The sequence below is a fragment of the Musca autumnalis genome, unplaced genomic scaffold (genome assembly GCF_047663935.1).
Source record: "Musca autumnalis isolate F117 unplaced genomic scaffold, ASM4766393v1 scaffold_2, whole genome shotgun sequence".
NCBI lineage: Eukaryota > Metazoa > Arthropoda > Insecta > Diptera > Muscidae > Musca > Musca autumnalis.
This window is the reverse complement of record NW_027411755.1, coordinates 112,729,010-112,801,098: the sequence shown is the minus strand read 5'-3', so window position 1 is coordinate 112,801,098 and position 72,089 is coordinate 112,729,010. Positions and strand designations below refer to the sequence as shown.

General features: G+C 33.9%; 1 long non-coding RNA gene across 1 annotated transcript; it reads left to right on the top strand.

The window, feature by feature from the left end:
* Positions 1–19,828: 19,828 nt before the first annotated feature.
* LOC141393034 (uncharacterized) lies at positions 19,829–52,397 on the top strand. The gene is made up of 4 exons (XR_012409984.1): positions 19,829–20,173; positions 48,959–49,003; positions 51,448–51,710; positions 51,794–52,397. It is a non-coding gene; the product is annotated as an uncharacterized lncRNA (long non-coding RNA).
* Positions 52,398–72,089: the final 19,692 nt, after the last annotated feature.

Genomic DNA, 72,089 nt, shown 5'->3' with positions numbered 1-72,089 from the left:
ACAGTGTTCGTATGTTCTATTTAAAAAATTTATGAAACGCAAATTATAAATTGATTAATCATTATCACGAGAATCGCCTAAGCGGACATATTTGACACCGAGGCAGTATTCAGAACTCTATATTCTTTCGGAAAAATCTAATATAAGGAAGCTCACGTTCAAAGATATCAATGACACACCAAATAGCTAGTTCATATTTTTGGTATGTGCAAAAACCTTCCAACGAGGCCATATATGAACTTCATGTTCCAACCCGAATGTAATTTGTTTAGATATAAGAAGGAGAGAATATTCCCTCCACTCAGTATTTAATCAACATGAAATGAACACAAAATATGGCTTAGGTTATTATATCCTCAGCCTTAAGGTTAGCCCCTTGCTAACATATACTTTGATGCGGCCAAAAATGTGACTCATCGAAATACTGGTTTTAAACACCCAGTATGTTTGGAAAAAATTCGGTTCAAACAATATGAGTCGATTTAGCCCTGTCCGTCCGTCTGTATTGCGCACGTAACTCTCGAACGGATCAAGGTCCAAACTTTGCACCTCTACACAAATGTTCAAAATTTTTCTGCAAAATGGTGTGAACTATAACTCTTGAAGGGAGCAATCGATTTGGTCCAAACTTTGCACATTGTATTATTCCATCCACAAATAGATCGGGTACGCGGGTACTAGATCGGGTATGTACTATATCGGTCCCACACAAAATTTGGAAAAATGAGAATTTTAAAATCTCCTCTCGGATCGTTCTGAAATTTTTATTTTTTACGGCTCCCTTTACCATGGTACCATTTTTCGGGGGCATGTCCATACATCCTGATAATGGCCTAAAAGCTCCAAGAAATCCTGCACCAACTAAAATAATAAATTCACAAGACAACTCTCGCAGGGAGTTTCTGGTTGATAGGTCCATACTTTGCACATCGAGATATGTAGATAGTTCCTCTTCGGGATATACAAATACCCTTCGATCGAATTCGAGCGGGAGTACTCGGGCGAGTAGAATAAATAAATCGAGTATACTCTATTTCAACTCGTCACTCGCGAAGCATATTTCAGACTTCCTCGATGTTACTCGCGAGTGAAAAGTGTTTGGAAGTTCAGTTGCCGCCCCTCCCCCACCCCTTACAATTTCCGAAGAACTGTAATTGTATGCACAAATTATTATGCACTTGCTTGTACTGTAATTGCAGAGCGGCGATTCAATGTATGTATTTATATCATTGCAACTTGTAATTGTAATTGCAAATTTGCCTAGTAACAAAAACAACAAACATGTTTATTGGCTATTACATAATTCATATTGATCTTTATACTCTGAAAACGAGAACCAATGACTCAGCTGTGAAAAGAAATGCTAATGAATGATTTAGTACGTGTTGATCGATATTTGTGCAGAGAGACAATACAACTATGCTGGCCATAAATGTACATCACAGCCGCTTATTAGCAGTTCTTAGTGGTGCAGAGGGAAAAATTAAAGGTTGAAATATCAATAATCATTATTTGCATTTACATAGGGGCTACTGGCCATTCAAGCTGCTATGCTCTTCTCCTTGCCTGAATGACACACGTATGTGCAACAACATTATGAGAAGTTTGTTATATCTCAATTTGTGGTTGGTTGGTTTAATGAAATCCACATAAATTCCGAAAGTAAACATTTCTACAAACAAACAGCCCGATAATCATACAACATTTCCATATTAAATTAACGCATTTCGTTGGACAACCAAACCGTCGCTTTAACCGTACATTTCATAGTTACATGCTTTTGATGACTGCGCTTGTTGTGGCTGGCTGGCTGGCTGTCTACATTAGTGGAGTAGTAGCAACATTCACACTTGGCGTAAATTAAATTCTTGATAGTTCATGAACTTATTAGCAGTTTCCTGTTAATATTGCCACTGGACTACACACGCTTGCGCATGGGAAATATCGAGAGAGCAGCTTGATGCAGGGTAAGATGTCTTGAGGCATGTGTGGAACATGATGGGGCATCGATTGCAAAACATTGATTTCCTTTTAAGGAGGTCATCACATCTTGTTTTCAGGCGCTATGGCCTCAAGATGCCCAGCCGTCTTGTTTGTGGGCAAAACGACAAACGCTAGCCATGTTGCCAGATTTGCATTTTGTTGTAATCTTAATAGAATTGTTAAATTTTCCAGCGTACTAAAGAATTTGATCGTACAGCGATCATGTTTCTCGCCATCTTCCCTCTCCCATGGAGGCCTTGCAAATTTTGTTTTACTTGTTGCGATTATTGATTCGTTGATACCAAGAGATGGGAGCTGTTGTTTAATAAATTATATACAACTGGTGTATGTTCCCTTATTCGGTTGGGTTATTAAGACCGTCAATGTTTTGGCAACATACATACGTATGGTCATAGCATTGTATTAATGAAGATACCAAACAAGAACATACAGTGTAGTGTAAAAATCTTGATACATTTTTGTTTGTTCTCCGTGCGCTTGTTGCAACAACAATCTGATCAACCAAACTCAACACTACATGGACAATGTTGCTCACAATGCCCACAAATACAAATGACCATTGTCCAGGCGTTTATCCATATCAAAAAGATTTCTGTTCATGTTGAGGATTTGCACTGGTTGAATTCTATATCAGTACATAGTTGTGACTGTCCTGGGTGTGTATGAGTGGGTTTGGGTAGATAGCTTTTTGTTTAGCTGTCTGTCTGTCTTGTTGATATCTTCCAGTGATTAATGAATGTTTTACCACAACATCGAGTAAAAGCGTTGTCTTCTGAGCAAAACAAACAAACCAACAGACGTACAAACAAAAAAGGGTGTTATGGCTTCTTTGGCAATTATCATTTTCTTATTGACGGCCATAATATCATACGAACGTGTTGCAATTTAATGACTTGTGTACGGGACATTACATACATACACGCAGAAAAATGTATGTTAGAAATATGTTTGGATCCAAACAAATATTTGTTTGTATGTTTACAAGATTTTGTAACATGTCCCAATTTTATTTGTTTGGGTACCAACATATTTTTATGTGAGAACATATTTTTTATGGGTGGAGAGAGGATGTTTGTCAAAGAGAGTAACAACAGTGCTCTCGCGGCTGCGGAATGCTGTTTTATAATAAACAGCTGTGTGTATGTTATAATAGAAGACGTAGAATCGAAGAAGGGGGCTTTGGTGCATTGGTGGCATGTATGCTTCAAACACTCTAACATATGCCCCAAACATATTTTGCAGCAAACATAAATTTGTTTGCAGGACCTAAACATATGTTATGTTTGGGATTGCTTGCAAACAAATATATGTTTGCTGCAAAATATGTTTGGGGCATATGTTAGAGAGGCCTTTTTTCTGTGTGTATGAATAATAAAAACAATTGCTGCCACAACAACAACCGTGCTCTATATTCTGCCATTTCTGGCAGTGTATTTAACACCTACCACAGATTCTTTTATCTTTTTTTATTTATTTTTTATCTATTGGTAGATTAATATTACCGATTGAATACATGGGATGGCACGATTCAATGTTCAAGTTTGCTGTCAAAATGCATTATTGTGATTTGACATTCAACGAAACTCAAATCTCAATATTGAAGAAACATCGATAAATTTATTTTCAAAAGCAGTATTATTGTCCGATATTCCGATCCTCGAATATATTTTGGCCTTACCCACAAAAATCGATCTAATTAAAATGCAAAATTATGAATGAAATATTAAAATAAGATTTTACAGCACTGCTACTATCGATAGGCCTTAGTGACTGCTTTATTTAGATCGCTAAGTTACGGAAAATTTCGATAGCAAACGAAATTATAGACATTTCAATTTTACTGATTTTTATCGTAACGTCAACTTGAGATTGATAATCGTACTAATGATATAGATTTTGTAGTTGAATAAATCCAGAGTAGTGTCGTTAATGAACGAACTAGTTCAAAGGAACGATTCCGTGAAATGAACAAATGGAACCGTATCCAGCTCACTCGTTTATATCGTTCGTTCAGATTATCTCGTTCATTTAGTTCCTTCAGGTCATTATATTTTAAAATTCCATGCCGGATTTTTTTAGACGCCAAAAGTTTTTTAGTTTTGTTAGATTTTAAGATTGTGAAAGTTGGAGCACAATTGGAATGTGTTAACACGTGTCACTGGGGCTTCAAAGTTTCCATAGTCATTTGTATGGGTTCAAAGGTGAAATTCACCTCTGACCCCTTCTAAAAAAATCCGACGTCGATTTTGTTCCTTTGAGTTAAAACCAGCCTATAGTTTTAGACACCAAGTTTGTTTGGACGAAATCCGTTTCTGACAATTTGGAGTCGATTTAGCAATGTCCGTCCGTCTGCCTGCTTGATTGGAGCGCACGATAACTCTCGAACGGATAAACCATTTGGTCCAAATTTTGGCCTTCGTAATATTTTGTCCAAACCTAGTTTAAGTTTGAAAATCGGCAATATCGGCCCACTTCTTCCGATACCTCCCCCACAAAAGTTCCAAGCTTTTCGCTGAAACAGTACGCGTTATTTCTATTGAACGGAGCAACTGATTTGGTGATGGACTATATCGGTCCACTCCTTCGGGTACCTATCACACAAAATTTTGGAAAAATGCAGTTTAATAGCTGCTGTCAAATCGCTTATATTTTTGTTGTAGCCATTTGTATTTGCTGTTTCCAATACAACAGTAGAAGCCCAGAAAAAAAGTCCTCCCAAAATCATGGGTTTTGTAAGGGATTTTTGGCAGCCGTAACTACTCGTAAACCCCCTTTCTTTCCCATTATTTTTACAAGGGCATGTCGCACTCAGTTTGTAGTTATTTTATGACCACTATTTGAAACGTAAGTTGAAAAAAATTCTATTTTTAGAACAGTTGATGTAGAGATTTTTTTACTTTATTTCACTCGCTGTGCGAGTTGAACACACGAACCCTCTGATTTCTAGCCAAAGACACTACCCAGCAAACCAAAACCGGAAGAAACATCAGAATTCGGACCGAATTCGGTCCGAAAGTCGGATGAAACGTCCGAGTTCGGATCCGAATTCGGTCCGAACTCTGACCGAAAGTCATATGGCGTGGTTGACGTGTTATCTGACCGAAATTCGGATGAAAATCGGATGTTTTAACCGACTTTCGGACCGAATTCGGTCCGAACTCTGATGAACTATCGTATAAATTTCTGTTTTATTTACCGACTTTCGGACAGATATCGGTCCGAATTCGGAAGTAAAATCTTATGAAATTCGAAAGTGTTTGCCGACTTTCGGACCGAATTTGGTCCGAAGTCAGATGAACTATCGTATGAACTTCTGATTTATTTACCAGCATTCGACCAGAATTTGTTCTTATTATTAAAATATGTTGAAAATACACAGTTAGTTCATGAAATATCCAAATCCTATAAAAGTTTATTTGCTATAAACATATTAAAGGTTTTAATATCATATTATGCTGTGTTAAATGCGCGACTTGGTGGAAAAATAAACAACAAACAGAACAACAAATTCGTCAACACGATCTGTGAAATATGTAAAACAATTGTTATTAATATATTAAAAATAAATGTCTTCACATGCAAAAAATTTTGATACACATAAAAGTGTTAAGAATCTTAACTTTGGCCATATACAAATATAAAACATATGACTTTCCACGGAATAGTGTTGAAGTTTGACGAAGAAAATCTTTACTTTCACTAACTTCATAAAAATAAAGAAATATGTATGCAATCACTATGAATAACATTTAAACACTATCATGCTTCAACACGCATAACAAAAATAAACCAACTTTGTTCTCCGATACAGAAATTAAAACCCGAGCACTCAATTTTTCGTTCGTACTGCATCAACGTCGGCACATCAACAATTACACATTTACAATGTTCGAGCGAAACATGTACAATTCTTTTCTCTCTGCTTATTTACACTTAATTTTGCCAAAGCAGCACAAGAGACGGGAAAAATTTCGTCAGACTAGTCGGACAGAGTTCGGACCGAAGTCGGTCAGACGCGTCGGAAAAAACGTCCGATTTTGAGCCGACGCGTCGGACGTCCGACATTGTGTTTGCTGGGTACATACTATGCCACCACGCACACGAACATTAAGAGTTGTTTAAGAACATAAATGTGCAGTGCACGTGTGCACCACGAACTGTTATTTTTTAATTAAAAAAACTCGCGTGCCGACAGTGAGCGTTGAACACAGAACCCTAGGATTTATAGTCGGACACACACTTACTGTGCCACCGTCCTCATTACTTAGTGAGGAGCAAAGTAAGTAGGTTTGCCTTGTAATTTTTTTAAGAAGTATCCCATCACTTTTCAGATTACTTGTAATGGGAAAATAAGCTTGTTTACATTACTTTGTAATGGGTTACGTAATGACTAATGGATCCGAATTGCTGGGAGTTCATACTTCTTAAGAAAATTGCACGAAAAGTGTAAAAAACCCCTATCGTACCGTGTGTAGAGGCTGGAGTACACGATAACTTTCGAACGGATCAGCCGATTCGGGCCAAAATTTGGCCTTCGTAATATTTTGACCAAACTTAGTATAATTTCGGTCCACTACTTCAGGTACCTCCCCGACAAAAGTTCCAAACTTTACGCTAAAATGGTACGTGTTATATCTGTTGAACGGAGCAACAGATTTGAATCAAACCTTCAAGGTCCTAATATTTTGTCCAAATGTAGTTTAACTTTGAAAAGTGCAGTTTACGGTCTGTTCGAATATCCTTTGGCCATTTATTCCGATACTATTCCTCGTGGTCCTGTTTACAGCGATATTATGTTTTTTATAGGCAAATTCATGCTTCCTGGCCTAGTGGTCCAAAACTTCTAAGTTACAACGTGACTAGCTGAAATGACAGGAGTGCGCGCTACCCATCGAAAAGAAATGACTCCCAAAATAAGATCCACTTCCAAACTGGACCATGCCGATGCATTCCTTCAGTATTCCGCAACACTTTTGAGCTTTATTCCAAATTTATAGTTTTTTGGCAAGTTTGTACATCCAAAACGGGCCACAAAATCTGAAAACCTCCTAAATACGTAATTATTGGAAAAACTGATTTTGACTGTGAAACCAGTAGCTGATCTGCCCATAGATGTAAGATGGCGCATCAACGAATATATAGCATTTCCAAATTAAATGAAACCTTTTCCAAATTGAATGAAACTTTTTCCAAATTGAATGAAACCTTTTCCAAATTAAATGAAACCTTTTCCAAATTAAATGAACCCTTTTCCAAATCAAATGAAACCTTTTCCAAATCAAATGAAACCTTTTCCAAATCAAATGAAACCTTTTCCAAATTGAATGAAACCTTTATTTTTATTAAAGGAAAAAAGTCAGAATATGTTGAAAAGAGAAGGAAATAAAAAATTATATGGGTTTTCAACGATTTTTTACTTAAATTCTAATCTTAAGTAATGACATAAAAGTGTACCTCACTGCATGCTTTGCTTCCTTGAACTTAAACATTTCATAAGTGTTGGGCATCACTTAAGGTTATAGCGAAATAATGCTAAAGAGAGAATTAAGGGCTAAAAAGTTGCTAATAATAACAGGGGCTAATTGTATTACATTATGAAGTGGTTCACGATTTTCTGCTTGTGGAATTTTCAATGGACATACATACTCATTACATAATTGGAGCAGCCCTGTTTATTGACCTGTTGGTTACTATGCTCAATCACGTCAACGATATTACGATCTATTGTCTGATCGCGTATTTTTGAAAATACCTTTACTTTTGGGTTCAACATTGCTGAATATGGCACTCAAAATTTCAAATTACACCGGTTTAACTCTATCATTATGTGTATTCGTTTACTTATTAAGCTATTGCATACAAATTATCCTAAAAAAACTTTCAAGAATAAAATTGTGTGCCAAAGTGGTACTACGCGATCGGACAATAGATCGTAATACCGTTGACGTGATTGGGCACAGTATCGAACAGCTCAATCAACACGACTGCTCCAATTATGTAAGGACCATGTCCATTGAGAATTCCCCAAGCAGCAAATCGTGAACCACTTCATTAGGTACTACAATTAGCCCCTGTTATTACAATGTGAACCGAAATCTTGATGCAGAGATAATTCTTATTGGGGATGAAAGCCCTTGGTGAGTATATTAAGAATCCTAAAGGACAGATCCGCCGTGAGTCAAACTTCCGAGTTATGGCGTGATTAATTTTTTGGTGAAAACCCTAAAACATCAATTAACAAAGATATAACGTTAATTTCAGATGCCTTACATGGTCTTCAGCAGAAACTTAATCAGGCCATAACTCGGAACTTCGACTCACGGCTGATCTGTCCTTCGGGATTCTTAATATATAGCATTTCCAAATTAAATGAAACCTTTTCCAAATTGAATGAAACTTTTTCCAAATTGAATGAAACCTTTTCCAAATCAAATGAAACCTTTTCCAAATCAAATGAAACCTTTTCCAAATCAAATGAAACCTTTTCCAAATCAAATGAAACCTTTTCCAAATCAAATGAAACCTTTTCCAAATCAAATGAAACCTTTTCCAAATTGAATGAAACCTTTAATTTTATTGAAAGAAAAAAGTCAGAATATTTTGAAAAGAGAAAGAAATAACAAATTGTATGGGTTTTCAGCGATTTTTAAATTGAATTCTAATCTTAAGTAATGATATAAAAGTGTAACTCCCTGCATGTTTTGCTTCCTTGAACTTAAACATTTCATAATTTTTGGGCATCAATTAAGGTAATAGCGAAATAATCCTAAAGAGAGAATTTTAACACTGCGACACAAAATGGAGGTGAAAATCTGCGGCAGAGATAATTCCTTTTGGGTATGAACGCCCTTGGTGAGTATATTAAGAATCCCGAAGGACAGATCCGCCGTGAGTCGAAGTTCCGAGTTATGGCCTTATTAAATTTCTGCTGAAGACAATGTAAGGCATCTGAAATTAACGTTATATCTTTGTTGACTGTTGTTTTAGCTTATTTATGAGATTACTTGTCTTCACTCAAATCGAATGAGGATTATGGCCTTATTAAATTTCTGCTGAAGACAATGTAAGGCATCTGAAATTAACGTTATATCTTTGTTGACTGTTGTTTTAGCTTATTTATGAGATTACTTGTCTTCACTCAAATCGAATGAGGATTATTTTTGTAGAACATTTCGACATTGTAACTCGATTCCTTCAATGTCCTTTTCGTCCCTTATTTTAAGAACCGCTATAAAAGTACCACATGATGGCGTTTTTCAGTTTCGAAAAGTTCTTTAAATATGTCGCTCAGAACATTTTAGGTACGACCCTCATTGAAAACTAATCATTTTGTCGCGTCTTCACCAAAAACTTAATCAGGCCATAACTCGGAAGTTCGACTCACAGCGGATCTGTCCTTCGGGATTCTTAATATACTCACCAAGGGCTTTCATCCCCAAAAAGGAATTATCTCTGCCCCAAAATTTCGGTTCACAGTGTAATAACAGAGGCTAATTGTAGTAATTTGAAATTTTGAATGCCATATTCAGCAATGTTGAACACAATAGTAAAGGTATTTTCAAAAATAGAATTGTGTACCAGAGTGGTCAGACAATAGACCGTAATATCGTTGACGTGATTGAGCATAGTAACCAACAGCTCAATAAACAGGACTGCTCCAATTATATAATGAGTATGTCCATTGAAAATTCCGCAAGCAGCAAATCGTGAACCACTTCATTAGGTAACACAATTAGCCCCTGTTATTATTAGCAATTTTTTAACCCTTAATTCTGTCTTTAGCATTATTTCGCTATAACTTTAATTGATGCCCAAAAATTATAAAATGTTTAAGTTGAAGGAAGCAAAATCTCGTATGCAGCGAGTTACACTTTTATGTCATTACTTAAGATTAGAATTTAAGTAAAAAATTGTTGAAAACCTATATAATTTTTTATTTCTTTCTCTTTTCAAAATATTCTGGCTTTTTTCTTTCAATAAAAATAAAGGTTTCATTCAATTTGGAAAAGGTTTCATTTGATTTGGAAAAGGTTTCATTTGAGTTGGAAAAGGTTTCATTTGATTTGGAAAAGGTTTCATTTAATTTGGAAAAGGTTTCATTTAATTTGGAAAAAGTTTCATTTAATTTGGAAAAGGTTTCATTCAATTTGGAAAAGGTTTCATTTAATTTGGAAAAGGTTTCATTTAATTTGGAAATGCTATACTCAAAAAGGCCTTTCATTCCCTAAAGGAATTATCTCTGCCCCAGATTTTCGCCTTTATTTTGTTCACAGTGTTATTAGGAATTTTTTAAAACTAAATTTTCTCTTTAGGATTATTTCGCTATAACTTTAAAAATTATGAAATGTTTAAGTTCAAGGAAGCAAAACATGCAGGGAGGTACACTTTTATGTCATTACTTAAGATTAGAATTTAAGTAAAAAATCGGTGAAAACCCATATAATTTTTTTTCTTTCTCTTTTCAAAATATTCTGGCTTTTTTTCTTTTAATAAAAATAAAGGTTTCATTCAATTTGGAAAAGGTTTCATTTGATTTGGAAAAGGTTTCATTTGATTTGGAAAAGGTTTCATTTGATTTGGAAAAGGTTTCATTTAATTTGGAAAAGGTTTCATTTAATTTGGAAAAGGTTTCATTCAATTTGGAAAAAGTTTCATTCAATTTGGAAAAGGTTTCATTTAATTTGGAAATGCTATACATGCGTGTATGGGTATGTACGCTTTGTTCGTTTAATTGTTTACGACGTAAATAAAGAAACGAACTTCTACATGTTGAATTTAGTACTTTAAGAAAAAATACAGTTTTAAAAAATATTTTGTTAAGAAAATAAAATATTTTTTAAATGTTCATAGAAATCACATTAAATTTTATTGCTGTTAATTTTTTTGTAGAAATTTTCAATTAGTTTCTTTAAAGAATAAAGATGCACTCAGCTCTCGCTATCAAAATTACAGTGTGAGGAATACACCCCAACTATGTGTAAAGTGTGTTGCAGAACAGCTTTAGGTGTGTTCGATGCAGAGGTGAATGGCGGAACATGCCCAAATAAAAGTTGATGTTACAATTCATGTTCTTAAATTAAGAGAAATTCGTGAAAATTAACTAAACTAACTAAATTACCAGTTACATTCGTAACAGTATATTCTTGCAGGTTCTGGAACAGAGCAATAGTGTAGAAAAATGAGCATTGAAAACATATCTTTTGTGTCGATTGGAGTGATTTTTAATATATTAATTAAAAATATATTATTTTTAAATAAAATTGTTGTCTTCTATATTCCAGAAATAAGTAGTTATTTTTTGGCAGCTAAACTAGACGTAAACTAAAATAAGAAGTCACGACTTTTAGTAACTATTTACTTTATTGGCCAAAAAATAGCTATTTACTTAGCGCGTTAAAATAATGGGTTAGCAAGGAGTTTTGTAATGAATATTTTAGCTGGGTAGTGATAGTAAACTGGATATACGAAACATTTTCTATCTTTCAGACTGATAAAATTACTACTGATTCTTGATGATGGGAAGAGGAAGCGTGAACGAACCTGGTTCATTTTGGTGAACGAAATGATTCCCTAATCTATTAATGTCAAATCATTTTGGCAATGCGATGCTGTCAAATTATACTTTAAAAAAATGTTTGCACAAGGTTACCTTATTTGATTATACCATGATTATATACTATAAATATTCCATTATACAAATGTGAAATACATATAATATTACACCAAGACCTCGATTTGCGTCGTTTCACTTTGCGTTGTTTTCGAAGTTGCGTCGTTGCTTAGCTGATACCAATATTCACTATGCGTCGTTCGATTTTCGATGTTGCGTTGTTTTATGTCTAATTTTTTATACCCTCCACCATAGTATGGAGGGTATATTATGATTGTTTTTTCCGTTTGAAACACATTGAAATAAGCATATGCGACTCTATAAAGTATATGGTAAATTTCAAATTTCCTTTACAATTACATAGAAAAAAAATTAAAAACTTTTTTGGCGAGCACATCCGCCATTTTTGGTACATGGGTTAGGAAAACAATCGTGGTTTCAAATGTGTTCGCGTTGGAGGCTGCACTCAAAAGTTATATGCGCTTTTACTCTCTTGTAAACAAAAAAATATTTAAAAATTCCTATTGTGTTGTAATAAGAACATGTATATATGAATCGTTAGCAGCATTTGATATCTATCCGTAGATGCTAAAATAGTTGCTAAATTTATTTTTATTTTCGCGGAAAATCAAAAAATATTGAAGAAATCTTGGAATAAATTTTATTTATTCTAAATCAGAGTCCAAAAAATATCTAAAAAAATAATTTAAAAATAAAAGATTTTTGAGCTTGAGGTCTTGTGTTTGTTGGTATTTTATTTTTTATTTTCCGATATTTCGAAATTCTTTGAATTTCATCATCAGGGATCTACAAAAATAATAAAAATAAAAACACGACTTAATATCTACATCACAGTAAATGGTATAAACACGAAAAAAGGTGATCGCTTACATGTAAATAAATAAATGAATAATAAAGCTTAAAACTAGTGTAGTGTGACTACTACCGTCGAGTGTTATTATTGCACTGATCGTTGGTTTGCATGTTTCACGATCTCCCCCTTCGCGTTAAATGTCTGTAACAGTATGCAGTGTTATCTGTGTCTGCTTTGCTGTTGATTCTCTTTGTTGTTGGTACACTGTTTATGTGGAGCATTTCTAATGTGAGTCTCCTGTTGTAATTTCTCTCGGTTTGTAACACTTTAACGCATAGCCGACCAAGAAGAGCGAGCGCTTAAAATGTTTATGTGTGGGTAAAATTACACTGACAGAACAGGGTGATGATTTTCATATTGAGTGTGAAATGAAAAATATATTGTTGGCGCGTTCGCTTTGTATGACTTAAATTAAAAATAATACAAATAACTTCATAATTTGGAAAGTATTTTTCTTCATATGTTAAATTTTTTTTAGAGAAAAAACTAATTGTATATAAAAATGATTTTTTAAAACTTTCTAAGCATACATACATTTTTTATTGTTGCATTGCAGACGAGGCATTCTGCGTCATTAAAAATATTAATACAAAACAAAAATCATTTTCAAATTCTTCCCTCCACATATCTGCTGTACAACTGCAAAATCTTTTCTGTGTACCCAAAAATAAACAAATAAAGCGGCATCAACCTGCTTGCATGAAATTCAGTACAAGACTGAAGTAAAAAAATCAAAACATTTGCTCTCTTACTTTGCGGTCGGGTCGCGTGTGTGTGATTTGCCGAAAAACTTCGTAACCAAATCAATACCCACGAACGGGTTTGCTTTAACGTCGTCAATATTTGGTTCGTGGTTATATTTCTTACAGTGTTCCGAGAGTGCAGTTTTCTGTGTTATGTTGCTGTTTCTTAGTTTTATGTCGGATTTGTGTGCCGACATTCTTGTTATTAATTTGTTTTTCGTCGTACCAACATAAAGTTTGCCACAATTTTCATTCTCGTTGCCACCACATTCAATTTCGTAAATCACATTGTGCTTTTCCATATTGGGTATTTTACTTTTTGTGTTACTAAATAGATTTTTTGTTGTATTATTGGTGCTATGAGCTATTGTGTATTTGTTTCTGTCGTAAATTTCAGATTTCTCAAATCTTTCCGATATATTGGGAACATATACCAGTGATTTGAATATTTTTGTTGTTTTTTCTTCTGCAGGTTTTTGTGTAGGTATTTCTCGGTTTGTATTTATTAATTAATGATTTGATGACATAGTGGGGGAAATTGTTCTGTGTGAGAATATTTTGGATCTTTATTTTGTTTTCTCCGTGAAAACACTCATCGCTAATATTAAGTACTCTGTTGACTAAGTTGTTTGCTGTATTTATTATAATCCGTTTTGTGTGTTTTGAGTAGAAGTTTATCAGTCTACCCGATGACGTGGGTTTTTGGTACCAATTTAGTAACAGTTTTTTCTCAGGCGTTCTAATTATTAGTGTGTCTAAATATGGAATTTTGCCGTCAACCTGACAACACTAAATAGTTTTAATAAGAATATTAAGTTTACGATAGAAGAAGAAAATGAAGAAGAAAATGATTTACGAAATTGAATGTGGTGGCAACGAGAATGAAAATTGTGGCAAACTTTATGTTGGTACGACGAAAAACAAATTAAAAACAAGAATGTCGGCACACAAATCCGACATAAAACTAAGAAACAGCAACATAACACAGAAAACTGCACTCTCGGAACACTGTAAGAAATATAACCACGAACCAAATATTGACGACGTTAAAGTGTTACAAACCGAGAGAAATTACAACAGGAGACTCACATTAGAAATGCTCCACATCAATGGTGCACAAGAAGAGAATGCTATTTTGGGTTTTTGTATGGGAAAGAGAGTTGTAGTTAACTTTTTCGTAAAGACGCGTGCATGGCTGCTCCACATAAACAGTGTACCAACAACAAAGAGAATCAACAGCAAAGCCAATGGCGCACAAGAAGAGAATGCTATTTTGGGTTTTTGTATGGAAAAGAGAGTTGTAGTTAACTTTTTCGTAAAGACGCGTGCATGGCTGAGCAAAGCAGACACAGATAACACTGCATACTGTTACAGACATTTAACGCGAAGGGGGAGATCGTGAAACATGCAAACCAACGATCAGTGCAATAATAACACTCGACGGTAGTAGTCACACTACACTAGTTTTAAGCTTTATTATTCATTTATTTATTTACATGTAAGCGATCACCTTTTTTCGTGTTTATACCATTTACTGTGATGTAGATATTAAGTCGTGTTTTTATTTTTATTATTTTTGTAGATCCCTGATGACGAAATTCAAAGAATTTCGAAATATCGGAAAATAAAAAATAAAATACCAACAAACACAAGACCTCAAGCTCAAAAATCTTTTATTTTAGAACAAATATAAAGGTCGAAGAAATCACAAAAATTGTTAATTTAAAAATACGTACAGAATCTAGACAACGCGTAGAAAAATGTGAGATCGCGTAGAATATAAAGATCGCGTTTATAACTTGCATATTACAGCAACAACAAAGAACGGAAACTTATTGTTGGAAATTATTTCAAAAATATATTTTTGGTTAAATACGAAAAAGTTGAAAAATAAATGTTGGGAGTTATTCTATTATTTCGCTTAATTTCGATCCAAATCCTGAAATATTTTGCTTAAACTTCTACGAGAAAAGTAATTAGTCATAGTGAAAGTATATTTGCTTTCTGTGATATGCAATAGAAATAAGAAGTAGAGAGTAATATTGAAATTACAATCAAAGAAAAAACATAGAAGTAAAAACCGTGTAATTCGCGAATTCGTTTAAATCGGTTGAGGTGCATGTGCTTTTCGTGTACAGGGAGTCCATGTCTATCAATATGCATGGATTTTCCCATGTTTCATTCAGCGGCCAAAGGGTGCCATCAGTTGCATCTTACTATTCAAAAAACCTTCAAGTGGGCAAAAATTACGCGATGTGCATATGATTATAAGGTGCATCCGATTTCAATGCCCCCCTATTAAAAATACGTCAATATAAATTATTTTAGACAGATTCGTCAAGAACTGCAGATGTGCCACCGCATTCTATTTTGGGATAAATAGGGATATTACTCCTGAATCTTTGTAATTTGTGACACACCTTTTTGGCAAATATTATAATCGCGTATAAAGGATTACATTTATGCAAAAATAATCAAAGAAAATCGCGGTTCAATTCGCGGAATTGTCAAAATATATTTTTGCAGATTTTCCTACTTTCTAGGTATCTATATCCGGCGTTTTAGTAGATGGATTCGAACGCGGAGGGGCTTATTAGATCCGGCACGTAAAGAAACTAAAATCACGCGGGGTTCAGGGGTACCTGTACGACAGTTGTAAATTTTAAAGCAAAAAAATAGGTTTTTTCAGAAAATTTACGCACCAAATTTTCGCCTTTGGACCCCTTTTACTAGGAAGCTGTACGGAGCACACTCATGAGATATACATCGATCGACGTGGAATCGCGAGTTCTACAATCCTATAAACTAGTTTGGATTATTATCTAGTTGCACCCTCTTTTTATAAGAAAAATTCGAAAAACACTGAAATCAAAACTTCAAACTGTCAACATTGATTTTAGGGGGATGCAGTATATATATCGAAAAGTCATATACTAGAACCATGTTGCCCAAGGGGTATTGTTTAGTTCTTTCTTTGAGCACAGGTTCGAATTTTTCGTGGTTTGGCCAGAAATCAAAAAAGAACACAAAAAAAACATGTTTACTTCAACACATTTTTCCCATTTTTTTATATTACCACCAACGCAGCTTCCACGAAAATTATTTGTTATGGCCCATATTATGAGATCGTGGCTAAAACACTTCATTTAATATAAATATATTCATATTTTATAAAATATATTAACAGTTCGCGACTTATTAAATGGTGAACCTCAACTTCAACGATTGAAAAACTTTTTTGAATATTACCATATATTCTTGACCAGAGTAAAATTCTAAGTTGATTTAGCAATGTCCGTCCGTCCGTACGTTTGTTGTCATACCGCTATCTTCCGAATAATTTGAGATAAAGGGCTGAAATGTTGTACATATGTGTATTTGGTCTGAACTTAGATCAAGTTCGAAGATGGGCTACATAGGTCCACGTTTTAGTATAGCCCTCATTTAACCGATTTCAGGTATTTTGAGCTTTTTAGCTACATTGTCAGGCCGAATTAGCTAGATTTTGGCATTTATTGTTCCCAGTGATGTAGAAACTTCTCCACCAAAATGATGAACATGTGTAAACGTTTTGTTATAGCCCTCATATAACGGTACCGCTCGATTTCAGGTACTTTGACTGTTTTAGCTACATTTTCTGGCCGAATTACACCAAAATAGCTTTAATTTAGCATTTAGTTGTTCAACTAATATCTCCACCTAAAATGTGGACATAAGAAAAAATAGTGTTTTCCACATGGAACCTATCTCCGGACTTTATATGGCTTTCAATTGAAAATCTTAATTCGCTTCGCGTCGTTTCATTTTGAGTCGTGTTTTGGTGGAACGTATCAACGACGCAAAGCGAGGTCTTGGTGTAATTTCCTATTGTAACAAAAGCCATGAGAATCACATTTCAAATGACTGAAGCGTCGTCTTTCCTTTATTTACACGAATAAATTCACCAAAATATGGGCAGAGTTATGCCAAACGATTTCTGTTGATTCTTAAATGGAATCTCAATTAGAGCTAGAAGTTCTGCCCATTTTTTAAACATTAGTCGCTTCTTCATCGCAACAACAACTTCGACAAACTTCATTAATTATGCAAAAATTCATTTGTGGCAGTTGTTCCGATTTGGCATTTTCCATGTGACTGACAGGCTCTGGCTGTTGTTATTGGTCGTGTGCCTTTCGTATAGCTTTCATTGGAATTCGTTTAGAGACGTTTTTGGTATGTTGTTTGTTCACGCATTTCGTAATGCGGGGAATAGCAAATGGATAGCATGTTTATTGCTCCCACCGATACATGGACACATATCTTCGGTCATCATTCCGACTACTGATTGATACAAAAACGAACAACAACAGCAGCAACAAAATAAAATCAAAAGGGACAAAAAGAATACATTTGACCATTTAGGAATTTTATATATGCATAAAGGTTTCCAAAACGATAAAAGTAGAAGAAGTAGAAGAATTAAACGTGACTAAAAGTTGTGAAATGATATTGTTAGTCGTACACCTTAAAACAAATTGTTTGATACCTCTACTTGACAACCATTGGTATAAATCGCCAATGCAGCAGCCTTTGTAAGAATCGAACATACGGGCACACGACATGTGATGCCAGGCTGGCTGTTGGGGTGGTGTAAGTGAGGTAGACGACGGCCATGGACCATGTCAACACCAGTGCCGACACATAGCATAATGTCGAATTCTATGCTTAATTGCTAGCTGATGATTAAGTTGTAAGTCACAGCTCAGCAGTGACCATATTTGTAATGCGCTGTATGGTCGACTCAATTAAATTTTCTAAAATAAGCTTTCGCAACGTAGCCGAGATGGCTTGAATAGCAAAATGAATAGTTTCAACCAGGGTTTCGGAGTCGGAGTCGAGCAATTTTGCTGGAGTCGGAGTCTGAGTCGAAAAAAATAACTCGACTATCCCGAGACGTTACTATCGAATTCAACTGAACAATAAATCAGTAGGCACTTGTTTCTCTTGATGTACTACTATTCTTGAGCAATAAAGTGAAAAACTTGGTCCAATTTCTATCATTTGAAAAAAATTTTCAATGGTGGTGCTATTATTTTTTTCGTCCACTTTTTGGAGTTTTTGTTAAATTTGGTTTATTTTTTTAAAAAGTGTCGTAAATGATTTGGATTGTTATTACTTTTATATTCCTTAGAGTCGTTTTGTTCTAAAATCGCATGAAACGGTCAGCAAAATTTGCACATGAAAATAAAAATGCCTCAACACCATTTTTTTAGGAGGTGGTGCTATTATTTTTTCGCAGCTGTATGTATGAAATACATGATTATGATTTTTACAACCTGATATTCCTATACATATTATATTTTGAAGAGCTTTTACATAAGATTAGATAAAGTCTTTATTCCATAAAAATCTAGTAATTTTGACTTTTTCTGTCCACCATTTCAGTAAAATATGAAACTTGTTACAAAATGTATCGATATGGGACTAGATTTGTATGTCCTTGATAAGCCCACAAAATATATGACAAACGGTCTATTAGTTTTCGAGCTAGAGTTCGCACTACAAAACGCTTTTATAAAAACAGGTTTTCGTAGACGGCGATTTGTCAAAAACTTCGCATATATTTTTCAACAAAAATTTCAGAAAGGATATTAAGTTACACTTTTTCAACTGAAGAAAAAATCTACCAAAAAAAGTTTGGTAGTTTCGTAAGTTATACGAAAAAATGGCTTTTTAACTGGGGGTCATCATTAAGGCTCTAGAAACACCGTAAAATTTTGGCTTACATCCATTTTAAAACCTCGTCATGAATTGCTTATAATTTTGGCGGCATGCAGTTTTTTGATTTGTATTGTCCTTCATTTTCACATATTTTGAAGGCGTAAAGATTTTCGCACGGAGAAAATTTCCTTCCAGAATATACTCGGGAAAAATGGTAAAACTGACAAAAACTTTCGAAGTTGTATTTTGTTGCTATTTTTCGGTAAAAGATTCAGTAGAAATAATATAAATATGAATGTTACTTCATATTTATGTTCTGTAGTTGAGTATTAATGAGCATTCTAAAGAATATGTTAGGAAAAACAAACAGATTAGCCTCTATGGGCCCAAATATAGGAAAAAGTTAAACATTTGTCCACATTTTATTCATTTTTAGTGGTATAGGAATTTACACTCGGAGTCGACTCGGAACCGGAGTCGTGAAAAAAACTGGCATGGAGTCGGAGTCGGAATCGAGCCAAAAATACCTCGACTCCGAAACCCTGGTTTCAACCATAAATATACATAAATTCTTGGGAATCATAATCATTGCAGCAGTCCTAAGCCATCCTTAAAGCTAGACATGATATTGACATTGCCCATTGGTGTTCATTGTGTCCACTTAGTATGCATCAGTGCCAATCAGTATTAATGATATAAATAATTAAATATAATAAGATGGTGGTTTCTTCACGATACACTTCGATGAGATAGATGACATCGGATGGGATGTATTCTTATTCGGTTGCAGCTATTACATCGTCTCTATTTACACAATCATGTTTAGATAATGTAATTATAAATAATGTATAACCACATTTTTGATTGATTGGTTTTCATTTTTTTATGGCTGTCATTTCAGGTTCCTGTTCGTCTGTATTTGCGCCGGGCATTCGTTGTTCATTTGGCATTGACAACAATTTGTGATTATACAGATATGGACATATCAGAAGAAGTCAAGCTGGAGGAATTAGGGCACGAAGCCAAATTAGCTCACCAGGATGCTGTGCCCGATCGTTCGGTTTTCTGTATTGCAGCTGCTGGTAGTCCGGTATCGAATGCCAATAGTGATGGTGAGCTAGATGATTATGCGTAAAAACGTAAAGGTAAACAACGTCGATATCGCACGACGTTCACTAGTTTTCAACTGGAAGAGTTGGAGAAGGCATTTTCACCCACTCACTATCCGGATGTGTTTACAAGGTATTTTCAAGAATTTTTACATATTTTCGTTCGTGATGTAGCTTTTCCATGCTGTACAGGTACCTCACATAACATACATGTGCAGTTTCTTATATCCAAACGAAAGCCACTATATTTTCAAAACTATGTAGGATTTTCATGTGATGCAAAATCACTTTCCTGTTATTCCCTACATTCTCCTCGGTCTCACCATCACATTGACAATGTATCAACAAACCACAACACAACCCCCACCATTGTCTCACCACCACATTGACAATGTATCAACAAACCACAACACAAACCCCCCTGCAAGCAAAAACTATCGCGGAAGTGACTTAGGCGTGTCGTCCAGGACGATGAAAACAGTCGCGGCGTTAGTCGCGGAAGTCACCCTGAAGTGACCTCCGTTGTGAAGAAATAAACCACGCCGGCGTGTCTTGGAAGTCACTCCAGCGACACTTCTGGAAGATCATTTCCGCGATAGTTCTGGAATTAAAAAAATTATTCTTTTTATTTTTTATTTATTTTAATTTTTTTTATTTATTTTTTTTTAATATTTTTATTTATTTATTATTTTTTTTTTTGAAGTAGGCTCTTTTAGAGATATATTCTTTGGAATTTTGTAATTTTAAAAATGTGATATTTTGTAGCCTGACTTGGGAAGCGAACCGGGAGCTTCAGGGTGCAAAGCGAGTATGCTTACCACTGCGCCACCGTCTCATATAATCATCAGATAGAAAAATGTCCCATATTAGTTCAAATGTGTTGAATCATAAATAAATGTAAACAATCGACTTGGAAGTCACTCAGAAGTCATTCCGAAGTGTCGCCATACGCGATAAAAGGCAATCACAATAAGGCTATAGAAATTGTTTTTGTAATACACCAATGATCTTCCTTGGCGTGTCTCCGGAGTGACTTCCTAGGCGAGGGAGTGAGAAACTCACTTCCATATGCTGGCAGGGCCCACCATCGTCTCACCATCACATTGAGACTATCAACAAACCACACACACACAACAACTACCGCTGTCGCAACAATTGTTGTTAGTTAACTGACAAATCGACAAACCAAGCAACTACAGTGCGTTTGGTGTCGAAAAAACATAGTTCGCATAGTCAAATACTTTGCAACTACAAATTTGTAATTTTTTAATATAAAGGCAACATCTAATATCTCAACCTAGTGCTGATAGACTCAACATGTATGTACCCAGCAAACCAATCGTACCGACATTGTAACGAAATCGGAACTAAATTCGGAAGATACGTCCAATATCTGAACCGAAATCGTAACGATATCTATACGAAAGTTGTATGAAGTGGTTGTCATAATTTCGGAACGAAATGTCGGAGCGACATCGGATCGATGTCGGTCCGATTTCGTAACGAAATCTAAAGAAAATCTTTGGGAAATTCGGAAAGCAAATTTATTTCCGACATTTGTTCCGAAATCGGTACAAAAACTGAACTATTTCCTCTCCGAAAAATCGTTTAGAAATCGGAACGAAATCTGAACGACTTTGCTTCAGAAATTGATCAGACGCGTCCGACATCAGACATTTGGTTTGCTGGGTACATATGGTTCATATTGTTCTGCTATGCTTACAAGACGATAACAACTACAGTGAAAATCTTTAGAGAAACGGTAAGTTACAATAATACAAAATAAAATATTTAATAAATAAAAAGCAGCAAAATTTTTCTCTTCTTTGTTTGGGTTTGTGTGGTGGTTGTTAAGCAATAAAATAAAAACAAAAACTCGCCAAAATTGTTTTTTTAATCTTAAAAAAAGCAGTATTTTTTTTTTTTGCTTTATGAAAGGAATTCTTGATATGGAAAAATTTGATTCTTGGCAAGACTTTCTGAACACTATTCCTGAAATACAGTAATTTTTTTTCTGTGTACATTAGGCATATGCCGTACTACATTTTGATTCTTATTTCTATTGTCGGTCTACTTTAGGAACATATAGTTTTAGAGAGCAAAATACCACTCAGAAAAAATATTTCCCACGAATATATCTTTTATCAAAACCTCATATGAAGTTCGAGGTTACTTAAATTGAACCTATACATATGTTCCCGCAAACATCCCGAAGGTACAAGGGGACTTTTCTCACATCAATGGGCACACGCCAAAAACGTTGGAGTATGAGTCTAACCAAAAATACCTCGACTTCGAAGCCCATATTTGTACCCAATAATAACCGAATGTTGAGATTGTTTACAGTCTTTTCAGATTGTCGCAGAGATAGAAATAAACAGTGCTTAAATGTTTTGTACACCGAAAACACTTATTGTATATTACCCCTTCGTACACTAATTTCAATCCTATACTCCAATAGTAAATGTTATTCAAAATTTCAGAATTTCTACCGGTTCACCAGATTGCCCCAAATTTAGAACCATTTAGTACTTTTCGTACATATAAGTACGAATTTCCAAAACTACCTCCAGATCTCAGTCATACACTCCAGGATTCCAGCTCTATTCGTTCACCCAAATTGTATAAAATTTAGTACAATTTAGTATACATAAGCACGAATTTCTAAAAATTTACCTCAATCCTATACTCTAAAAACCTTAATTCCAAATTTCAAGACTATAGCCCTATCCGTTCACCCAACTCCAGTTTGTACCAAATTTAGTACTTTTGGTACACATGAGTCAGTACATATGGGGGTTTCTGAGTGAAATCGACCACTTTTTCGAAATAAAGTTTTTGATTTCCTTGTTGTGTATTTATTTCAGCTAAAGTCCATATTTTGTGAAACATTTTCAAAATCGAAAAATTACGAAGTTTTTAAGAAGTTTAAGATAAATTCCCAAATAAAAGTACAAAACAAATGTTGGAAAATTAATTTTTTTTTTTGGTAAAATAAAAAAAATTTTCACACTAGTATAAAGGAAAAATTGTATTGACAAATTTAAAAAAAATAAGAATCCCATTTCCAAATAGGACTTACAATTTTTGTAATTGATCGTAGTTTAATACAAAAAAATTTTAAGAAAATCGAAAGGGTCAATCATTTTTAAAAATTGATTTTAAATTTTAAATCGCGAAAATTGCTTCCGAGTTCACTGTGCAACATTTTCTTCTATTTATTAGCTAGCTGATAAAACAGCAAAACATATAAAACATTTTTTTTCAAATTGGACCAATATTAAAGAAGTTATGAGTATTTCCTTCCATATAGTTTTTACGGAATTCGACTTTTTCAAGGCGCAATATCTCAGGAGCCATTAGTCAAAAAATCTGAAAATTTACTTAAATGTTTTGTTGATGAGTAGCATCACCAAAGCAAAAAATAAAGTGAAAAAGTGTCCGATTTCACTCAGATATCCCCATATGTATTTCCGAAACCACCTCCTTACATCAACCCTACTTGGCATCCTTAATTCTCATTCCAAATTTCAAGTTTTTAGCTCTATCCGTTCATATAATACCAAATGGTACCAAATTTAGTACCATTTAGTACTTTTCGTAAACATGAGTACACATTTCCAAAGCCACCTCCTTTCATCAACTCCACTTCCCATCCTTAATTCTCATTCCAAATTTCAAGTTTTAACTCAATCCAAATGGTACCAAATTTAGTACATTTTAGTACTTTTCTTTTTTGAACTATTTGACAATTTCACTGCAAATTTAATTTTCACTGACGTTAATTACATACATATTTCGGAATCAAAATTGTTTTGGATTTTCAATTACACAACGAAATTAAATTAAGGCTGGCAGCATCATTGCAGCCAAGCTGAAAACTCAAGCTGCCTAGCTGGCCGACTGTCTGCCTTTCTGAGTGAGTGACTGACTGGCTTCACTATCTAAACAAGTATTTTGAATGCAATGCTTCGTTTCATTATTTTCCAATTTATGTCCATATGTAATCGTTTCGACATAATTACTATAATTTTCATAATGAAATTTCATGTTTTCTATAATTGAATTTATTTTAAATAATTTCTTCCTCTCCCTCACTCCCAAGCTCTCCAAAGCTGCTGCCATACAATTTGTTTTGATTGTGTTTGGCGTATAAAGACTGCCGCCGACACCGCTCCACAACAAATTTTACAGCGGTTATGTTAGAGCCAGCTTATGCGGCAAGCCGTAGCGGATAACTGTTAAGTTTACTGCGGGTAGGAGGAGAAAAGTAAACCGTTTTTTATTATTTCATGCGAAAGGCAATCGGATGCAGTCATAGCTTCTTTCATTAATACCTCTGTGGTGATAATAATGACAATTACCAAAGACCATGCTTGTCCGAAATGCTACATATTGATGATTATGATCGTAATTTTTTGAGGATCTTTGAGGTGTTCTTAAGTACTCGAAATGATGATATTAGCGGTTTTTGGTTAAACTTTTAGCTGTTGGCAACAAACCACTAAAAGTTGTTGGAGCTGACCATGGCATAGAAGGTTTGTGTTTTTGGTTTCGTTTGGTCTTCAATTTAAGTGATTATAATTCGTTTGAATAGAAGCGGTTAACGCTAGTCAACGTTGTGGGTTATGGGATTATATGAATTTAATTTAATAAACATTGAGTGTTTTTTTCTATCTTTGTGGGTTTTCCTTTGCCATTTGGTTCTTTACCAGTGGGTATGTGGATATGTGCATATGACTGTTATTGAAGCAAAGTCACGCTTTTAATTTAATTAAATCAAGCACAGCAACTCATGCAACACACAATGAAGTTGAGAGATCTTAAGCCCAGCATGTGGTCAAGATCCAATTAAAAATTTCAATAAAAAAGGGTTTTGTTATATAAACAAACAATGGTCTTGGTAAATGTGCAAATATATGTAAATGTTTGGTTGAAATATTTGGGAGCAAATTATGTTTTTTTTTTTAACAAGAACAGTGTTATTTTAAAAAATACCATTGTTCTTTAAAGCATCAAAATTTTGATAAAATGCAAAAAGCTGCTGATAATGCATAGAAGTTTTCCATCATCCATCTTCCGTGATGTACTTCATATTTAACAGATTCCGAATATTTGCTGAAATGGAATTTTGATTGGAATAAATGTTTGCTCAATCGATCATATGTCCTAGATTACTGATGAGAACCTTTGATCTACTATGAAGTCAGTCGACGACGGCGTGGCATAATAAATTTCGATAGTCTTAATCTGATGTTCTAACTGCAATATTTGTAAAACTTTTTGACCAAATCGGTTTCAACATTCGGGGGATTATCTCAGGAAATAAGAACTTACCCCCGAAAAAATTGTTTCGTCGTAACAGGGCCCGCAAGAACCTTTTGGAAAAAAATTTAAAACGATCCAAGATGACCTGTTAAACTGGACTTTTCCGAAATTTTGTGTGGGAGGTACCCGAAGGACGGGGCGCATATCGTCCATATGCCGACCTGATACATGACTAGATTACATAACACGATGTGCGATCTCCATATTTGAACTTAAACTAAGTTTTTTTACAAAATATTACGAATTCCAAATTTTGAACCGATCGGATGCTTCATTCCTTATCGTGCCCACCAGCCACTCAGCCAGACACAGGGACGTACGGACATTGCTCAATCGACTCCAAATGGTCTAAAGCATATTTCGTCCAAACATACTTGGGGCCTAAAACCATTACTTCGATGATGCACTTTTTGGTAGTATTAAATCCTAAAGGCCGAGGGTATAAAAAAAATAATAGGAGGGGTGCACCCAAATGTACTATAATTATATCCGGAACTTTTCTTAGTCGTATCGTGAACAGGGGGGCTAATTATAGCTTCGGTAGGCCTAACAACAACCCATATCTGTCACTCCTTTCGTGCCGATCGGCCATTTAACTGCACGTTAGCGATAATTTTGAACTTTTGTGAGGGATGTACCCAATCGGATACTCAGTTCGTATGTTATCGTGCTCATTCGACATTTGAGTTGGTGCAGGCAGGGCGATAAATTCAGGAAGTATGGACCTCTCTCTAAAAAAAAGTTGTATCACCTCGAGTACAACTGCTGCAAGAAATTAAGACCATCCCAAACTGAATGTTCTTGAATTTGAAATTTGATTTTAATATTTTGTGTTGGTGTTTCCCCATGGAATGAACCGAAATAGTCTACATTCTATGCAAGAGAATACTCACAGATTTATTTCTGCGAAAACAAAACCGGGTGCATCGGCACAGTCCTACCTAATAATAATAATAATAAAACTACTCTGTAATACATAGTTTCCGATAAATAGCTATTAATTTCTCAAGAAATAATATTACGTATTTTCCCAAATAGAAAAAATAGTCGTGTTAGGGTCACTCCACGCTCACACCTTCTCAAATTTTGATTTAATTTGTTGGTTTCCTTAGTTTCAATATTTTTGTATTTTAATTTCTACATAAAAATTGGACAAAAATTGGTGTTTTGGCCAGGAAAATCGATATCGGAACCATTGTGCATCGTTAGGATGTAAATATAGGATTCCGTAACAATTTTCTGGGCTCTAAATAAAGGACTTGACTTAATTATTTGGGTAAATTTTGTTTTTGTCAAGAAAAAAGTCTTTATCTTCCATGAGTTTTTATCCAACATTTTTAAGGCGTAACAAACTTTTCACCGCTGTGGTAGATCTTTTACAAATATAGTCACACCCCCAAAATAAAATCGTGCTGCACTCATTGATTTGAGAGAAATATTCTTTTGTCCCTTGGGTCTGTGGAAAATACTATATTATAATACTCAAGTTGAGGGGTAACAATAACTTTCATGGCGGTATTTATAAGAAACTAGCATGTGCCCGCTACTTCGTTAGCGGAAGTGACAAAATTATAAAGAAAATCTCAACATTAAAACTATTTTTTTTAATAGAAATTATTTTTGTTATTTCTGACCGATTTCTGAATTTAATACCCTAATTTTGTCTTCAACAGCATCTCATATGTTCAACAAACCAAACATTATTGAAAGAGTTTTTGTTTTAATTTGAAATTGAAAATCAAAATTTTTACAAATTCATCGTTTGTAATCATTTTTTGTCTAACTGGATTTTAAAGAAAGAAAATCTTTTATGCGACACCTGTTATGTGAAAACAAAATTATTAAAGAGACGTAAATCATTTGTAATATGCCATTATCAGGTTTTATTCGCTAAATCCGGTCAAAATCTACCAGATTTCCCATACAAAAATAAATCCTCCTATTGAGTGGATTTGTTTTAAATCTGGCATAAATCCTCGTATACAACTCTGTTTTTTGCAACATGTTGCTAGAAAATACAAAAAGTTGCAGGCTGGCACAAGAAACAAGGTAGATGCATCGGTGAATTGCTACACTAAAATTAATTGAAAATGTAAACAATTGTAAACAATGTGGAAAAATTAAATTTTTTTTTTGATGTACAAATTTATTTTGAATCAACCACGACTAATATTTATGATGTCTAAACGATAAAATAATTCGTTTATTTATTTTAGATGGGCAAACTGCGATAAAATAATTCTTTATTTGCTCTTTAGTTAGCATTAGTAGCATAATATGCTAACATTTTCAGTATTAAACAATAAATTTGTAATTTGACGTATGTTTTTTGAGACGAATTCAATTTACAAAAAATTCTTTTGACGTTTCAAATTCGATCAGATGGGCTGATGCATCTACCTTGGTAATTGTGCTATGAACAAAAATCAGCTGACTGCCATTAAAATCCTCCAAAATGTATATCTAAATGCAATGAGATTTGTACTGGATTTATTAAATCCAGTCGAGGATTTATGGCTAGTCTAAATGAGCTATAAATCAGAATGAAGTTTATACCATTATCACCAACTGCGACATCTGTTGCAATGGAAAACAACAACCTTCATTGTCTTACCAATATATATTGGTTTACGATAAAATAAATGCGCCTAGAAGTAAACTACAAAATTTGAAATTGTTTGTGATATTTACGGTATTAAAAGATTATAGCATTTAATTTGACAAATGTGTTGCCAACTAACTACATAAGTAAGTAATAACAGTGAATAATAGGGATTTTTGTTATTGTTATTTTTTGTGGTTCCAGGACGAATTTTGCAAAACCCGGCCTTATCTCGCACATTTGCATCAACAGTGACCTACTGGTAAAATTTCAAGCTCCTAGCTTTAGCCGTTTTAGCTGGGCGTTGATGATGAGTCAGTCAGTCTGTCACTTATCACCAAACTCAAATATATAATAGATGTAAGGCTTCAAACCTTTGGAATTTTAGGTTATATTAACCCACTTATCGCCAAGATTTTTTTGTGAATACGCTTAAAATTGTAAATGAAAATGATTTCAATTTTTGCAACCATTTTTTGTGGCGTTTTGTCATTTGTTATTTATATCTGTATGGTTTAATGAATTACTTATTAATATTATTAATATTATTATTATTATTATTATTATTATTATTATTATTATTATTATTATTATTATTATTATAATAATAATAATAATAATTATTATTATTATTATTAAAATTATTTATTTAATTTAATTTCCACATTTGTTTTATTTTTACATATATTTAATTTAATGCTTAATTATTTCGGATAATTAACCTCTCCTCTTGGTCATAATAAGCCGTTTACTTTTCGCCATATCGTGTATGTTTCTTAAGTCTTTCGTTTTATACCGACTTACATACCTTAGGTACACCAAAAAACAACCCCTTATTTCTCCATCATATTTATAATGCTAATTATGGTTATAAAATACTATGAGGTAGCACTTCAGTAGCAAAACAAAAACTTGATAATAATGAGAAGAAAAAAAAAAAAACAAACAATTATGACACTCTCCTTACAATTTATGCCTTGACCTATAGTTCCAAGGCAGTTGTGCTATGCTATGCTTTTAATTATTCTTCGGTCATTCTTTCGCTGCAAATTATTACCACGAGATAGATAAGATCGTGTTTATGAGTTTACATTTATGTGAAATAGTAACATGCCGTTGTTGTGGTTGTTGTTCTTTTAATTTCATTTTAGAAATGCATATAGCCATCAATTTAATGTAAATATTAGGTCAATTTAAATATTGCTAACTATCGTAAGCATGAAATGTCGTCTCCCTTCCTAGGGGAACACCTGATATGAGCAACCTAAGGAGGTGTCCGTTCTATGGGTAGTTTAAATTATGAATATTAAACAACAACGTTCATTGTGACTTTAATAGCGCATTTTATGATAATCACAATAATCAGGAGCAAGATAATGACGTGTGGCAGTGAGAGATTATAACTATTCATGATGATGCTGCTGTTGACTTCAATGATAACCATTTTGTGAACACACTCTAGACTTTGATATTATATTATCTGGTGTTGTTATCTGCTCTTGAAATGAATTTTTAGTTTATCATCAATATGAAACTGTTTGATTTGAAAATTTCTCTCCTTTGAACTTGTTTGCAGGGACTACGATGGCAATAATAAACACCTAAGTTGATGGAAAGATAGAAGCAACGCAACCACACAGATGAGGTTTTAACTTTGTGCAGACATACAAACGATAATTTTCTTAATTTACATAAAAGCATATAAATTGGTTTCCCGCTGATGCCCACGAAGCATTGGATTTTATTTATTTAATTAAAAAATAACACAAAACTATGTTTACGCTGATGTAGCGACTACCAATGTTTTTGGACAGTCTGGGTAGTCTTCCTATCAATCGTTCCTGTCTCTATGTCTGTCGATCGGTGTGTGGGGTTAGGCATTAATTTGACATATTTCCTTGGCTTAACATGTTTTTAAACATCATTGGTATGGTGCGTTTAATGTAGTGTTGATACGAGTCGATATTTAAATTGATGTTAACAATTAATGAAGGATGACTAACAACTCTGGCCGATGCTACAACTTAATGAGATTTTGATGATTTATTGTTAAAGAACTAGAAATGTGGGCCTATTCTGTAACTTTTGTCGATTGAAATGTTGTTAAAATTTCTTTTGTTTTTGTAACAACTACAAAACAAACAATTGAAATTGTTGTAAAATAAACAATGAGTAAAGTTGTTAAAAAATTACTGAATAAGGGGAATGGAATCCAAAAGACCTGAGAAATAGAAAGATGATTTTTTTGGCCAGATCCTTTCAAAAATAATTGAGAGGGACATATTGCTCAATTACTCAAAGAGTGACACATCTCAAAAAATCAAGTTTCGAGAAAAACGCTTTTTAAGTTGCCGATTGAAATTCGACTTCGCAACTTAAAAAGGTTGTTACACAAAAAATAAAATAGCTAGCCAGATATCAGTGCTAAATTTCTGTGCAAGATCCTGCATGATTTGAAGTGTTTTAGTGCTTCAGAAACTCACAAAACTTTTTCCATGATTTGGCATAAAATAAGCTGTAACTCTTTGAGTTTTAGAGATATGGACTTGAAAATTTGACACAAAAATGAAGTAGAAGTCGTTTTTTATTTGGGATGACGACTTCGTTGTTTTAATACCAACAAATTATTTATATGTTTTTTCGTCGAGAATCGACGAACGCATAGCAGTGGGAAAGATTTGGTTTTGTTTGCAAGTGAAGTTGCTCGAGTTTAGGTCGTGCCAAAGAAATTCTCGATCAGAGTGTTTCTTTGCACACGTATCTATTTGAGCGGGCAATTGACACTTGGGTATAAAAAGATTCTTGTTGAAAAACAAGAAACAAGGGAACTGATGAAGATCTGTGGCGAGATCTGAAACTATAGTCTTCACTGTCTTACCCCTTGGTAAACATCGCCAATTTTTTCCCACTAATAAATTAAAGTTGTTTTAATAAAATATTAAAACAACGACAACGATTAAGCCTGACTATTTTGAAAACCAATTTGAAATTTGTTAAAAATTAAAAAAAATTCTCCTTGGGGTTTCATATACATAACTCATATACAAACTCATATATAAAAAATGTCAATTTGTATAAAAACTATAATAATTATGGGAACCGATATGAAAAACATACATTTTTACCCATATCATTTCAATAGATTAAAAAAAGTGTTAAACGGGCAGAACGGGGCGGGTACAAAAGCATATATGGGCTCAAAGAGGACACTCTCAAGCATCATTCTGCTAAAACGAAACATTACTCCATGCTGTTTCCCAAAAGTTCTAGTCCTCTAAATTTGGAATTTTAGTAAAATTTAGTACCTGAGGAAAAATAAAATATCTCACTTAATTTAAACGCTACGGTAATTTATTAAAATGGTTATCTGTTATAGCTTCCGAGAAATAGCTATTTATTTCTCCAGAAATTTGCAAGAATTACGTATTTTCCAAAATTGAGAAAAAATTGTTGTCTTTAGGAGCACGCCGCGCCCAAACCTTCCAATATTTTGGCAACATTTTTTGTTTTCCTTAGTTTCAATATGATTGATCCCATATAGAAATTAATAATCGGATGCGACAAAAGATTTGGGTTTTGGCAAGGTAAATCGATTTCTGAACCATTGTACAATGTAGCAAAAATCATAATACAGACTGCAGATAAAGGACGCATTTAATTACAAATGATTTTGCCGATATACCTTCAGCACCAACTCACGCATCTTATTATTTACATTCTATTTTAACATATGTATATGACTGTCTGTATTTTGCCCCTTTCTGCATTTACCTTGCGCCTTTCTAAAGTAATACATTTTCTACACTTTGTTCTAATCAATGAAAAACAATTATCTAATGAAAATAAACAAGCGCCTGAGTATACCTATTATGTATGTTAACTTAACTCTCAATAATTATTTAACATATTTTAAGATCGTTTTACACCTTCTAGTACCTGATTTTATTTGTAATTAACACCCTATTATGATCATCTAAAGCTTTTTGAAACCAGTTTAAGCTGATAATGAATTTACTTCTGTACTTTAGAAATTTTTAAATAGCCTCATACATCTTATACCGATTCCAGTAGTTCTCCGTAAATCTTTCCTTTACCCACTTCTTTAATTTTTTATTGACTTATTGTATTGGCACCATTTTGGCACGGTCCAATTCAATTATTCTCAAAGCTCACAGCTTTTTTTGCGTTTTCCTAACCACTGGTAAATTATACGTAACGGATAACACCACCAGCAACAACAATGAAAAAACTAGATTTATTGATTTAATTATTGTTCAATTAATATTACACTCAATTGTACCACAACAAAACAAAAACTATAAAGTCTATCCAGAAAAAAATGCAAAAAAGTATATAACCACCATAAACCGGTAAAACTAATTAAGTTACCTGAGTGAAGACACTTAGATTGATCGATTTATAACGACTCGAAAATAATCTACAAAATTTAACTTCAAAACTGAAAAAAGAACAGCACAAACACTATGCAACACTGAAAATACAAACACCTTCTAGTATGCATTTTTTGAAAGTGCATATTTAGACTATAAAAACCCGAGTAGGGTTTTGCCCTGTCAGATCCAGTCCGGATTTTATGGCCTCATCTAAACCGGGCTAAATCTACACTTTTTTGCATTTATCAGGCCTTTATCTCAGAAACGAATAGGAATTTTGCCTTGCTGTCTTTAACAATATTGTAGCCCTAAACTAGTAGAACTTATCTTTTGAAAAAAAAAAAAACACATAAGAAAAACTACATCTAGGGCATCAACATCTATAAAATATAGAAAATTTTACATAATTGCTAAAATTCTGGTCAGCATCGGCTAAACTTTTGAAAGTTGAACCAAGTAACCTTCTGCAAAAATCGTCCAAATAAAGTTCTCAACAATTCTTTAGAACATTCTGAAACTCTAAAATGCTTACTTCATGTTGTTTCAGCGGTATTTTGCATCTTATCTTTTACAACGCGTAGTTCAAACACAGTTCACACCAACAGTTTATTCTCGCATTTCGGATTTCACTACATTATTGAATTTTTTTTTTAAATCGTCGTTGAAATATGTACTGAAAACAACGGCATAGAGGCGTTTTACAACAATGATATGTTCTGAAGAGTTGTGTATTACATCCATAAGAAAATATTCAGAAAAAATTAACGGTTTTGGAGATACGGTGCGAAATGTATAAAAATTGTGTAATTTTTTCATATATTTTGAAATTTGAGGCAATAAATGTAGTTTTTCGAGTTCATTATTTCTCCAAATATTGTATTCTTGTCCTTATCTACAAATTTGCTTCAGAGGTTAGAAGAAGATTCGCATTGGTTTCAGAGATATAGCCCCAAATTTCTTCAAAAGCTCAATATTTAACCATGTTTAGATGGGGCCATAAAATCCGAGCTGGATCTGACACAACCAAACCAAACTAGGGTTTCTTGTCGTTTGGGTCTGTACTTTCAAAAAATCCTCAGTTCGAATTGTTTGCACAAGATCACATTAAAAATGTTGCACAGTAAAATACTATTAAAGATATTATTGTTGGAATTATTATACAATCTCTTAACTTTTATTGGACATCGCAGTGTGATAGACTACTTGGACCATATTTTGCAAACAGGTAGACAGATATAAGTGCTAAATTTCTGTGCAAGACCAAGCACGATTTGAAGTGTTCCAGTGCTTCATAGACTCCAAAAACGTTTAAGCTGTAACTCTTCGATATGTTCGATATCGGTGGACCAAAATCGGAGAAAAAATTAGGTTAGGTTGAAAAGAGGGGCGTTTTGCGAATCGCCACATGCCCGTATAGACACACACTTAAGCCAGAGTAGGCCTGTTGTTCTAATTTCGGAATCCTAAAGGAGGATAATTTTTGTTTTGGTTAATTTATTAAAGATACATTTGTCAGTTTAGAAATTCTGTACCATTGACGTAATCTCTTAAGTTTTTTAACTCACTTGCCCTAATTTGGCTGAGTTCTCGAAATATGTTATTTCCCGATGGCGAAGGCTGGGCTCTGCATTCACTGTGCAGGTGCGCTTGTAGTCCTAGGTGTCCTGTAAGGATGCCTGTCAGTCCACTAATGTCTTTCTTACTCATTAAAAGTAGTTCCTTTGTTTTATCCTCGTCTGGGTCCCCCATAGGATTTTTATCGTTGTTTGCTCCCTGGCATGCCTTGCCAAGGAGTTAGATATCTCGTTACCCCTAATCCTCGCATGTCCTGGTACCAATATAATGTTAACCGAACCATGGTGGGAGTAGTCGTTGATTGACTTTTTACACTGCAAGAGAGTTTTTAATTTCACCGTCTTGCTTGTTATAGCTTTTACTGCGTCTTTATGATTGATAGTGATTAGCTTTGTGTTAGCTTTAAATCAGTTCAAACACTCTGTAATCGCTCGGATTTCGGCCTGGAGGATCGTATTATGATCCGGCAGTCGAAGGGAGATCCTCGTTTCTTGGTCTTCAATATAAAGACCCAGACCCGTTCTCCCCCCTAGAATAGCCCCATCTGTAAACCCGCAGCTTCCAGTTGGTATCTGTTCTAGGGTTCCATGGATCCACAAGTCTCTGTCGGTATTAAAACTCCACACAAGGCGGCTTCACTTGTTTCAGGCATACGGTCCGAATCAATATGATCTATTGACTCACCCGTTGTAACCCGTAATACGCTTTGGTGGTATGTTTGGTGGTCTCTTTGGATCCACTCGCTCATCTACGTAAGCCTTATGGCTGCGATGCACAGTGGATCCACCCCTTGGCCAAAAATAAAATATAATTGTCAAAATTTTGGTACAACATCTGGCTACTCTGAAAGCTATGACATGGAGCTTTTTAAAAATATATTAGTTTTTGTTTCATTCGAACGCGATCTTCTTAAGAATAGCTTCAAAAGTCGAAACATTCGACCAATATTTTTTGTTGTGAGTACAACCTGTATAAGTGCAAGTAAAAATATTCAAAATATCGCGAAACTAATACGTATAGCAAAATATTATAGTGGATTTTGAAGGAGGAGGTGATAGCTTAATTTTTATAAAAATAGTGTTTTAGCGTGTTGTGGAATTCTAGTTAGCTGCATATTTTCTTAGTGTATTTTGTAATGCCAATTCGATCATATACTTAAATTTGACCTAAGGTTTTAGTCATAGTGCCCACCAGTGTCCACCTCGGGAATAATTTTTCAAAGAAGGTCAGGGGTTTAAGATTATTCAGTATTAAAATCAGCTGCAATATAGTGCCAGACTATAAATGGTGGGTCACTGACTAAAGCTGCTCTAGAATAGGGTTTCTATGGATATATTAGCGTATAAATCTGTACGTACATTAACATAATTGGCATCAGTAACAAAATGAAGAAATCTTCTTCCAAATTTGTCTTGCGTTGGCGGTACGTGCCTTCCAGGAAGAACGCTATAAGATCTTTATTAAAAATTTTACCAAAGAAGGTCAGGGGTTTAAGATTATTCAGTATTAAAATCAGCTGCAATATAGTGCCAGACTATAAATGGTGGGTCACTGACTAAAGCTGCTCTAGAATAGGGTTTCTATGGATATATTAGCGTATAAATCTGTACGTTAGAGTGGGGCGATTTGAACACCATCACGGGCGCCTAGAGTTTCTGATTCTTGGGATTGTAATGAGCAAAAAAGTCAACTAGACCATATGTCTACGGTGAAAATCGATTTTGACTTGAAGTTTTTTTTCAAGAATTTTTGGATATTTTGGCATATAATAACCAAACCACTGAGATTTTCGATCCAACACAAAGACAACAATTGTAGCCAAGACAATAATAAAGAACTCTCTAGTACATCGGAAAAGCATTAGAACGCTCCTTCAGGCAGTTATGGCCTCGAGAAGGTGCACATTTTTCGGAAAATATCGATAAATGACACTGTGCTACAAAATGGGACTCAAATTCAGTGGGTGGAAAATCCCTTTTGGAGATGAAAGCCCTTGGTGAGTGTACTAAGAACCCAAAAGGAAATTTTCCCCATAGGTCAAGTTTCCGAGATATTGCGTCATTAATGGTTTAATTTTGGCCCCTTAATTTGTGAGGAGATAGCTTTATATCTCTCTAAAGCGTTATTGTAGCTTCATTTTGGCATTACATGTCTTCAGTCAAATCGAATGGTGAATCTTTTTGTAGAATATTTCATCCCTGTAACTCAATTCCTTTCATGTCCTTTTCGTCCTTAATTTTTTGAACCGTAGTAAAAGTACCACAAGACGAGGTTTTACAGCATCCAAATATTCTACAAAAATGTTGTTCAGAAGATTTTAGGTATGGTTCTCATTGATGACCAATCGATATTTCCCCGTTTTCATGGTCCTTTTTGACATTTACCCGGTTTTTGTTCAGAAAACTATGTTTTGTTTATATGTATATTCGTTATTAGTCTGTGGTGCTTCTGAAATACTTACCACAAATAGCTCTTGTAATGACGAACACGTTAATAACAAATTTTCTTGAAGGATAGATCCGGTTATCTAAATTTTTGAACCGGATATTCTGATATTAAAACCGATTTTGGAACCGGTTTTAAGTAACCGATTAACCGTATATGTATATCATTAGAAAGCTAATAAAATGGTCAATCAAATGACAGCAAGTAGCTGATTGCAACTTTGTTAGTTCCGAAGCTAGAACAAAAAAACCGCTTCTTAAACCGATTTTGATGTAAAATATCACTGGGTTGAAAAATTATTTTTGGAGATGAAAGTCGATTAAGGTAGTATTATAAATCTGGAAATACAGTTATGCCATAGGTCAAACTTCTGAGTTATGGTGAGAACAATTTGTGTTATGTTGTTTTTTTTACCATGCTCTTAAAGTTCATCAAGAATGAATTAATTTCGCCATAACTCAGAAGTTTGAACCACGTCAACTCAGTGATATTTTACATCAAAATCGGTTTCAGAAGCGGTTTTTTTGTTCTAGCTTCGGAACTAACAAAGTTGCAATCAGCTACTTGCTTAAATTTTAAATTACTTAAAACCGGTTCCAAAATCGGTTTTAATATCAGAATATCCGGTTCAAAAATTTAGATAACCGGATCTATCCTTCAAGAAAATTTGTTATTAACGTGTTCGTCATTACAAGAGCTATTTGTGGTAAGTATTTCAGAAGCACCACAGACTAATAACTAGACATCGGATTTTTGCATGTTTTTTATTTCTCATTCGATTGGACTCAAATTTTGGATCTAGGCGTTTTAAGGGTCAATTTTTCGATATTTGGGGTCATATCAAAAACATGCAAAAAATATGCAAAAAATATGCAAAATATATGCAAAAAATATGCAAAAAATATGCCAAAAAATATGCAAAATATGCAAAAAATATGCAAAATATGCAACAAATATGCAAAATATGCAAAAAATATGCAAAATATGCAAAAAATATGCAAAATATGCAAAAAATATGCAGAATATGCAAAAAATATGCAAAATATGCAATCAGATTTTGGCCGAAAATCGTCATAAAAGTCGTAAAATTGTCATTTAAAGTTGGAAAAACCATCAAAAAATACATATTAATGTTCTAAATTAAGACTGTTGACCGTTTAACGCCGATGTTTTTAGCAGATTATTATTTTATTGAGGTCATTTACGACAGTGTATAAAAATATGGTATCGTAATACCATTTTTTATTATTAAACTATGTAAAGAAAAATAGAATATTTGATAAAATATCAAACGTTCTATGTAAACTTCAATATTTTCTTTGTCATAATTTGTAGCATTGGGCTGGTTATTGTTCAAAGGAAACAAATCGATGTCGGATTTTTTAAGGCGACACCCGCATAAAGTTTTTAGTTTGGTCAGATTTTAAGACTGTCAAAGTTTGAGCACAATTGGAATATGTTAACACGTGCCACTGGGTCTCGAAGTTATGAAAAGATCATTTTTTTGGCATAACTATAACCATGGACCTTTTTAAAAATATTTTAGTTTTTGCTTCATTTGAACGCGATCTTCTTAAGAATAGCTTCAAACGTCGGAACATTTGACTAATATTTTTTGTTGTGAGTGCAACCAATATTTTAAATGCAAGTAAATATGTATATTAAAAATATCACGAAACTAATACGTATTGCAAAATATTATAGTGGATTTTGAAGAAGGAGGTAATAGCTTAATTTTCATTAAAAATTGTGTTTTAGCGTTTTGTGGAATTCTAGTTAGCTGCATATTTTCTTAGTGTATTTTGTAGTGCCAATTCGATCATATACTTAAATTTGACCTAAGGTTTTAGTCATGATTCCCACCAGTGCCCACCTCGGGAATAATTTTTCAAAGTAGGTAATGGGTTTAAGATTATTCTGTATTAAAATCAGCTGTCATCTAGTGCCAGACTATAAATGGTGGGTCGGTGACTAAAGCTGCCTTAGAATAAGGTTTCAATAGATATATTAGCGTATAACTCTGTTATCTGATAACGTACATAAACGTAATTGGCATCAGTGACAAGATGAATAAATCTTCTTCCGAATTAGTCTTGCGTTGGCGGTACGTGCTTTCCAGGAAGAACGCTATAAGATCTATATGAAAAATTTTTAGCAATTTTCAGACAAAAATATTGATTTTTTTAATCCGCTAAATTGGTTGGATTTTATGTTGTTTTGGAGATTGTTTTGTTTCCCCAAGCCTATTGTTGCATCATAAAATAATCGGGACCTTTGTTCGTGTCATTTTGTATTAATAGCATAAAACAATTCTTACCGTATACCCCCACCAGAGGGGAAAGGGGGGAGAATGCCACGCTCGTGGTTTCTTAAAACACTCTTCGCAGCAGCACAAAGCTGTAACCGGCAGAATGGCTAGATTTGTACACTCTAAATATTTTTGGCCACTTTCTCCATGCAAGTGGATCCACCGTGCAATGTCCCGAAAAACGTGACTATGTACGCCTTGTGCGAAAATGGAGTCTATTAAAATTTTCTTCCTTTTTATACATTTTTGGAATGATTTGTTAAGATTTTTGTCGCCTTTTGGCTCTTTATGGCGTTTTGCACCGTTGGATCAAACAATGCCAGCTCAGCAAGTTCAGGACTAAGATACCACAGATTATTAATCATGTTGTTATTTCCTTTTTCTGAAATTTGTGTGTCAATGTTTTCATATTTCAATACATTTTCAATGAGGTCTAGGTCTTGTTTTGATGCTAAACGTATCGTAGAGTCTGAAGAACCATTGGTTCCGAAAACAATCCAGCGTGAATTCAAGAAAATCGTAACTGTAAAACAGTCATTGGTGCTGAACTCCTGTAAGGTGTACAGGAACGTTACTAGTATAATTTTGGCAACAGTAGAAGCTATCGGAGAGGATCCTACAAATATAAGATCTCTATAAGCTTCTTCCGTGAACAGCGGAGAATAAACCGTGAAAAATGCACGCAACAACTTCAAGGAACGAGGCTACTTGCGTGCACTGGCATGGAAAACTATTACCAGATATTCTCAAAACAGAGAAGAAAAAACCGGTTGCTGTTCTGATATCACATGGTAAAGAACAACTCCTAGTCGTTCCTGAAACTGAAACTGGGAGAAACAAGAACTAGCAGTGTACAGATGCCTAGAATAATGGGGTCTCAACAGCTCAAGCAGATATTAGGTCAAGAACTTCTGTACCACTGTACAAACTTGTTAGAAAAATTGTTGAGAGGGAAGCACCTTGCGTTTAAATCGTTCGCGACTGGTTTAATGCCCCTAGAATGTTTTTTCTATTTTATTTATTTATTTGGTATTCCACACGACAACAACTGAGTGTTATAAGTGAGAGTTTGGGTTATTGATTTTACTAAACGTATAATGAACAAGATAATGTTTATATAGATATAATATAGGTTATATTGAGTAAACATTATCAATAGGTTGAAAAGAAATAGAGACAATAGATTGAATTTAATACAAAAAAAAGTAGCAAACACAATATTCATTATATTCAAACCGCATTGAAGATTTACTTAATACGAAAGGCATTCACAAACAAATATCAGATAAAAGAAATAATAAAATGATAAATCATATGTGGTACCTTAGTCCTGAACTTATTGGCCTGGCATTGTTTGATCTGCAAAACACCGTAAAGATCCAAAAGACGACAAAATTTTAACAAAGCTAAGATAGAAATTTATCCAGAAATATTTGAACCAAACTTACAAAAATCAACTGCCGAAAATCCATAATTACAAGTGAGACATAATTGTTGTTTAAGAGATTAAACTTTAACTCCAAATTTCTTGAAAAAGATACTACAACTTGACCACAGAACGTCACTTACGAGGAGGGGTAAGGATGGTAAACAACTTGAAAATTGTGAGCGACATAGCAAGGAGTCGAGTTCATCACCAAGTTGTCATCTGTACCCAGATGGCTCCAAACCCACATTATGTCAGTCCCTTATGTAAATTTAAATATGTATGAACAAAATGTATGCGTTTGTCATTGAGGCCATACAATGAATGTACAAATGTCCATCTTTGTAAAAAATATAGGAAGAATTTTTTAATAGACTCCATTTTTGCCCTAAGGCCTTTTTCGGGACATTGGCTTTATTCTCGAATTCAGAACACTTACGTACTTTGTTGTTTAGCAAGAAATATTAAGAACAGAATGGCCTTTAATTGAACGCATAATACGGGAAAAAAGCTCTAACCGTTCCACATATATGGGTCGTCGAAGTCGCCAAATAGCAAAAAAAATTGGATTTTCATAGCTTCGAGGCCCCAGTAGCACGTTTTAACATATTCCAATTGTGCTCAAACTTAGGCAATCTTAAAATCTAACAATACTAAAGGTTTAGGCGGCTCCCCGGCTAAAAAAAACAGAGATCGATTTGATCCTTTGAGTTAAAACTAGCACAATGCTACAAATGAAGACAAAGAAAGTATTGAATTTTACATAAAACGTTTGATATTTTATCAAATTTTATGTTTTTACATAGTTTAATAATAATAAAATGGTATTACGATACCATATTTTTATACCCTACTCCACACTGTCGTAAATGGTCTCAATAACATAATAATCTGCTGAAAAAATCGACGTTAAACGGTTAACAGTCTTAGTTTAGAACACTTTTATGTATTTTTTGATGGTTTTTCCAACTTTAAATGACAATTTTACAACTTTTATGACGATTTCCGATCAAAATCTGTTTGCATATTTTGCATATTTTTTGCATATTTTGCATATTTTTTGCATATTTTGCATATTTTTTGCATATTTTGCATATTTTTTGCATATTTTGTGCATATGCAAAATATGCAAATATGCAAAATAAATACGAAGTATGACCCTGCCATTGAATTTAGATTTCCTTGAAACGAATTTTGGTCCAATCAGAATCTTCGTATCTTTAATATTAAAAAATATGCAAATATGCAAAATCCGATGTCTACTAATAACGAATATACATAAAAACAAAACATAGTTTTCTGAACAAAAACCGAGTAAATGTCAAAAAGGACCATGAAAACGGGGAAATATCGATTGGTCATCAATGAGAACCATACCTAAAATCTTCTGAACAACATTTTTGTAGAATATTTGGATGCTGTAAAATCTCGTCTTGTGGTACTTTTACTACGGTTCAAAAAATTAAGGACGAAAAGGACATGAAAGGAATTGAGTTACAGGGATGAAATATTCTACAAAAAGATTCACCATTCGATTTGACTGAAGACATGTAATGCCAAAATGAAGCTACAATAACGCTTTAGAGAGATATAAAGCTATCTCCTCACAAATTAAGGGGCCAAAATTAAACCATTAATGACGCAATATCTCGGAAACTTGACCTATGGGGAAAATTTCCTTTTGGGTTCTTAGTACACTCACCAAGGGCTTTCATCTCCAAAAGGGATTTTCCACCCACTGAATTTGAGTCCCATTTTGTAGCACAGTGTCATTTATCGATATTTTCCGAAAAAGGTGCACCTTCTCGAGGCCATAACTGCCTGAAGGAGCGTTCTAATGCTTTTCCGATGTACTAGAGAGTTCTTTATTATTGTCTTGGCTACAATTGTTGTCTTTGTGTTGGATCGAAAATCTCAGTGGTTTGGTTATTATATGCCAAAATATCCAAAAATTCTTGAAAAAAAACTTCAAGTCAAAATCCGGGGGCTCGATTTTCACCGTAGACATATGGTCTAGTTGACTTTTTTGCTCAGTACAATCCCAAGAATCAGAAACTCTAGGCGCCCGATAACACTTTTTTCCTTCCATACAAATCGCCCCGGCCTACTGTACGTACATTAACATAATTGGCATCAGTAACAAAATGAAGAAATCTTCTTCCAAATTTGTCTTGCGTTGGCGGTACGTGCCTTCCAGGAAGAACGCTATAAGATCTTTATTAAAAATTTTACCAATTTTCAGACAAAAAATTTTGATTTTTTAATCCGCTAAATTGGTTTGATTTTATGTTGTTTTGGAGGTTGTTTTGTTTCCCCAAGCCTGTTTTTGCATCAAAAGATAATCGGGGCCTTTGTTCATGTCATTTTGTATTAACATCGTTAAAAAAATTTTTACCGTATACCCTTCCAGTGGGGAAAGGGGGGAGAATGTTACGCTCGTGGTTTCTTAAAACACTCTTCGCAGCAGCACAAAGCTGTAACCGGCGCATTGGCTTGATTTTTACACTCTAAATATTTTTGGCCACTTTCTCCATACAAGTGGATCCACTGTGTGATGGCTGCTTCATACATTACCTGAATTTCTATTGGGTGGACAAACAAAATTGTTTCTAAAGTCCTGGTTGGTGTAGTCCTCATTGCGCCACTAATACTTAAGCAGCACGTTCGTTGGACTTTTTGCATTACTTTCACGTTGCATTTCTTGTCCATAGCTGCCCACCATACCACAGAAGCATAAGTTAGAATCAGTCTAATTATGCTTCTGTACAACCAGTGTATAATCCTAGGATTGAAACCCCATTTTGAGCCTCAGGCCCTCCTACAGGTTGACCCACATCTATGGGCTTTATTAGCCCTTTCTTGAATGTGGTCGATTTAAGTTTCCTGTCCAGAATTACTCCCAGGTACTTAACTGTTGGAGAAATGTTTACATATCTTCTTATCTAGGAAGACGGATTCTTCGTAAGGTCTTTTTTTTCATTTTTATAGTGAAAAAACATAGTTCTGTTTTTTTTTTTCGGGTTAACATTTAAACCTCTCGGTCAAACCCAGTTGTAAGCTATTTTTAGAGCCGTTTCGGCCCTCCTACAGAGTATATTAGGTTTCTTTCCCCTAAGAAGTATTATAACATCGTCTGCATAGCAGACGGGTTCAAATCCCTCGTCGGTTAAGGTCCTTAAGACTATTTATGGTGGTAACACACAGGAGAGGTGATAGTATTCCTCCCTGTGGCGTCCCCTGGCCAACTTTGTCTCTTTTTTACGTGTTGTAGCGCGCAGCTTATACATCTACTCCTTAGCATATGGTCTATCCAGTGCCTCAAGGCCCGGTCTACGTGAAACTCGTCTAAGGAGTTGATTAGTGTTTTGATGCTGACGTTGTTGAAGGCGCCTTCGATGTCGATGCATACTGCGATTGTATACAACTTCTTCTCGAAATTTCTCTCTATATGGTGTACTACCTAATGTAATGCGGTTTGACCCGTTAGAACCGTTTATACGGAGTTTGCATGTACTAGATGTTTATTGAGATCTAAGGTACATTTTTGTATCTGGTTGTTTGCTTCAAACTTGTAGAAGAACTGACAAACACCCTCGGGTATTAGAATTTTTTCTAAAATGTTTTGTCATTTTGACCTTTAAGAACCTTTCGCAGACAGTTTTCCTGTTCCAGAAAGTTGTTTTCTGATATGTATATTCGCTACAAAATTGTAGTTGATTGTTTTCTTTAATTTTGAACGGTTTAGTATCTATGGACCAGAAACAGAGAAAACAAGTAAAAAATTATTAGTCGGCTTTGCCGACAGAGATATACCCTCAGCCTGTGTGGATTGAAATACTTTTTTTCCAAAAAAGAAAAAGTATGGACGTATGAACGGACAAAAATATGGATTGTATTAAAGCTCAAAAATTTGCGGGATATTTTGATAGATAGGGCTTTTGTACCATACTAGCCTACGAAAAGCATAATATCGGGCCACTAGGAAAAATTCGGTATAAATGTGCAAAGGATCTTCGAACAGACCCTAACTAAACAAATATGTTGAACATTTGTATGGGTGGTACCCCAAGGATTGGACCGATAGGGCCCAAATTTGAACATAAACTAAGCTTGGACAAAATATTTCGAGATCGAAAATTTGGACCAAATCGGTTGCTACGCTTGTGAATATTTTCGAACTTTTGTGGAAGAGGCACCGGAAGCTGTGGACCTATAAGCACTACCTTCGAATCTAATATTCCAAGAAATATTATGATATCCAAAGTGTGGAGGAAATCAGTATTCGGTTCGAGCTCTACAGCCACTACATATGGTGCCATAGGGGTTTTTACTCCTTTCGGGCTGTTTTCTCAAGAAGTATGGACTTGCCCCTGAAAAAACTTTTACTGACTTAATTGAGGCAGAGGATGCAAGATGCTTCAGCAAAAATCAAAGTGATTCGAGAGCAGGTCTTAAAGTGAATTTATCCAAATTTTTGTGTAGGAGGTAACCGAAGGAGTGAACAAAACAAATACAGTCCATATTCGAACCTGATCTATATCTGAATAAATATATTAGAATGTGTAAAGTATGGACCAAATCGGTCACTCCCATCCAGAGTTATCTTGCGCACAATTTTTACGAATATTTTTGAACTTTTTTGTGGGAAGTACCTGAAGGAGTCGACCGATATGGCTTATCTTCGAACTTAAACTAAGTTTGCACAAAATATTACGAAGGCCACATTTTGAACCGATCCGTAGATCCGTTCGATAGTTATCTTGCGCTCCAACCACTACACACGGTGTCATAGGGGCTTTTTGCGTCTTTAAGGTTATTTTCTCAGGAAATATGGACTGACGCCTGATGAAACTTGTACCGTCGTATGGGGGGCAGTGAATACAAGTTTCTACAACAAAAATCAATGCAATTCGAAAGCAGGTCCTAAACTGAACTTTTCGAAATTTTGAGTGGGAGGTACCCGAATTTGTGGACCGATTGAGTCCATATTGGAACCTCACCTAAGTCTTGTAGGAATTTTACGATATGCAAAGTATGGACCAAATCTGTTACTCCCTTCGATAGTTATCGTGCGCACAAATTATCCGAACATTTACGAACTTTTGTGGGGGAGGTACCGGAAAGAGTGGACCGATATAACCCATCTTCAAACTTAAACTAAGTTTGGACAAAATATTTCGAAACCCAAATTTTGGACCGAATCGGTTGTTTCGTTCGAGAGTTATCGTGCGCTCCAGCCAGTCAGACAGACAGACGGACGGATATTGCTAAATCAACTCCAAATTGTCTGAAACACATTTCGTCCAAACATACTTGGGGTCTAAAACCATTATTTCGATGAGGCACATTTTGCCCGTATGAAAGTGTTAGCATTAATGCTAAGGGTATAAAAAGGATAAAAATTGCATTTGCTTTGATATTTTGACCCTTTAGAACCGTTTATACGGAGTTCGCATGTTCTAGATATTTAATGAGATCTAAGGTACTTTTTTGTATCTGGTTGTTTGCTTCAAACTTGATCGGTTTCATATCTGTAGACCAAAACCTGAAAAAAAATGTTGATAGAAATTGCACTTTGGCGATTTTGGCCTTGAATATGAAATTTGATGGATTTATTGTGTTCCCAATTTGTGTCCTTTATGAGAAGAGCTACAACTTTGCATCCGAGATTTTACCAAATTTTTGAACGGTTTAGAAGATATAATCCTGACATGATTATGCCTTTTGACGTCAAAGCCTCAAGCTTCGCGGTTAAAGGCACCGTGAAAGATGACGAGATAGAGAAAAACGGCGAGGCACGTGTCTTCTCATTTTTGTTCTTCTATCACGCTGCGGTGTCAGAATATGGTTAATAAAACATGACTCAAAAAGTTACACACAGTGATACATAACACTTGGCAACATTTTTGAGCTAATCGTGTGCACACAACTTCTGTCCAGCATTTTTATGAAAGTAGAGACCAAGTAGACGAAAACCATATCTGCGTTTTGTTTCTTATATCGGTTCAAAAAATATTCAAGCGTTCTGACGCAAAAATTCTATCGTATAGGGGTCTATGGATAACGAAAATACCTTAGGTTCCTTTTGGTCACTTCGTTTTTTTATAACGGTAAATGTAGTAAAAAACGGGGTTTCTAAGATTTTTAAGTTTAAAAGGGCATAACTTCTATTTTTCACAACGGATTTCTATTGGTTGTCTTTTCTTTTAAAGGAGCAATAAATATATCTTTCTAACAAGCTATTAAGTTTTGAAATTGGTTAACAAATGGCTAAGTTATAGTGATTGAAGTGCGAAAAAATCGCATAAAAAACGGAAAATGCTTTTCCTTGTGCTCCAGGCTGTTTAGAAGATACCAAAAAGGTAATTAACTTAGCTTTCGAAAACTGGAAAAACTAATGAAATTAGTTGAAAAATGGATAGGTTATGCATTTTTTTGACTTTTTACTTTTGGGTTTATTATGCAAGTCCGTTCCTCCGTCCGTCTGTGGTAATCACTCTACATCCACAGAAGGGTATTTTGTTTGCAGACACATCATGTTCGAAGATAGACTATATCGGTCCACGTGTTGTTATAGCCCCCATATAACGGTACCGGCCGATGTTTGGTATTTTGACTATTTTAGCTACATTTTCGTACGAAATTTGCTGTAATTTGTCATTTGGGGTTTTAAATGATCAAGAAACTTCTCCACTAAAAATTATAGACATAGGTCCACGTTTTGTTCTAACCCCCATATAACAGCACCGCCCGATTTCAGGTATTTCGACGTTTTTATAACAAAACGTGGACCATGTCCGTATTTTTTTTAACGTTTCTCCATCATCGGGGACCCTAAGCAAAATTAATAGATAATTCTGTCGGAAAACGTAGGTAAAAACTTAAAAATACCTGAAATCGGAAGGTACCGTTATATGGGGGCTATAACAAAACATAGACCTATGTCCATAATAATGGTGCAGAAGTTTCTTGATCACATCGAAACTTAAATGCCAAATCATAGCTAATTCGGTCCAAAAATGTAGCTAAAAACATCAAAATATAAGAAAATATCCATAATTTATGGTGGAGAAGTTTTTTGGCCACTTCGAACCTTAAATGCCAAATCATAGCTAATTCGGTCCGAAAATGTATCTAAAATCTTCAAAATGCCTGAATTTTGGAATTACCGTTTTATGGTAGCTAGCTAAGTTAGCAAACTTTGTCCGGTTTTCGAAAGCTAACTTTATTACTTTTTTAGAAATTAAATAATTATACTGTTTGGTATCTTCTAAGCACCGGAACAAGGAAAAGCATTTTCCCGTTTTTTGATGCGATTTTTCGCACTTCAACCACTATAACTTAGCCATTTGTTAACCGATTTCAAAACTTAGTAGCTTGTTCGAAAGATATTATTTGCCCCTTTAAACGAAAACCTATAGAAATCCGTTGTGATAAATAAAAGTTATGCATGTTTAAAATTGAAAATCTTAGAAACCCCGTTTTCACTATATTTACCGTTATAAAAGAAAAAAACGAAGTGACCCAACCCTATAGAATTTTTGCATCAGAACCCTTGAATATTTTTCGTGTAGCACAATGATATTCGGGGTTATACCTCTGAAACCAATACGAAGCTTGTTTTGACCTCTGCAGTAAACTTGTAGACAAGAGCAAGAAGAACATGTTTGGAGGTATAACGAACTAGAATAACTGCTCTTATTGCTTCAAATTTTATAATATATCTCAAAATTTCATCATTTGTATAAATTCCGCAGGGTATCTCCAAAACTGTTAATTTTTTCTTAATGTTATCGCTTAAGAAAATATTCGCTGGAATGTAATACCCCGTTTATATATAACCGGATTTAACAAACTGGGTTTTAAATGTCAATTCCATTGCTTATATTTCAAACAAATTCTTATAAAGAAGGTTAACCCTGCAAAAAGCTCTAATATAAACAGCATATAATACACAACTCTACATAACATTTTATTGATGTAAAATGCCTCTATCGTGTTATTTCTACCATATTTTTCAACGACAATTTGATAAGTATATCAACAATCACTGTGTGCCTTAACCAAATTTAAATGTAAGGTGCTTACACCTGGGAAGTTTTTGCAGATTCTGAAGCTACATGAGAAATATCAAGAAACAAAAAAATAACCAATATGAGAGTAGACTACCTGTGTGTACAATGTGCCAACAGTTTAGCTGCTACAGACTGGATTTCCAGAAATTGTGTAAGATTTGTATATTTTAACGATTTCGATGATCTAGATGAGCTTTTGACATATAAGTTCTACTACTTTAGAGAACAATATAGCTGAAGAGTGCAAATCAAAATTCTCATTGGTTTCGGAGATAAAAGCCCAATTATTGGAAAAAAGGCTCGTTTAGCCCGGTTTAGTTGAGGTCATAAAATCCAAACCCTATTTAAGAAAACAAAACCCGTCTAGGGTTGTTGTAGTTTCAATATGTACTTTCAGAAAATTTCCACTAGAAGTTGTTTGCATTTCCAGTGTTGCGCAGTGTTATTCAAAATGTGTTAAAACATATAGATTTTTTATTCTTGGTTTGATTGCTGTAGCGTAACCAGAAAGTGACTTCATTTCCAGAGACTATAATTACTAGACACCATTCATCATTGACGACAAGTTGAAGGGTTTACCGTTAATAAATAACAATATTTAGTAACCCATTAGCTTCAATTAATTGATAATAATGAACAGCAATCGAAAAAACAACATTTATGTGTGTGTATAACGACACATATTGTTAAATTACTTTAAACTGTTAATTAATTTAAAACAACCATGCTTTCTAATTACTTCATTTAACTTTTACTTATTTACAGAGAGGAACTCGCAATGAAAATTGGTTTAATGAAGCTTGTATTCAGGTGAGTTGTCTTAATTGACGTTTACCGTTTGTCATTTATTAGGAGGGTTAGCGTTTTTTTTTTTTGTTTGGGATGACGACTTCTATTTTGTTTTTCAAAATAGTCAGGCTTAATCCCATAGTCGTTGTTTTAATATTTTATTAAAACACCTTTAATACTATAGTTTCAGATCTCGCCACAGATCTTCATCAGTTCCCTTGTTTCTTGTTTTTCAACAAGAAACTTTTTATACCCAAGTGTCAATTGCTAGCTCAAATAGATACGTGCGCAAAGAAACACTCTGACCGAGAATTTCTTTGGCACTACCTAAACTCTAGCAACTTCACTTGCAAACAAAACCAAATCTTTCCCACTGCTATGCGTTCGTCGATTCTCGACGAAAAAACACATAACTAATTTGTTGGTATTGCATACTACAGCAATAAACAACATTTTGACGGTGCCCGGTCTCACAATTAGGAGGGTTGGCGTTTTTTTTTTTTTTGTTTGGGATGACGACTTCTATTTTGTTTTTCAAAATAGTCAGGCTTAATCCCATAGTCGTTGTTTTAATATTTTATTAAAACAACTTTAATTTATTAGTGGGAAAAAATTGGCGATGTTTACCAAGGGGTAAGGCAGGGAATACTATAGTTTCAGATCTCGCCACAGATCTTCATCAGTTCCCTTGTTTCTTGTTTTTCAACAAGAAACTTTTTATACCCAAGTGTCAATTGCTAGCTCAAATAGATACGTGCGCATAGAAACACTCTGATCGAGAATTTCTTTGGCACTACCTAAACTCTAGCAACTTCACTTGCAAACAAAACCAAATTTTTCCCACTGCTATGCGTTCGTCGATTCTCGACGAAATAAAACATAATTATTTTGTTGGTATTGCATACTAAAGCAATAAACAACATTTTGACGGTGCCCGGTCTCACAATTAGGAGGGTTGGCGTTTTTTTTGTTTGGATGGGTTACCATTTTTTTTCAAAGTAATATTTTGTGTCCAGTAGTTCTTTGTTATGTACAGAGAGCTTGTTTCTGTACTTTGTAGTTCAATGGGATAACAACAACAATATTGACATATTCTTGGGAATGGGGAGTGCAAAACAAAAGCAACAACGGAATATCATTAAAAATTGTAGTGCTATCGGTTTTAATAACCTGCAATTTTTAGTCTCATTTTAGGAAGAATTTACATTTTGTATCCTAACAAGGTTGCCATCTCCTACCACTTTTCCCATGGTCTGGGTAAAATATCATAATACCATCAAATCAATTTTTTCCCCTTATAAAAAATGTAAATTGTAAAAAATGCATTCGGAAAAGGATTTAGTATCAACTGTTCTTATGTTTGTCTTATAATAAAAAAGTTAAACAACCGAATATTGGTAAACACAATACATCCGGTGTAAACCCCTTGAGGCCACGGGCATATTGTGGCTAAAAACATTGGTGAAACTTTAAAAATAATACGAATAGGAACTTCCAAGAATTAGTTGGGGCTCTTATTTCCGATACATATACCCCATATATTAGCTCGCAGAAGGAGTTTTGAAAACAATTTGTGAAATAATTATTCCAGATTAGTTGAAAATATTTCATGGTATTAAAAGTTCGGGCCGCCCGAACTTAACGCTTTTTTACCTGTTATTGATAGTACTGCGAATTTTTTCTGAGTGTTGGTTACATTATTAACACACAACCTCAAAACTTTTAGATTTTTTCCGAGACTCCCCCAAGATCCGGATTGTCTACCACTGTTTCTTTGATTTGCCGTCACCCTCGGCCTTCCACTATCCACCACATGTGGATGCATCCAGTTTTCCGTAAACAGAACGAATAAACACTTATCTGTAGTAGCGTGAAGCAAATCATCAGCCTCTACAGTCCAATAGTTGGATATTAAGATCGCCGTACTGCGTTAATTTTTTTCATTTTTTGGCAATGTCTTCAGAATTACTTAATTGAGAATTTACAATTGTATATCGGGTGATTGTTTTAGCTTTCAAATATCGAAATTAAAAGTTATAGACTTTATACACTTCATAAATCACATCAAGCAAACTCTTTAAAAAAAAATCACAAACGACAAAGTAAATAAAAACAATACTAACAAACCATGAACATCATCTTGTAGATGGATGAATCAAACAAAACAAACGAATATGAGAGCAAAACAGAGAAACAGAAAATATTTAGCCAAACGGATAAATGATGAACGTCAACGGTCAAATGATGTGGCCGCCGCGCTGCAGTAATTGCAAAATGCATGAAATTAATTGAATTCATGGAAAATGATTAAATAACAATTTGATAACAAATGAGGTTGTTCAGCCATTCTTTTATCTCCTTAACTTGCCTTTTTGCCTTGTTTCTGGTTGTTCGATTTTTGTTTTGCGCTTATTTTTATAAAAAAAAACAAATTACTAATTTCACATTTGTCGGCTTTCTTCTAGGTTTGGTTTCAAAATAGTCGTGTCAAGTGGCGCAAACAAGAAAAGGTGGGTCCGCAATCACACCCCTATAATCCGTATTTACCAAGCGGCCCCGGATCATTTCAGACGGTAGTCGGTTCCGCCCTGCCACCGAATCCATTTACACATTTGGTTTTTGCTAATTTGCGCAAACCGTTCGATGCCCATGCCAATATTGCCGCTTTTCGTTATCCACATCTGGCGGGAGCACCCACGATGTCGGGTTACTTTAATCAATTTCAAAGGTAAGGTATAAATCAGACTCAGTCATTAATTGAATTATTTGATTGTTGTGTTGTTTTTTCTTCTTCTTTTCTCTTAATTAAAGAGCACCTCCACACATGTTGCCGCCGGGAATGGCATCCATCTATTCACCATCAACATCGTTCCAATCGTTATAGGCCAATATGACCGGTATGTCCAGACCACCTCAGATAGCTGCCAAACCGCCCATGTTAATTGGTTCTCCTGTTAATGTCTCGCAACACTCTCCCGTGATTGGTCTTTCGTAAGTTCACACAACAATGCCGCCGGCTCTGCAAGCACCACCACCTGCCAATGTACCTCAATCGAATGTGGTTATATCGCATCATTCTATCGTTCAGGAACACCGCCGGAAGATCGACGTTCGTCATCAATTGCTGTCTAACGACTGAAAACATGAACTTAAATTGGAAATCTTGCGTCAAAACGGCCTAAATGGTTTTTTGTGTCAAAAACTATACTTTCTAAACGTACAAACGGATTTTCACCCCATGTAGTTACATGATATTCGGTCAACGTCTTCTATAGAACTTTATTGAATAAAAATGTGATTCCAATTTTTTAAGTTTGTGTAATATATATACATTTGAATAAGAATTTTTAATATCTTAGAGTTATTTAAAATAAAGATTTGAAGATATAAAAATATAAAACGTAATTTTCTCAAATACAAACTTGTGTTTTAACAATTTAAAATTATTCAATTAATAAGTATACTTTCACAAAACAAGTAAAAGGGTTCCGTTATCTAACTGCTAACTGCATTGATATAATTTGCATCGAATGAGCAATCAAGAGTTGGTTTTAAAGTTTCGTTTTCGTAATTTGTCCAGAATTTAACATACAGACCAATTTCACACGCTAGATACTATCCAATCATTATCAAACATTATTCGAACTATCCTTGTCCAAAACTCTTTCCTCCTGCAAAAATTTGTCAGTATTAAATTATAAATTTTACCTCAAGTGTGAGTATGGTTACACTACACACAATTGACTATATATGGTAAAAACCAAAAATGTTTAAATCGATGAATCCGAGTTGTACCCCTTCAGAATTCGCGAACTGTTGACATATTCTACATAGTGTGTGTGCCGTAAACCCAAGCTCTACTCAAAATTTCTAGCCGATCAGACTATAATTGCAACCTAAAGAGACGCTACAAAATCGGTCAAATAGGAGATATGAATTTTGATATACCATATTTCGCGGTGTTACACCAATTTTTAGAAAATAAAACTTATAATACCCTTTCCACATTGTGGTGTAGGGCAATGGTGGGCAAATTGCGATGGTAATATTTCACTGGGTGGTAATATTTCACTGCTTAGTTATGCTTTTTTAGTTTTTGAATTATTTTTTAAACTGCAAATAAAGGGAACATTTGATATCAAAAGTCTATGAAGCATGTTCTCGTTTGTGGCCTTTCTGGATATCTTTCTTCTATGTCCACAAATTTTGGACCATTAGGAACCCTAAATGCCAACTTATAACTAGACATCGGATTTTAGTATGTTTTTTATTTCTTATCCGATTGGACTCAAATTTTGGTTCTAGGCGTTTTAAGGGTCAATTTTTTGATATCAAAAACATGCAAAAAATATGCAAAATATATGCAAAAAATATCCAAAATATATGCAAAAAATACGCTAAATATGCGGATAAAACCGGAATCCGGAAATTTAGAAATAAGATTTACTACTGAAGTTTATGATTAAAATAATTTGCACTCATATGTAGTAAATGGTACTAAATTTGGTACAATTTGGATGTGGGTGAACGGATGGAGCTGGAATCCTGAAGTTGCAATTATGCGTACTAAATGGTAATAACAATTTGGATTTGGGAATAGAGCTGGGCGTGTTGGATTTGAGATATGGAGGTAGTTTTAGCAAGTGATGCATATGAGTACTAAATGACACTAAATTTAGATTTGAGTGAACCAATAGACCTGTAATCCTGCAATTTAGAACTATGATTACTATTGAAGTGTAGGATTAAGATAAACGGTACTAAAGTTGGTACACTTTGGATTTGATAAGTGAATACTTTTGTTGATGCGTTTATATGGTCTACATTACCATGCAGATTAAGTATAATTTTTTGTTAAAATTTTTTTCTAACCTTTCATGCCACAAATTCCGAATTTCGGTTGGAAAATGTGCAGAAGATCTTTAAAATACTCTAAATATTCAAAATATCTTTTCTAATAAATGTGGATTGAAGTGGGCATTTTTTAAATTAAACTTATCCTATGAGTAATCAAGGTCAAAATTTAAAGAAAATTGGACGATACAGATTTGTTCTTCTTTTAAAATACACTAAGTCGAGGGGTGCCGTTAAATGAGGATATTTTTTTTATGGCCATTTTGAATGCCGAAAAATTTACGGACCTATTCGGGTTCTGGCGAAACTGCTAAAGCTAGAACCTTGAATTGTGAATGTGGGTTATTGTTGTTATGAAGGGGTGAAATAAAGTTTAGTGTTTGGAAATTCGTACTAGAAGGGAATTCTCTGTTAGTAAAGGGGTAAAACCAGGAGTCAAGTCTGAAATTTGCAATATGAGTCGCTGTTGGTATATGTCTGTGATATAAGTTCGTAGTTTTTGAAATTCGAAATAAAACATATGATAGCTGTTTAGGGACTACAGTGTACAGTACTAAAAGGAATTAAATCGAAAAAATATTGCTAATAAAAATAGGTCTTAGTACAAAAGAATTTTCAGTGTTCACCATTTCCATACTAAGCTTATATTTATTTTGTTTATATATATTTTGTTCCCGTTCCGCATACGAAGTAGCGGCAGTGTTGCCGAATTTGACGATTTATCGTCATTTTGACGATTTTTTGGCCTAAAATTGAAAAATGACGATTTGACGATTTTATGGTCCAAAACGACGATTTTTCACGTAATCCCGAATTGCATGAAATAAAACATGATAACTATATTTTGACCAGAATTTCGCGAACGTCTTTAAGGAAAGCAATATTCCAAACTCGGTTTCATGAGCTATTTTAATGTTTTTAAACAATTTCGAGACGGAATGGCTTTATTTAGGCACATACATATCTGGAATAGAGGTATTTTCATAGTTTTTGCCTCATCTTGGATTTACATCAGCTGAACATTTTCATGTAGGATTGTTAATAAATGAAAATCTTCCTTTAAAATTTTTCGAGATATAATACTTCCGACCCATGTCCTCTTTAATGAGAGTTTTTGTCGATTTTCGACTGCCCATCAACCAAATGTACGTGTACCGACAAACATGGAGGGTCACACTGTCAAGCAAGCGAAGTTTGAGGGAACAATTTCTTGATACTTTGAACGCGTTTTTTTCGAAATGGCATTTTTGAAGTCGGTGTCAACGATAGCTCGAAACCGAATTGACCAATCTTCACATGGTTTGGTGAGCTTATTAAATAAATGGCTGCCCTTAAGCGAGACAGTTTAAAAAAAAATTGCTAGATTTTTTGACAAAAAAAGTCAATTTTTTGTTAAAATCAAAATTTTGACTTTGACAGTTAAATTTTTTTTTTATAAAAAAGTTTGTTTAAAATTCTGTTTCGTCTTAAGGTTAAAATGCTTACACACATGTGCGATAATCGACCCATTCGTTTTCGAGTCATCGTTGGCATCGCAAAACGCTTTTATAAAAAAGGGTTTCGCAGATATCCATTTACAACAAGACTTTTCAATATTTTTCAACAACAAAAATACCAAAAGTAATATAAGATGGGCTCTTTCTTTCTTGATGAACGAACTAAAAAAATGGTAGTTTCTTTGAAAACAATTCAAGAAAATGAGTTTTTGTGGTCTCCAACTAGGGACTGTGGGTTGTATATTTTATGTTGTCGGTCTCATTGACAAACCTATCGGCTAAAAAATTGCATTAAACGGATCATGATGACGATTTTTTGACGATTTTCCAAATTTTGTTGACGATTTGACGATTTTTTTGACGATTTCCGACCAAAAACTGTCGGCAACGCTGAGTAGCGGGCATTTGCTCGTAATTTTATAATATCGATCCATATTGTACGCATACAACCGCTTAATGCAGAATTGGGAAATACATTATTGTTATACCCATCCACGATGAATAATAAGCACTCACTCAGAAAAACCACACAATAAATAAGTCAAAAACCTTGGAATTATCTTTAACATGACAAAATCACTCACATACTTCTGCTAGAAAAGCATTTGGAATTCTAAAAAAATATAGTTCATTCATTCCTGCTACAGGAAAACAATTTTGAATAGTCATATCCCTTTTGTATACACAATTGTTTAATCTATACCTGTCCGTTTACTCGATAATTTGTACTAATTATTACAAATGCTTCGAATTTTGACAGTTGTTTAATAGAGAAGTTGGCGAAAAAATTGTTTCAGAAACATTTAGTAAAAGTTATCGAGTACAAGGACAAACCTTTTATGACACATTAGTCTTGTTGTATAGGATATAAATAAATATATTAAGAAAAATATTCGCCGCAATATTGTCATTAAAGTTGCCAAATGCACTATACACATAAAAGGCGAAGATTTTAAGGAATCTTAATTTACAAAACGATAAAATTACACATCTGTCTCTTGTTTTGCTTACGTTCTGATGTAAACTTTAAAAATGTCATATTTCTAGCTCTACTTTCACAATCTGATTGGCTGTATGGGCAATGCCAATAAAAATGTCCGGATTGTCGAGTAGAAAAATCTCACTCTTTTTACACTTAGAGCACTTTTATTTAAGTGTTCGGTATTAGCCATTACAATTCAAAAAAGTATTATATAACATCCACGAGATATTTAATCATAGAAAATAATTTATTTTCTTTACAGTTCGTTAATCTGGACAACTTGATAATTCGGACACCGCCGAAACCTGTGGTGTAGAGATTATCGCGAATATACTGTATATAAGGGAGCAATATCCAAATCTGAATCGATTCTTACCAAAATAAATAGGGATCGCCCTAGAGCCAAGAAATCTCCAATTTTTATGCGAATTGGTCTATAAATGTGACCTGTACTTTGTTTTCAAAAAGACATGGCCAGATGGATAAGTGCGAATCTATGCAGATCATTAAAAGGAACTGTGGGTCTATTTCGTTTCATGTTGCAAACTCATTCACTAAGACATAATACCCTTAGGGTTTTAAAATATAGTTATCAGTGCAATCATGAATAAAAATTTCGTGCAGAATTTGTTTCCTTTCCCCATTTTCACAATTTTTTATTTCCATATTTATGCCAAAAAGGGAATATTTTTGTTGATTCGACTAGAATACGCCATAATGAAGCGAATCTAGTTTTCAACTTTTAACAAATACTAATTTTAAAAGAATTTCACTTTTTAAAATTATTTTCCGTGCGGAAAATACAGAGGGAAATATTCATGTTTGCCCTGTATATGTTTTTTGTATGTTATATGTTTTTAGTAAAATATGAAATATTTTATGTAATGTTCAATATTTTCTTTTGGCCTGTTTCACTAAGATGATTCGAATACAAATTCGTTCGAACTACTATCAAACTTCTGTTTTTGAAAAATATTTAAATTGTTTTTATTTACAACCAAACAAACATTTCTTACAACAACAGTAGTTTGGTAGTAACTCGAATGAATTTGAATTCGAATCGTCTTAGAGAAACAGGCCATTAGTCTTAATTTCTAGCTCATATGTTATTCTGTCAGACAATTTTGGCCAAGTAGAAACTATCAACATATTTGGATACGTACATTTTGACATTTCTGATTGAGTTTTTGAACAAATTTGTATTAGAAAGCAATTATGTTTTAATAAGAAGGCTGGGTTATAGGAAATATTTCTAAGTCTTTTAGTCCAGATTTATTGCTGTGGCGGAATAATAATTAATAACATAATAATCTGCTAAGAAATCGACGTTTAACGGCAATAAACCTAATTTTGAACACTTCTTGATGACTTTCCAAATTTAATTTGATGATTTTTGTCAAAAAATTACTTGCATATTTTGCAAAATAAAAAATGTCATTGCATTCAGTTTTCTTCAAAACGAATTTTGGTCCAATCAGAATTTTCGTATCTTTATTAATAAAAAATATGCAAATATGCAAAATCCGATGTCTAATGATAACACGATCACTGACGACAAATGTAGAAAATGCGGAGGAGCCCCAGAAACTATATCACACTTGTTAAATAGTTGCACCGTACTAACCCACAATCACTATACCGCAAGACACAACAATATAGGGAAAATAATACACATAAACCTACTCAAATCTCTGAAAGTTAACGAAGCTACACCATGTTACTACAAATACCACCCAAGCCCGTAATAGAAACAAATAATTTTACAATATATTGGGATAGATCAATATTAGTAAACAATCCACCCGACATAACAATACCAAATAGACTGGATATGGTAATTGTAGACAAAAGAAATCATACTGCAAAAATAATAGACTTTGCTGTTCCACTAGATTCCATCATAATTGATACAATCAACACCAAAAAAGCCAAATACCAACCATTATCACAATACCTGAAGAACACATTACCATTGCAGAAAATAGATATTCTTCCACAAAAAGCATAGAGCAACTAAACTTAAGGAGCAAAATACTGACAGAAATGTATAATAATTAAAGCTACCTAATACGAGTAACTATAGGATAAATAAGTGTAATAATGAAGGATATATAATATCCCAACAGAGCCCAACCTTTGGTCACAGACCCGGTGCGTAAATTCCAGCAATCGCTGTGAGCGTGATAACGCTGATAATAACAATAATTATAGTTATAATAATAATAATAATAATAATAGTAATAATAGTAATAATAATAATAATAATAATAATAATAATAATAATAATAATAATAATAATAATAATAATAATAATAATAATAATAATAATAATAAAAATAATAATAATAATAATAATAATAATAATAATAATAATAATAATATTAATAATAATAATAATAATAATAATAATAATAATAATAATAATAATAATAATAATAATAATAATAATAATAATAATAATAATAATAATAATAATAATAATAATAATAATAATAACAATAACAATAATAATAACAATAATAATAATAATAAAAATAATAATAATAATAATAATAATAATAATAATAACAATAATAATAATAATAATAATAATAATAATAATAATAATAATAATAATAATAATAATAATAATAATAATAATAATAATAATAATAATAATAATAATAATAATAAAAATAATAATAATAATAATAATAATATTAACAAGTAAAAAAGCATTAAGTTCGGCCGGGCCGAACTTTTCATACCCTCCACCATAAAATATTCATTCCTGTCCCCAACTTTAAGTGAGTACGTTAAAATGTCAGATAATGTACATAAAATGCTTCATTCGGGAGGCCCTTTTTTATGGTGCCTATATCTAATTTTTGGTGGGCTAGAAATTGGGAGGTACTGTTATATAGGGGTTATAATAAAACATGGGCCTATGTTGACAGTTTTTGATGGGAGCTTTTAATGTCAAATAACTCCTGATTCGGTTAAAAAATTTAGCTAGAATCCTCAAAATATCGAAAATCGGTACATAACGTGGGAACTTCAAATGTCATTAACAGCTAGATCGGAGGTATCTGGGCTATACGAAAATATGAACTTAAATGAACAATTTTTGTTGCAGAATTTTTGTTGACTTTTAAATTTCAAATTACAGAAAGTTCGTCCAAAAAATAAAGCTAAGGTACGGAAAATCGGGAGGTTTGTTTTGGGGCTATACAAAAACATGGACCTACGTTCGCTTAAACATTTTAAGTAAAATCCTCAAAGTACCGAAAATCGGGAAGTATCGTTATATTGGGGCTATGTTGAAAATTGTTGATGCAGATGTGTGGTGACCACTACAACCTTCAAATGTCAAATTACAGTTAGTTCTGTTAAACATTTTAGCTAAAATTGCCAAATAACTGAAAATTTGGAGGTACCGTTACATGGGAGCAATATCCGAACATGGACCTATGTTGACAATTTTTGATGGAGAGGTGTTGTGACTACTAAGAACTTCAAATGTCAAATTACTGCCAGTTCGGTTTAATATTGTAGCTAAAATCATCAAATTACTGAAAATCGGGAGGTACCGTTATATGGGGGCTTTCTTGACAATTTTTGGTGGAGAGGTGTGGTGACCACTAAGAATTTCAAATGTCAAATGTTCAAATTACAGATAATTCGGTTAAAACTTGTTGGTAAAATTCTCAAAATACCTGAAATCGGGCGGTAACGTTATATGGGGGCTATTCCAAAACATGGACCTATGTCCACTAGTTATATAAGTTTATTGATATTTAAGAACCCTAAATGTCAATTGATAGCTAAATCGGTCTGAAAATGTAGATAAAAACGTCAAAATACCGTAAATCGGGGGTACCGTTATATGGGGGCTATACCAAAACGTGGACCTATGTCCACAAGTTTTGTCACATAAGTTTATTGACATTTAAGAACTTCAAATGTCAAATTATAGCTTCATCGGTCTGAAAATGTAGATAAAAACGTCAAAATACCGCAAATCGGGGGGTACCGTTATATTGCGGCTATACCAAAACGTGGACCTATGACCACAAGTTTTGTTATATATGTTTATTAACACTTAAGAATCCTAAATGTCAAATTATAGCCAAATCGGTCTAAAAATGTATCTAAAAACGTCAAAATACCGCAAATCGGGGGGTACCGTTATATGGGGGCTATACCAAAACGTGGACCTATGTCCACAATTTTTGTTATATATGTTTATTAGCACTTAAGAACCCTAAATTTCAAATAATAGCCAAATCGGTCTGAAAATGTAGCTAAAACCGTCAAAATACCGTAAATCGGGGGGTACCGTTACATGGGGGCTATACCAAAACGTGGACCTATGTCCACAACTTTTGTTATATAAGTTTATTTACATTTAAGAACCCTAAATGTCAAATTATAACTACATCGGCCTGAAAATGTAGCTAAAAACGTCAAAATACCGCAAATCGGGGGTACCGTTATATGGGGGCTATACCAAAACGTGGACCTATGTCCACAAGTTTTGTCACATAAGTTTATTGACATTTAAGAACTTCAAATGTCAAATTATAGCTTCATCGGTCTGAAAATGTAGATAAAAACGTCAAAATACCGCAAATCGGGAGGTACCGTTATATGGGGGCTATACCAAAACGTGGACCTATGTCCACAACTTTTGTTATATAAGTTTATTGATACTTAAGAACCCTAAATGTCAAATTATAGCTTAATCGGTCTAAAAATGTAGCTAAAAACGTCAAAATACCGTAAATCGGGGGGTACCGTTATATGGGGGCTATACCAAAACGTGGACCGATATAGCCCATCATCGAACTTGACCTGCCTGCAAACAAAAGACGCATTTTCCCAAAATTTCAGCGTCCTATCTCCATTTTTGTGGATGCTAGAGTGATTACCACAGACGGACGGACGGACGGACGGACGTGCTCAGTTCGACTTAGAATTTTACCCTGATCAAGAATATATATACTTTATAGGGTCGCAAATGAGTATTTCAATGCGTTACAAACGGAAAAACAAACTTAATATACCCTCCATACTATGGTGGAGGGTATAAAAATAATTTACAAAAACAAAACAATGTTATCACAAACAAAAGAGAAGCTACAACAGATGATGGATGAGAACGATTTTTACATGTATATGGAGAGCGAAACTATTATCCGAAAAAGCTACGACAACAAAAATAAAACAAGACATATCCACAAATATCAAACTCTGAAACAAAAACAACACGAAGCACTCAACATACATCATAACAACGATTGGTTTACTAACAACACTGACGTAGACATACCTAGCGACGTTCGATGGCTTTTGTCGTTGGGACCAAAGTATGCATTGCCAACAACAAAAAACTGCATTCCCCCTTCTAAATGTGATTGCAGAAAGTGAGGAATGCATACAAACATTAGAGAACAAAGAAGAGCAAGAGAATGCGAGAGTTAACATTGTCTCTCTTATTGACGATCATTTACAATAATGGTGAGCAAAATAGGAAAAGAGAAAATTTAAGAGAGAATTAATATTTAATTTTTCTTGATGTTTCATTACTTATTTCAACATTTTTTAAACATTAATGTTGTCTAAAATCGTCGACAATGCAAATTATTAAAAAATATAAATAAAAAATTGCATAAACTTTTAATTGTTTATGGTTCACAAAAAACTAAGAGTACGTTTTAACAATTTGCCTGTGTGCTAGCACAAAGGCGTGCTCACCCCTAATTTACAACAAACCAAATTCAGTATACGAGATAAAGTTATTATTGACACAGTGGGACGAACGAAACTCTTTTTAAAGGAAAATAAAAATATATTAATTTTAAATGCCGATAAAGGGGGAAAGACTGTTGCAATGTATAAGGAGGACTACGAAACAAAAATGAAATCAATTTTAAGGGATATTTGCACATATAGAAGGTTAAAACGGGATCCAACAACTACACTCCAAGATAAAAACAATAAATTAGTGGACAAATTATTGAAACTTAATATAATAAATCAAACAGAGAAGAACAAATTGACAACGAATACGGCGCTTGCTCCACGAATTTATGGACTACCAAAAATCCACAAAGATGGAACCCCCTTACGACCGATATGTTCATCAATCAATTCACCTTCATACGGGCTATCTAAATACATTGTCAATATTTTAAGGAACTTAACCAAGGAATCTATATATAACATAAGAGACGCAGTAGAGTTTAAAGTAAGAATTAATAACGAAACCATAGAAGACGACGAAATTTTAATATCATTTGACGTAGTATCGTTGTTCCCGAGCATACCAGTAAAGTTAGCGCTCAAGACGATAGCTGAAAAATGGAATATAATTGAACAACATACTAAAATACCCAAGGACACCTTTAACGAAATACTGACTCTTTGCGTAAAAGACTCCAGATATTTCATTTATGATGACAAGGTGTACGAACAACGTAAGGGACTTCCAATGGGATCGCCAGCGTCACCGATTATTGCTGACATAGTAATGGAGGACTTATTAGACGCTGCAATGAGAAAAATGACTATAAAACCGAGGATGCTAACCAAGTACGTTGACGACATTTTTTGCATACTAAAGAAAACAGAGGTCGCAAACACATTAAAAATATTAAATTCATACGACAAAAACATACAATTTACCCATGAAATTGAAGAAAACAAAAAACTACCGTATTTAGATGCTGTTATAATGAGACAAGGTAACATACTTAAACTAGACTGGTACCAAAAGCCCACAGCTACAGGACGATTGATTAACTTTTACTCTAAACATCCTCGACGAATAAAAATTAATACTGCCACGAACTTTATAAACAGGATTTTAAACATAAGTGACCCACAATTTCATCCAGAGAACGAGTTAAAAATACAAAACATCTTAACCATGAATGATTTCCCTCAAAAAACGATTGATGATTTAATAAAACGCACAAAAAGAATTAAGCAGCAACAAAACAGAGACGATACGCAAAAATTATACAAGGCAGTTACATACATTCCCGGTTTTTCTGAGAGGTTCTGTAAATCGAATATTTATGATAAAGATAAATTTAACATAGCTTTAAAAACCAAAAATAATGTCAACAATATGTTTAGTAAAACTAAATCAAAAATTAAAAAAGAGGACAAAAGCAATGTAGTATATAAGATCACATGTAACGGGGACGACACCAACGTATGCCAGAAGGTATATGTTGGTACGACAAAAACCAAACTGAAAACTAGACTATCCGGACACAAGTCGGATCAAAAAACAGACAAATCATTGGAACAGAAAACAGCGTTGGCGGCCCATTGTGCACTTACTGGGCATAAACCGAACTTTAAGAATGTAGACATATTATCACAGGAAACTAATTATAAACGACGATTCACTTTGGAGATGCTTCATATAATAGACGTACCTAATGAAAAAAGAATTAATTATAAGACCGATACAGACCACAGTGCACATATGTATAGGAATTTAGTACAAAAACATAGACGTAAAAAAGTTTAGTTTGATGGTGACATTAAACCAGCACAGGTGATCTTCGCTAAGAAAATTGTAATAATTTGTGTTATATTTAGTTGTTTATCAATTTGTAATATGTGTTTTATTATTTGTGAAATAGATCCCTGAAGATGATTGTCGATGACAATCGAAATATTGGAGAAATAAAAGAATAATAAAAAACAAAAACCAAACATCTTTTAATTTTCTATGACCGAACCAACAATCAAAATAAAAGAGTATTAAAAATAATAATAATAATAATAATAATAATAATAATAATAATAATAATAATAATAATAATAATAATAATAATAATAATAATAATAATAATAATAACAATAATAAAAATAATAACAAAATAATAATAATAAAGAATATAAAATAATAATATAAAATGATAATAATAAACCAGCATAAAAAGCATGATAATAATATATAATATATTTAGTATATTCCATTCCACTGTACCATTGTGTGCCTTTGATTTTGATTCGAAACGTATCGGACGTGCTTTTCTTGTCAAGAAAAAAAAATAATTTTTTTAAAAAATACACATTTTGGTTAAAATTTGGATTTTTCTTTAATTCGAAATAATCCTTCATTTGTATTTGCGGGCTGCTTGGAGAATTGATCTAAAGCTTTGAAGCGAATGTCTGCTTCATCTCAAGATCCCTTAAAACAGAAAAAGCCACCGGATAAGCCCTTGGGGGACTGGCTTAATGAAGCAATGTTCCAAGAAGAGGAAGTCTCCGGTCAAGACCAAAATGTAAATGAAGTCGCTAACTGTAGTGGTTACGTCAAAACGAAGAAATATTGAAAAGAAAATTTCACGTCAATGTGAAGGTAATGCTGGAGCCTCAGGTTCTTCTAAAAGTTTGCAAGGGCCAAAAAAGGTAATATGCTGTTTATATTAGAGCTTTTTGCAGGGTTAACCTTCTTTATGAGGACTTGTTTGAAAAATAAGCAATGGAATTGACATTTAAAACCCAGTCGGTTTGTTAAATCCGGTTATATATAAACGGGGTATAACAAGCTCTCAAAAAACTCTGCAAGATAAAAATGCTAAAGTAAGTGGAAACAATGCTACTTCGGTGGTTCCAAGCAGCAATAGGCGATCGTTTGATGGCGCATTCCAGTCAAGTACATCTAATAATTATACAGATAATTCCACTATCAGATCAGATCAGAATAGATTTTCTATATTAGGCGACATTGATATCGAGACAGAAACCTTAAACTTTGTAAGACCGGCTGTAACCGAAGAGCCGTCAGTCAGGCATGAAAAAAGGAAAATTGCTTCCAAAGATACTTCATTTTGTCCACCAATTTTTCTATTCAATATTAAAGATATGGGTTCATTGATTGGTCAACTGAAAGCGAAGAATGTGGTGTTTAAAGTTGTTAACGTGTCTAAGTACAAAAGCAAGCTGTATTTACAGGACTCTGGTGTGCATTCGGAAATGATGTCTCTCCTTAGAGAAAAGAAGATTGATTCATATTCGTTCACCCCTAAAAATTTAAGGAAACAGTCTCTCGTGCTTAGAGGACTGCATGCTAATATGGATTTGGATTATTTAAAATCTGAGATAAATAGCATTGTTTCGAATCCTGCTGAGTCTGTTTCTAAATTTGAAACGGTTTACACAAAGAAAAATGGGATTGATACCAGTCTGTACTTGGTTACTCTAAGTGTAGGAAGCATTGTTAAAGAGGTTCGCTGTATTGATTTTCTAGACTTCCAGCCGGTTACATGGGAAAGTCCAAATAAAAAGCAGAAGGAAGTACAATGTTGGCGCTGCCAGAAGTGGGGCCACATGTCAAATAATTGCAATCGCTCATATGTTTGTCTAAAATGCGGTAAAGAACATCAGCCTAAAGATTGTCAGCTTTTGTCCGATAGTATTCCATTTTGTGCTAACTGTACTGAAAGTGGGCATACTTCCAACTGGAGAGGTTGCCCAGCCTTTAAAAATATGCGGCCTCACGTTCTGATTCCATCCGTCATGGCTCCTCGTTTGCAGATGTTTTGAGACCACATCCTACTTTGGGTAATACACCCGAAAAACCCCCTTTAATTCAGGAATTTTTGGCAATCGCTAGAGAATTATGTGGCCAGGAAACAGTTGAGAGCAAAGTTGAACGTTTCGTTAGGAACTTCAGAAGTTTGTCCAAGGAACAGGCTAAACATGAATGTCTTAGTCTGTTGAAAGAAGTTGTCCATCATTATGGCCCATAGATTTTTTAATCTTCTCACTTTTAATGTAAGATCATTAGTTGATATTAGTCGACGTATTGATCTTTTAAATACAATTAATTTTGGTAAGTGTCATTTCAGAGAGTGTCATTTCAAAATTATTCCCTAGTATGTGATGATAGCGAACTTGGTGTGGCAATTATTTTAAAATCGTCATATAATTTTACGAAATTGAACATTGCAGGAGTAGACTTTCCAAATGTTTTCATTCAAATTAACGTTTTGGTGGATGGCGTGGTTAAGAAATTCCTATTTGGCTCAATCTACATTCCATTTAACTTCAACACTCAAAAGCTGTGTTCTAGTCTAGAAAAAATTGAACAGTTTTCTAGAAATTTCGATGGTTCTTTCATCGGTGGAGATTTAAACTCTAAGCATTCAACATGGGGGGATGTTTCCAGTAACTCAAATGAGACAAATCTTTACAATTGGTTGCAAATAAATTCGCTGTCGTTTACTCGCATCTGCAACACATTCCCTTCATACGCAAATGGTTCATCTTTTTTTGATCATTTTCTTGTATCATGCAACATGTTAGACCTACCTCCACCTAATTATCAAGTTTCGTGTCTATCCTCTTTTTCGGATCACTTTCACATTAAGTTGTCAGTCTATAATCCCAATTTTAGTATCATTTTGAATAGGCAGAGCTCATTTATATCGTTTGAAAATACGAATTGGAATAACTTCCGGAACGATATCAGTTGCGACCTTCAAAATTTTTACCCTCCAGATTCCCGTAATCTGACCAATACTGAAATTGACTACTATGTAGACGAATTTACCGCTTCAGTAAATTTTGTTTCTAGTGTTCACTCTGAAAAAACGTGAGCCTTCAAATAGGAAGTACACTTTATCCGATGACGTTAAGAGGCTATTTAGAATTAAATACGGATGGCAAAAAGAACTCAAACGGTTATATAGAGCAAATTCTGACAGATCAAGACCTGAGTATGCTCTTTTATCAAAGCAAATTCAGCTGCTTAAGACTTTAATTAAGGATTAATAAAAGAATGCAGACTATTCGTCCAGGACCTCGCGCATATAAACAAATCTTCAATGTTATAGGAAAAACAAGAGCTTCGACTTGTAAAGTATTGTCTGTCAATGGGTCAGTGATTAGCAATAGAACTGAGCAACTAGAAGTGTTGAAAGAACATTTTGGTAACATCTATAATGGCTCTTCTTCTCTCCGAACAATTTCGGAAGTAGAATCATCTATACAGTATGTTGTGGACAGTGTCTACAGTGTCTATAACTTCGTTTAATATGGAGAACACAGCTTTGAATGAAAATAATTTATCGGAATTTACTTCTGCAAACGGCATTGTTGAGTTGGTGAAAACATTGAATAGTAAGAAATCATTTGGTCCTGATAATATATCTAACCGTCTAATTAAGAAGCTTCCAATGAAAGCAATACAGTTCTTGGTTATAATTTTTAATAATTGCCTAAATAATGGATACTTCCCCAACAATTGGAAGGTTGCCAAAATTATTCCAGTTCCCAAAAAGGCAAATGAGTCTAATGTAAATAATTTGCGTCCAATTTCCTTATTGTCAAACCTAGGGAAGCTATTTGAGAAGATAATTAGATCTAAAATGGACATTGGTGTATCTCCGGGGTACATACCACATCAACAATTCGGTTTTAAATCAGGCCATTCCACTGAGCATGCACTCCTTAAATTTCAGGATGATGTTTTGTGTAACCTGAGGGATCATAAGTGTACTGTAGCGGTGGCACTAGATGTAGAAAAAGCTTTCGACAAAGCTAATCACAAAGGTATCCTTCAAAAAATGATTAACATTGGATTCAATCCTCACGTGATAAAACTTTGTGCAAGTTTTTTTAATAATAGGAAATTTTTTGTTTGCCTTGATTGATCAGAGTCTAGTTTCGCTGAAGTGAATTGCGGTGTTCCGCAAGGCTCAATTTTAGCACCGCATTTTTACAACATATATATGAGCGACTTTCCGCATCGTTTCCAGGATTGTCAGGGGATTTTGTATGCAGATGATGCGTTGTTGTACACCCACGCAGAATCTCCTGATAATGCTTTATTAGCTCTTTCCCAGTACCTTGATAGGGTTTGTACGTTTTTGTCTGATTGGGGGATTAAAATTAATGTTTCAAAATGTCAGGAAATATGCCTGAGAAATGCATCGGGTAAATGTAAATACTAGGTTGTGCCCCAAAGTAAAAATTTAAAATTGTGTCTTAATGGCCAAGAAATTCCTTTCGGCGAAAATTTTAAATATCTGGGTGTAAACTTTTCTAAATTAATGAAATTTGTTTAATAATAAGTTTCTCCCGGTAGAAACAAAACTTTTGATATATAAAGTTAGTATTCGTCCAATTTTATTATATGCGTTTTCAATTTGGTTCGGTATATCCCCTACGGTTATGAATGAATTTTCTGTCTTTGAAAGAAAAATTTTACGTATGTGTGTAAACCGAAATTTCGAGTCAGTTAATAGACGATACAGCAATTGTTTTATCTATGAAAAAGCAAATGTTGTACCCCTTCCTATGTATGCAATGAATAGGATAGCAACTTTTATTTCCCGTTTATCGCTTTCACCAAATCCGCTCATCGCAGATATCTTGGCTAATCAGACAGCTTTCAATTGGTCTAACACGTACTATATTTCACCTCTTGGACTTACTGAGGCGGATTTGGAAGCAAATTCTCCTTGTGGCTTACCAAATTTTTATTTAAAGGCATTAGCAGGCACCCATAGGGGTTAATAGCTAGTTTTATGTTAATACACTCTTTGTATTCTCTTAGATTTAAGGATAAGTTTTAAGATTTAGTTTGTAAGTCATAGTTTTTAAGTCTAATTTTTGGGTTCTGCTAACGCCGGGAGCAAGCGTTTTCTCTTTTATTGTAAACATATATAATGATTGTTTAACTGCTGATTTTAATAACATGGGTTATATTCATTTCATCAGTCATTAAAATTATACATTCCAGTTTTAAGTACCTCCTTTATAACGTTTCAAATACCTTGATTTTGTTAAAAAGTCTCAATAAAAATAAACTAAACTAAACTGTACCATTGTTTGAGGAAAATTTTTTGTCAATTTTCGTTTTTTTAATACTTGTTTCGGACAAATTTCAAGCCTTAATGCCGGGCATACACTATGGGCATGCACGACAGCATTTGTAATAGTATTAGTAAATTTTGAAGTTTTTGTCAATGTATTTGGGAGTAGTTTTGGCAGGATTGAAATCAAAATAGTTTTGATTTTGTAAATGAACCCCTTTCAATCCGATGAATTTTGTTTATTTTCCAAGTAACCCACAAATAATTTTTGAAAACAACAAATATTAGTTGTGAGGAAATTAAAAATTTTTAAAACTTTAACCCAAAATCGAGTTCTGGAGGAAAATTCATAATTTTTGCAATATGGATTGAAGGAATGCCACACACTATTCAATCACACACTTACACAAGTGTTCATCGGTTGCTGTCCTACATGCCCATAGTGTATGCCCGGCATAAGGTAGGAATACCAAACAAGGAAAATATCAGGGTACTTTTTGCTGAATTTCCCCCAGGCAAAAACAACTAAATCGTTTTTGAGGTACCACTGATAATCAAAATTTTGCTGGGTTGATCCTCTTAAGAGTGATAATGGCTTCAATTATAGAATGCCAAATGACAATGAGAAGGATTGTTCAAACATTGGCAAAAGTGAGTGGAGATAAAATATACCAACAATAAAAAGTATAATATACAAAATATTTCTGATAAAAAGATTTCAAAAATAAAGCAAATGTTTTAAAGAAAATACTATTTTACTACTATTACTATTAATTTTTTACTACTATTTACTATTAATATTACCTGAATATATAAAATAATGCAAACTTCTTTAAAATAACATTGAATATGAATATTGAACACTGCCACATAAATTACTGTTTAACGAATTCAAGAAGAAAATAATTAAAAACATAAAAGAATAATGAACTTATTTTTCAATTACAACTTGAAGAACATTATATATTCATAAAGAAAAAGAAAGATTATATTGCAATTAAAACTTCAAGAATTAAAAAAACACTATTAAATAAATATTAGCAAAAATTAACTCCTAATATTATGTTTTTTATTTATGACCTCAAGCCAAACGAATAGAAGAAGAAGATTATAAAAAAGTTAATAATTGCTGACACAATCTTATGCCTAATATGAAAAGCAAACCATGATGTGTTTAAAATAAAGTATGCAACAATGAAATAAAAATTGAAATTATATTTATACTTAATAAATTCTACTAAAAAATATTACTTATGTAAATTATTGTGTGTATGTACATTATCAATAATTAGCATATTAAAACATTATGCCGGCAAGGGGTGGAGGAGTTACGTCCCAACCCTTCCCCCTTGATTAAAATTAAATTAAATTCATTTATATCTGCTTAATGTAGCGAAATAGAAAAGTCTCAAATGAAATTTGAATCTTTTGTCTTCGTTCCCACATTCACAGACAGTCATTCAGTGCAGCGTAAGCAAAAATCCTTCGCTACATTGAATGACAAAATATTAAAATTATAATGTTTAAGTTTGTCAGTCTTAAGACCAACTTTAGAAATAAAACATATTAAAAATTTAAACCGTGTTTTTCTAATTCCCATTTTACTTGCGTTTTGACATAGACCCCATAGAACGGTACCACACGATTTCCGGTATTTTGAAGGTTTTAACCTCATTATCACACCGAAATAAAACTTTCCCCAACAAATTGTCGGTACAGGTCCATGCCTTAGTATAGTTCCATAGAACGGTACCTCCAGAAAGTTTTTTGTAAAGTATTTTGAAAGTTAGCCACATTGTTTTACCGAAATTGCTGAAATTTGGTACTTAGTCTTCTTAATAAACCAAAGGAAACTAATTGTTGCATTTTACTTCAATACAACTCTTGGTGGAGGGTATAACGCCGTTCTTACTTGTTATTCCTTTAAGTTAGAGCAAAGACAAAAAACTTCGTTTTTTTTGCATGGCACAATTAACCAGGTAGTGGCATCGTACAATTTTGAATATGTTATGTCAAAACTAGGAATACGTATTACCAAGCAAAAATCGATCTTTCGATCTTTTGATTCTTACTTAGAACTCAAGAATCGATCTTTTGATTCTTACTTAGAACTCAAAAATCGATTTTCGATTCTGCGTAGGAATCAAAAATCGATCTTTCGATCCTTTGATTCTTACTTAGAACTCACTTGGATAAAAGAATCGTTCGATCGAGATGACTCCTTAGTTGAAAATGTGAACGTTTTAGTGAACAATGCTTCGCGTTTAACACTGCCGTACCGTTATATTAACTTTGTTCATCATTACAACAAATATTAAAATATAGTTGTCTTGCTCTTACCAATGTAATCTGTATATTTCATTTTCGTGGTACATCAAAAAGTCAAAACAGAATTGATCTTTCGATTCCCTCTGCAAGAATCGAAGAATCATAATAGAAAATCGATCTTTCGATTCTCTATGAAGTCAAAACTCGATTCCGATTTTAAGATTCTTCAAATCAAAGAATCGAGGAATCGATTACTCGAAAATCGACTTGCGACTCCCTAGTCAAAACTTTCTTTATGTTGTTGGGGAAATTACAACAAAAATATTTTTTTTTATAAAGGGATTTGACTTTTCATATTCGATCAGCTGGTGTGTGCCACGACCTGGTAGTTCTGCCATGTTTTTTTGAGTTTTTCGAACAGCAGGTATCATATTTTATTTTTTAATAACTGTAGTCAACCAAAAATGGTCAGATTTTTTTTATAAAAAAGGATTAAAATATTTTGGATTTTTGTGGATAGAATAATGCTAAATAAATAATTTAAAAATGCTAAATGGAAATTTTGCTGCTAAAAAATCGACAGTTTGAAAAGATTATCTTTCCATAACCAGACCTCACTATCTGTATCTGTCATTCAGACGTAAAATTCCTTTCTCCTCGTTTCTCCTACGTTTCTCATG